At 35.5% G+C, this 63,206-nt stretch overlaps 1 protein-coding gene across 1 annotated transcript; it reads left to right on the plus strand.

Annotated features, from left to right (window-relative positions):
• Positions 1-35,688: 35,688 nt before the first annotated feature.
• Positions 35,689-57,627, plus strand: LOC150092558 (vitellogenin-6-like). The gene is made up of 27 exons (XM_090414733.1): positions 35,689-35,769; positions 38,242-38,259; positions 42,207-42,349; positions 42,547-42,678; positions 42,785-42,955; positions 43,335-43,523; positions 43,680-43,822; positions 45,749-45,932; positions 46,048-46,256; positions 46,512-46,680; positions 46,782-46,955; positions 47,132-47,332; positions 47,489-47,706; positions 48,633-48,739; positions 48,885-49,165; positions 49,684-49,804; positions 50,144-50,369; positions 50,876-51,170; positions 51,286-51,498; positions 51,590-52,021; positions 52,315-52,452; positions 52,560-52,784; positions 53,191-53,476; positions 55,769-55,926; positions 56,226-56,474; positions 56,666-57,017; positions 57,171-57,627. The coding sequence occupies exons 1-27, from the start codon at positions 35,733-35,735 to the stop codon at positions 57,464-57,466; spliced, it is 5,367 nt and encodes a 1,788-aa protein (XP_090270859.1). The 5' UTR covers positions 35,689-35,732; the 3' UTR covers positions 57,467-57,627.
• The last annotated feature ends 5,579 nt before the right edge of the window (positions 57,628-63,206 follow it).

Genomic DNA, 63,206 nt, shown 5'->3' on the forward strand with positions numbered 1-63,206 from the left:
CTTTAGAGTCTACAGTTCACATCTGAGAGTTGCTCAACTTTTATTTGCTTTAAAACTTTCCTACATGTTCTTCTTTTCAATATGAAATTTAATTTTATCCTGCTCAAGACTAAATGGTGAATTTCAAATCCTCTGTACGCTCTAGTATTCCTTCACCAATGAGAAAACATCCCTATCAACAATAACATAGTCGATGAGACTTTTCTTATTCCTTTCCTCTTCTGTGCATGTGAATTTGTGCACATTTTTATGTTGGAACATGGTATTAGTAATAACTAGTTCATGTCCTGAGCAGAAATTCAACAGGTATTTGCCATTATTATTAGCTTTGCTCTTTTCTCCAAATTTTCCCAAAATATTTTTGTATGTCTCACAATCATTTCGTACTCTGCTATTTAGATTCCAACAAGGCTCAACTTTTTATTTTTCATTGTGTCAAGTGCTAAAGCCTTAAAAATTCTTCTACTTCTACCTTAGCAGAACCTTCTGTGGGACCATAGGCACAAATAAGTCTCATTGTCCAGTTACCCATTCTGATATTTGCTCACATCACTGTACTTGATATCGCCTGCTATTCAAGAAGATTAACCTCATATTTTGTGTTGAATACTATGCTTACTCCTTCTTTTCCTTGATTGTCATTTCCTGAATATAAAATTTTGTATTTATTGCTCAGAAAGATCTCACCAGTTTTTATCTTTTTTGTTTCAGTCACCCCTATTATGTCGATCTGAAACTTATCTAATTCCTCAACAAGCTCCATTTCTTCGCCATTCAGGCTTCTTATGTTGATAGTACCGATCTTGAACTCTGGTGATGTTGAATTGGTGGGTGTTTCAGGATTTGTTCCAGTAGCTGACTTTTCGCAGTTCGCCCTGGTTCCCTGGCGAAAACAAGGGACTTGTTTAATCGGAGACGCCCCAATCAGCATGAAATTCTGTCATGTTGTTCCATAGATTCTGAAACCCAAAATACTCGATGCATTTTTCCGATCCAAGCAACACTTTTCATTTGTACAACTCTGCTAACGCTGTGTAAGTCCCAAATCAGCCTAAGTATGTAATACTGCTGATACATTTGAGGTGGTAGCCCGAAATCTCTGTAAGATTGCCTGATACTATTATTCTATAGGTCTCGCCACGTTTCGTGTATGGATCAGATGAAGAAAAGGAACAATCAGGAGTACTTTACTGGATTTAAGTAATGTGTACTGTCAACATACCTTAAAGAAACTCCTTAAAGACGCAATTTCAGCCTTTTGATGTAAAAAATGCTTCATCATTCTGAATTCGGGTAACTGCAATATAAATGCCCCATAAAGCCAAGAGTGTCATGTGTTTGTAAACTGCACGTGTTAAAGGTCTCTGCCTTTTCTTCTCTGGTTTCTCTAAGTAAAACACCTCTCTATCTTTCCAGATGCCCTTTGCCTGAGAACTTTGTATTTCAGAAAGATAACTATAATGATGAACCAGTCAGACATTTCCAGCAGACCATGGGAGATATTAAAGGAATAAATTATAATGCACCATTTGAATTTCTTTATGATGAGTACTCGTTATTTAGCAATTAAGGGCCAATTTTTTCAGACAGGTATACTTGCGGGATAGGATATATTGATAATTAATAATCGATGTCATGTTATTGTCGTATCCAGTATTAGCATTACTAAAAGGCATATTGATTGCTGATTTGTTTAATCTTAATTGGTTAAGGTTTAATAATAAGAGAGAGTATTTCTACATACGTTGATTTTTACCATCCCATGTAGTTAGCGTGCTCGTTTTTTTTGGATGAAGCCGTCTGAGGCTCCGCATAGAATTACAATCTCTGTACATATTCCATATGATGATACGACTTTATCGTAAATGCTAGTCCCTGTCAAGAGCAGCTATGTTAAGTTGCGATAAGCAAGTGATGACTATTCCAGTGTGCTGACAGTCACTGGGGCCTGACAGGGGATCTCTTTTACAAACACTTTGCACACGGTTTCAGCACGGCCACTTTTTTTTTTTTTTTTTTACTTATTTAGTGCAGTGTGCAGGTAGCTATTTAACCACTTGGACTTTGTCTTACGAATATCAGTGACCTATGAAGGATTATGATGGTGAGGAAAAGGTTATCCTCATGCCGGCTCTGTTACAAAGAAAGGTCAACGACTGAACTTCGTGATGAACTTGAGATACAATTCATCGGTGGCGGAACGCTAAACAACTGTTTCGGCGACACTGTATGACTGTTAAGCGGAAGACCTTTCTCATTTAGAGTGGTATTCGCTGGTAAGTGGGAGTTTTTCGGTAGATAAAATGAAGTCATAAATACACAGAGAATCCGTTTATTAAATTGGACTTCGTTAAGTCATACGCTTGCTTAGTAGTATATTTATAATAAACGATAAATGGCAGCAGAAATAACTTTAAAATAGATCTCGTCTATATTTAGTATAATTATAAATAAATTATTTACTGAGAAAGTAAAGATATGTCCATATTTCGTTGGATTTATTTAAATTAGTCATCCTCGGATATCCACAGCAAGAACTAAAATAGTATTAGATAACAAGATCTTAGAACAGGTGAATTCATTTAACTACCTAGGATGTATGATCACATATGAAAATGAAAAAGATATAAAAGTAAAAATTGCGAAATATTTAAAAATAACAGATGTAATTAACTCTATACTTAAACCACACCTAGTTCAAAACCAAACCAGGCTAAAAGTATACAATACATTAGCCTTACCGGTCTTAATGTATGGAAGCGAAATCTGGACAATAAAACAAAAAGACAAACAAAGATTAACAACAGCAGAAATGAAGTTTATGAGAAAAACTGCAAAGTATACCCTATTTGATCACAAAAGAAACGAAGAAATTATGAAAGAAATAAACCAAGAATGAGTAATAGAAAAAAAATTAAAAAATATAAACATAAATGGATGGAACACGTTAAGAGATTGAAAATAGAAAGATTAACAAAACAAGCCTTAAAGTACAAGCCATTAGGAAAAAGAAAACCAGGACGTCCTCTTAAACGATTCAACGATGACTTCTAAGGCCGGAATACACCATGCTAGGCCTAAATCCTTGATATGCATGATGACGATGATGAGTTATCCTCGGAATTCAGGAAAGTGATGTTTTTATTTCACAAATAAACTCTTATTAGCCGTATACTAATCTAATCCAAAAATCTTTCCGGTCATGAGCACTTTTTGCATCTGATGGTAAGAAACATCGGTAAAAGTTATTTAAAATTTTCTCTGCGCACAAAGGGAGGAAGATAACAGTAATCCTCCTCGGGATTCTATAAATCTTATTTAAATGTAGACAGCCAGTTTCTGTTGCTCAGTTTTTCCGACACTGATCCAGTTTTTAAACCACTACGGCAATCATCTACTGATCATGTCATAATCCAACTACACACTTCGGTACTATATCCACTTTGGAGTTATTACTTCATTTCCATAAATCCAAGATCAGGAAGTTGCTTAATTTTACTACTCTTCCGTGCACTTAACTTATGAATGTACTAAATTTTCAATAATCTTTGGCGTTTGTGCTCATAATCACTTTTTTACTACTTAAAATAATTCACTGACAAAGATTCACCTTTAATACTTAAAAGTTGAACAAGTTTGTCTTCCATCCTGTGATGTATTGAAAAAAAATGAAACATATTTTCTTAATTTTTTACCTTTTTTTTTAATCTTTAACTTTTTTTTAACTCTTCAACATTAATAAGAAATAGAGATAAGAGTTGCTTTGTAAACTAGTGAATATGCGGAATTCCTTATTTAATTTAAGCAGGTTCGGTATTGTTTTCATCATGCCTTTTCTTAATAACTGACAAAGATTCACAACAACAACCAACCAAAATCGTGCAATTTTATTTTGAAAATCAACATTTGATTCTTCTATAATTCGCATACGCTTACGAGAGATGTTCAGCCAGGACAGACGAAAACATTTGACGTTTTCCTCTTCCTCTGGCCTTACATTTTTCGAAATAACGACTATAATGCAGTGATGATCACTGGGAACTGATATCGGGTCATGAATGAAAATTTTGCACGCTCTGCAGTTGTTAAGTTTCAGCAAGATGGGGCCACACCGCTAGAGCCACAGTGGAACTGCTAAGGCACAATTTTGCGTATTATTTTGCGGAGATCTGCAAATAATTGGCCCACGTTCTCCAGATCTGACGGCTCCCGACTTCTGCCCTAAAGGAAAAGGCGTATTTGAACAAGTCCCAAACAATCCAACAGCTGACATTTGTGCAGAATTAAGGCACTGCAGCCAGAAACATTAATTGTTGTCATGGGATATGACGCAGAAATGGCCCGACTTTGTGAAGCCGAAAATGGAAGGCAGTTAAGTGATGTGGTTTCTCATAACTAATAAAAAATCTACAGTTTCTGTATTTCATTATAATAATAAAAAAAAATAATTACATGTTTCGCTTCGTGACTTGTGGGCCACCCTATGAAGTATAAATTCTGTTTGACTAAAAAAAAAAAACATTTAATTAAATTAGAAAAGTACGCCCTTTCGAAAATAATTTAATTCTTAAACTGAATTATTCAAATTTAGTAGAAGCACGCCACAATATACTGACAAAGTCGAAATAGAACTTTTCTTTCTTGACACCAGATGGCAACACAAATTTTTAATACGAAATAAGCGATATTACATAATCGAATTGGAATGTATAGCTTCCTGACGAGTCAGAAAAATTAAAACTAGCCTAGTTTTAAAATTCCTTTTAAAGTAATATGCAAGCATCGCATATTCCTTAATTTTTATGGCATGTTCTTGAGTAAAAGAAAAACAGAGGAGTACCATGGAATATGTTAATTATGTTTATCTTTTAAAATAAGTAATTTTCTTAGAATACTTCACATGCTATCAGGCTCGATTGCCTTATTTAGTTACTGGAATACGTGTTCAGACATTGAGAAGTAAACCCGTGATGAGAGATAAAATAGTCCTGGACCATGTCGGATGATTGGAGTAGTGACCTTAGTTTCGACATCTAAAAACATGTACTTGGAAGTACATGTACTTTTTTATTTTGCATTTTTTAATGTAAATTTTATATTCGTTTTGGATTATGCTATATTAGGAAAATTTAAGGAAAAGTAATAATTCAAAAAATACAATGAAATCGAAAATTAAAAATTTTCACGGACCTCAATGAGAGAGGGCACCTGCTCCACAACTCTGTCTCCACCACTCATCCACAACTGACCGCAACTACACCAACGCCATCTACCGCCGACCACCGCCGCTAGTATTTCCACAGACAATCGCAAACATCCATATCCACGGCGGGCTTATTTTTTACATCCTCAAAATTTAAATTTCGAATGTCTGAATCCTGTTTTCTAATATGAATTATGAAATTCTAATATGATTAGTAGTCTTAAGTTTTATGAAAACATACTTTAATTTCGACGACTTCAAGAGCCTCCTTACAAAGGTAGCCACGTGCAATGTAAGACGTATAATAACAAAGGTGAAATAGGGAAACAACTGAAAAGCATATATTGACATAGCAGTTAAAGCAAAAAAGATGGGAAAATAAAAGACAAAAATATACTTTATAAACGATCGAATTGTAACAGTTAAAAAACAAATAAAAGCTAATAAATATACAGGAGTCTATGCCATTGAAGTGCTTAAAAAGAACTAGTAATTATGGAGAAATTCGCATAAATATGGAAATTCCATAATGAATAAGAACAAACTCAATTAATTTTATATGGTTTCTATATTTTTTTTTTAGTTTAGCACCGCGCCACCCACTGACATTAAGTAGAAAATTATTAAAATAGTCCATCGATTGATCAATAGATGGCGCAACATTCAGGCAGGGAAATTGCGACGTCGTATATTGTGAATCCAACAAAAAAAAAGAGGAGGAATTCTGCTTTATCAGCACAGCACTTCTGTTCATATCATATTAGATTTCTATTGTCCTAGTAATTTTCTTAAAGAACCGCTTTTCAAATTTTCACAGAAGGCACTCCAGATTATACGGTCTGAGGAAAGGCGGCTCCATCTGTTAGCCAAATAGTGAGTTATATATAATTTTGCAGTTAATATAAAATTGAAAATGCTATCTGGGATTTTTTTTTATTTGTAAATTATCCGTTGAATCAGATACAACTTCCTGTTCATAAATCACTCTTACAGTGAGCCATCTCGTTTGACTGCAGATATCTATAAATATAATAGTCGTAAACGTAGAAAAGCAACTAAAAATATTAGCAATGATATTGGTGGTGAGTATGGGAAGTGGAGGTCTATGTAACTGTGTGTGTTCGCTGGTCGATTTGTCTGAAAGTGAGGAGAGGAAATATCCCCCTCATAGCCTCGGTCCAAGACCAACTAACTTGATAATAAGAAAAAACCTGGGAAGCAATCTTAGGAGATTCAAATCCAGAACGTCTGCTTAGCAAGCAAGAGCATTGACGCTACCGTGCCGATGTCGTACCGTTGCCGCGCCGACCCTTGACGCTACGCTACCAAGGATCGGCACGAAATTGTTAGTTATTTGTACTCGCAGAGTGTGGCGCTAACTGATGACGCTGGTTGACATTGTTTGAAACGTAGCTTGATCTAGAATAGATTTTCGTGAGTCGTATAAAACTGCCATCAAATTTCTGAAGGCCATATTACTAGTAAGTAATAAAAACCATCGGTGTATCGAGTCCCAGTAGGGTAACGGCATTTTACTCAATGCTTCGTACAGTGGATAAATGAGCATTTTTTGCGTTAAATTAATTTTACCTGATTCTCACAGAATGAAGTTAATTCGAAAGAGAAATATCTGATTTTTTTCTCCAGATTTGAAGGAATATCTGAACTTCGATGTATGAAAACCATAGTTTAGTAATTAAACATCCTCTTGCGATGATAAAGAAAATAAAATCTGATATTGGGGAATTTTAATTTACACTTTAACTAATGAACGAGCCTCCGTAGCTCAATCAGTATAGACGAAGCCGTTGGTTCGGAAAGGCCTGGGTTTGATTCCCGTCAGTGACTTAAGAAACCTTTATCTGATCTCTTTCGACTAGAGGTGAGTTAGCCCGACTCATACGAAGGTAGGGGAGTGTTTTCATCCTGAAAGAAACTCGGTTTTTTTTCCCCCAGAACAGGCAAACCAGCCCCGTGAACACACATGGATTACAGTCATGAATACGTCCCAGCCATATGCCGGTCCTGAGCCCGGATAAAATTGGGGGGTTGGGGAAAGCAATGGTGAACTACCCTGTAAAAATTTCACCAAGAATACTTTGTGGACAAAGCCTACAAAGTCACCGGAAATGACAGAAAGAGAAAATCAGAAAACTAGTGAACAGCGACTCGAACACTCGTATTTGCATCTAAGATTTCATACAAAAAATATTTTGTCATTTGCATATTTTACCAATTAAGAGAATTGGTTCAGTTTTTCTGACTTTCCTTCAAATGCTCCCCCATGATGCGATTTTAGTGACTCATTAAAACGATCTAATTTCACAAGACCCAATCACCATTCGTAAGCTCTAAGGAACAAACCCATTTAATTCAAATTCTTAGGCACTTTCTTAAATGGAAGAAACTGCTATTTCAGAAGTCTGTTCGTCATTCATTCAAGGCCGACTAACTTGATACTAAGAAAAAAACCTAGGAAGAAATCTTACGAGGAGATTCAAGTCCAGACCGTCTGCTTAACAAGCGCGCCCCTCTACGCTACCGAGGCTCAGTACAAAATAGTTAACTTACGTTATGTGTACTCGCAGTTTGTTGCACTAACATTTTGTTTGAAACGTAGCTCGGTAAAGAATACATTCCCCCCCCCCCCCTCTCTCTTCTTAAATATGTATATCATGCATTAATTAAAGAATTCTATTAAACTTTGCTGTATCACACCCATAATTGGTTTGGAGGATGGATAAACAAAATGAATTATCATATACTGAGATAAAGAGCCAAAAAAGCTTCACTTCGGCGATACAAAATTATACAAATTAAGTAGATATTGAATCCGACATTATTTCCAAGCCGAATATAGAAACTCTAAGATAGAGGCTCTAAGAGTTAACTTCTGCATCACTTCAACCTCAGTATTTACATCTGGGTCTACCTACTCAATGATGAGACCTCAACGAAGGTCGAAACCGGTCTGGATAGTGACCCCCCCCCTCCATAATGTATTACGTCATAGATGTCCTTAAGGAGATGTGCTTTACATTATTTAAAATACTAAGGACAGTGATTAGAACTTACTCCACCTTTACTACGAGTCGTTCTAACATGAACCAGGTGTTAGCTTACGCTTGGATCCGCCGAAACTTTTAGAATATAGAGTTTCTATATTCGGCTTGAAAATAATGTTGGATTCAATATCCACTTAATTTGTATAATTTTGCATCGCTGAAGTGAAGCCTTTTTAGCTCTTTATCTCAATAATTCTTGGTGCACCTTTTGGCAACTCGTATGGTAAAGAACAACTTCTGCATCACTTCAACCACAGTAGTTACATTTACATCTGGGTCTACCTACTCACTGATGTGCTTTTGTACAGAGGTGGTTCGTTTCCTTGATGTATGAGAGGCTCTGCGTGAGGTAGGTTTTTGCTGGTCTGAGTGGGGCCACCGCTGAGATTATGGCTCTGATTGGTGGTGGGGTGAGCCTGACACCGGGTAGAGCCAACGCTGAGAAGTTCTTCTTGGTGACGGGATGAGCCTGTCACTGAGTGGAACAACGCTGATTTGGACGGTCCTCTGCTCACTCATAGGGAGTGGTCTGGGGGAATCGCCCAATTTTTAGAGAGGTCTTTACTTAAACACACCCCAACAAGGGTCGAAACTGGTCTGGGCAGTGGTGATGAATGGCAATGCTGTAGCCCATGAAATTTTAATTGAGGCTTGGCTGTTGCTGTCACCCAGATCCAGGGTGGGGGTAATGAATGGCAATGCTGTGGTCTGTGAAATTAACTGAGGCACGGGCTGTTGCTGTTACTCCTGGAGATATGAGCAAATGAGCGGCTCTGCTCGGTGGTGGGGTAGCCTTCCACGGTGTACAGACAAACGGTTCTGAGAGTTCTTCTTAGTGGCAGAGTGAGACTGTTACTGAGGGGAACAACGCGTTATTTTTGAAGTTTGACCTGCACTTGAACATTCAACTAAGGTCGAAACCGGTCTGTCTAGTGACCCCCCTCCTCAATAATGTATAACGTCATACATGTCCTTAAGGAGATGTGCTTTACATTATGGAAAATATTAAGGATAGTGATCAGAACTTACCCCACCTTTCCGACGAGTCGCCCTAACATAAACGAGGTGTTGGCTTACGCTTGGATCCGCCGAAACTTTTATAGTTTCCATATATTCGGCATGAAACTCTTAGAGTCTCTATCGTAAAGTTTCTGTATTCTGCTTGGAAATAATGTTGGACTCAATATCCACTTAATTTGTGAATTATCATATGCATGCAACGTACTTTAGAGAATTGTTGAGACATGTGAAATTAAAGGTAGTTTCTTTATGAAGTGAGTTGATTCTGAGTAATTTGAAATGAGGGCAACTGAGACGATGACATCTCGTCTGTGGCCGTTGCCTTTGTCCATTTGGACCAGCTAGAAAAGAATGAGATAATTAAAATTAGATGGCTGGAGGTGAGATTAAATCTGCTGGCCACATCAAAATGTGTGAATATCTCAAGAAAGAAAACCATGGATAATTAGTGTGAATATGAATAAATAAAGTTAGGTGTGTGGTGGTCCCAGTTATATTTATCGGTTTCGTATGACAACGGTAGCCATTTGTTCGTAGATCACCGACAGTTACAAAAAAACGTATTGCTCTCACCTTCACGAAAAATGCCTTGAAACATTTTTCATTTATTATCAAAATAATATCAGATGGGTATAGAAAAGGATATGGGTAGTTCATACTATCAGTCCAAAATAGATTTTGCAAGAGCTTCGCCAACTACGCATTTATACGAATCAAAATATAATATTTTTTTCTCTACTACGTCAAGAAGCATTTATTAGGACTATACTTTGGAAACAAATAATTTCGTGTGAACAGAACATGTCCAAGTATTTCTCCGACTATTACTAAATCTAACGAAGTTTGGAAGGCAGATTTATAATAGAAAAAAAAATGGAAGGGAGTTGCGATACAAGGACTTCTTTCTCACAACTCTTCAAAAATGAACCGCATACTATAAGACCACCTGTGGAATAAAAAAAAAGAAGCTAACTGAACTTCGTTGGGATAAATTAAGACATTAGTAAATATAATAATTCTCTAACGCCAATTTATTCCCCAGAAAGGCAGGTCGAACTCCTTTAGGGGTTACTAATTGTTATTCCAGGTGCTTAGCCATTACCAATGGCGAAGCCCCTTGATTCTGAACTCTTAACACGTATTTGCTGTGAGTTTCTAGTTGAGGATACAAATCCTAGTTATTGTGAGCAAAACTCGACTTATCGTTGCTTTACATTGTTTACACGGAAGTTAATGAAGTGATATCTCAAAGCGGAAGACCTTTTCTACATTTTTAACGACGAGTTTGACATTATTCAATACTGAAAAGAATTCGCTGTTCTTAAACCCTCTCGTGCATGAATTTTTATATTCATTTATAAAAAATGATAATGTTGATACAGTGCCATTTAATCTTACAGTATTACCATGAATTCATAAAATTTTCGTTTCGGTGTAGGTAATTCCTCATTTAAAACCCATTATTTATAAAAACAAAGCACATGCTAGATAGCTTTGTATTATGTCTGTAAATTGCCAATATATATTTGCAATTTATAGACATCTACACGGACCTGTTGTCATTGCATCAGTAGACGAGTCTCAGTAAAATTATCAAAATAACAAGTTGTACGTTTCGTTTTTCCAACAAATGTGTTAATATCGTTATTTATATGGTTTTCCATTCGTGCTGTTATAAACAAGTCCAATACTAATGTGAATACCGTAATTGACTTTTCAGTAACTAACTTAATATAATCTTCTGCAAACATTCGTTCAACTTTTGCTTATTAGCGCTCTGCACTACTACTATTTGTAGATGTGGTGCAGATTAAAAAGAACTACACCTACTGTCAGTTTACCGATTGTAAGAACAAGCGGTAAACCATTAGTATTTAAGTCTGGATATGGAACATCGAGGTATAAATATTAATTCGCCAATAATGTCAAAATAAATAAATTTTGATTTTAAATATAGTTTAAATAATCCATTAAAATTTCCATTCGAAGTATTTTTGAAGGGATCTCCCCCCCCCCTTCCGCGCTCACACTTTTTAATTATATAATTTTAATCATCGGGTTTGATAATTCTTTAATTCGCACCCACTGACGTTAAGTAGACAATAAATAGTCCAATGCTTAATCAATAGATGGCGCCATATTCAAACAGGAAAATTTCGACTTCGCATTCTTTACGAATCTAAAAGAAATCCGATTCATACTTCCTACTAAAAATAGCAATTGTGCTTTATGAACGCTGTACTTCTTTCTGTTGGCTTGTCGATTATTATTATTATTATTATTATTATTATTATTATTATTATTATTATTATTATTTTGTGTTCATATCGGTCTAAGAATTCTTTTCTCAACGAGCAGCGTTTCAAATCTTCATAGAAGAATTCTTCCAAGATTATCAGGAAAGGTGGCTCCATCTGTTGGTCAAATGGTGAGTTATGTAATTTTCGTATGTTAATATAAAAATTTAAAACGCTATATCTGTGAATTAGCATCTCGTTAGATATCTGCAGTCAAAGTAACTGAAATTTTTCCCAGTGATATTGGTAGTGAGGGGAAAAAATCATATTTGTAACCTTCGTTCATTTAATTATTTACCCTTCCTCCATCCAGAGATGGTTCACAACCATTTATTTGTTACATGTTGCTTCCTTCGAAAACATTTCGCAGTGAACTTATATGCCTCAAGCGAGAGAAACCTAATATAAAACACGACTTGTCAGTTCAATTTACAGCAAACATTCCTCTATTGAACTCCTAAAATAACCGATACACAAACCAATACCTAAAATGGGTATTGGTTTGTGTATCGGTGTGTTCTCGCGCCCACAGATATATGTAGTCATAGAGATAAGAATAAATTCATATGGACCTTCGGTTTAACTACAAGTTATTTCATTCATTTTAGATCATTTATACACCTTCTGTCCAAAAAGAAACCGAACTTTTCGAAAATAGAATAAACTAGTGGCGCCACCTGTTGTATCTTTTTGTTGTCGAAAGCGGCAACCTTCATTAGTGTTGTCAACTGTTTATGACATTTGTTTCATTAGAAGCCGAGTTATAGTACAAAGAGTGACTGTGTTTTGACGAACGGTCGGTCATCACGATATTCATGCCACACGCGACGAATTCTCGCTATCACTCGCTTCAAAACTTCGAGATAAAACTCACCATTGACCGTTGGCCAGGCGGAACGAATTCTTTGTGGAAAATGTCCTTGGAATCGTAGAGACAAATCAGCATTTTCTTTACTTTTGACTTCTCCAAGCGACTTTTTTTTCGGATGTCCATCTTCTGGTGGTCTCCACTCAGCACTCTGGCGCTTTGTTTCGGGCTCACACTCAAAACACCACGCTTCGTCACCAGTAATGATCGTTTCAAGGAAGTCTGAGTCCTTACGAGATCCTTGCAGTGTTCAATTCGATACATGTTTTGGTCGTCGATCAACTTATGGGGAACAAATCGCGAATTCAATTTACGAAGTCCCAAACTCTCCGTCAAAATGTTGTGCACAGTTGATTTTGGAATCCCAAATTCATCTTCAATCAATCTCACGGACGATTTTGGTTTTGTTTGATGAAATCACGCAATTTTTGGTTGTTAACTTCGCTCAGTCCAGTGTTTGGACTGCGCGGCTTTTCATCGTCCTCGAGTGTCTCACGACCACTTTGAAATCGCTTAAACCACTCGTAAACTTGAGTACGGGATAAGCATTCACCACCGTATGCTTTTCAGAGCATTTTCTGCGTTTGGGTAAAACGTTTACCAAGTTTAACATAAAAGTCAATCGCAGCTCTCTGTTTGAAACTCATTTTCCGACCGTTCGTCAAAACACCCTGTCACTCTTGGCACTATAACTCGGCTTCCAATGAAAAAAATGTCGTAAACAGTTGGCACAACAGTAATGAAGAGTGCCGCTTTCGACAACAAAAAGATACATCAGGTGGCGCCACTAGGTTTTTATATTTTCGAAAAGTTCGGTTTCGTTTTGGATAGAGGGTGTACATCCTGTCTTGAAAATGTAATGATTTTCAACTCATTTCTTTTGCAATGTTCACAGATCGAAGATAAATAGCCTGCAAATCTTCAATAGCTACCGAGAGATCTTTTCTGACATTACCTGTGGAGTCTAAGAATGATAATATTCTACAAATGCCAGTGTAGATTGGGAAATTTGCGGTCGTAGATAACGAGAAGAATGGAAGGCCTACATCAAAATTGTGTACTACAACCCTCCTCCTCGAATAGACCGCAGTAGACGGTGAAGAAAACGAAAATTTCCAGGTAAATAATAAAAAAAAAAAATAAATAAACATGAAGCCATAACTTCCCTTTGTTTTTACATGATTAAAATCTATATCATAACAATGCCATGTAATGGAGTGATGCTGAATTCTTTCACTAGACTTGCTGTGTAAACTTTCACTGTCGCACAATTAAGGAACGTGAGTTAAGAGAGAAAACAGTCATCCCAATTCTTCTTTTTTCATCTATATCTGTATACTATTTTTGGCAGTCTACTCTTGTCCATTCGATTTAGATAGCCTAACCATTTTTGTGGTTAATTGGTTTTATATTCAAGGATTGGAAAATTTCTTCATTTTCTTTATGGTCCCGCTTGATATATGCAGCTGTTTTTCATGGTCCATGTTTCACTTCCATATAATAAAGCTGGTTCAGACAGGACGTTATATATAGTCTGATTCTGGAGTGTTTTTATAAAAGGGATGACTTAAATATTTATTATGCTGTTTGCTTTAACCAAATTTGATATTTTAATGTCTATATCTTTTTCATCTTCACATATAATTGGTTACATCCCAAGCATTTGAAAACATTTACTTGTTTTAATATTTTATTATCTATCACTGTTTTACTTCTTATTGAGTTTCCGTGTTTGAAAGCCATTATTTTTGTCTTTACTTTCGATATTCTCATTTTATTTATATTATTACCTGACACCTCCAGGGAGTCCAAAGACTCATCGAGGAAGGACACCTACTCTACAACTCCATCTCCACCACTCAATACACCAACGCCATCTACCACCACCACTAGTATTTTCACAATCACAAACATCCATGCCCACGGCGGGATTCGAACTCGCTGCCTTTTGGCTGGAAAGCGGATACGCTAACCACTCGGCCATCCAGGCCGACAATTATATTGTTCTAATCTCTGTAGAACATGGGCAAATAATATTGTATACTAAATGAGTAAACTGTTTCTATATATATTATATTAAATGAAAGAAGAGAGGTGATAGGCTGCATCCTTGTCGTGCTCATCCTGATATTCGAGCTAATTTCACTGCTTTTATTTCCGGCATATACTGTAAGAGCTGGTTTAGTATGTTTAGATCGGTTTAATACTTTAAATAGCTTTTGTCTATTCATTCTATGAAAAGCGTTTTCATAATTAATGAAGGCCACGTGTGTTTCGTTTTCAAATTCTCTTGTTGATTAACAATTCTAGAGCAAATATTGAGTCTGTGCAAGATCAGCCTTTTCAGATTCCATTTCTGTTATGATCAGAGTTTAATTCAAAGCCTCCACATGCTCTTGTGTCTAGGATTAACTCGGCTAATTTAAACTTTGCGATAATGAACTCAATAATAGACTTGCGCACTCTGGCTGCATGTATATATATGTATTTTTTATGTTCATTATTCTCTTATTATTAGAAATGACAACATCTTGCAGTTCGTGTCCATTTTGATTACACACTATTGCCATGTGCCATCCAGTCGTTTTCGACTCTTGGTGATCCTGTGAACAAAGGCTCTCCATCCCACTCGGCCTCTTGTCCTGTCTTTCAGTAATTGAAAGTTCTTTTATGTTGTCCATTCAACTCTTTTGCGGTCTTTCTCTCCTTCTGATGCCCTCAGTCTTCCCTAACATAACTGCCTTTTAAAACGATTCGTTCTGCGCATGATGACATGTGCAAAGTACACGAACTTCTGTTTAGCTATCATTACCACCAAGGAACATCTTATTTGGTCATTCTTGCAGTCCGTGGGATTCTTAATAAGTCTCTCCCACACGCATAATTCAAAGGAATTAATTCGCTTTCTGTCTTTGTTCTTAATAATCCAGCTTTTACATCCATCTTTCATAATTTTTGTCAGGTTTAACATCGCTTTTTTCCCATTACTATTCTCCTTTTAATTTCATCTTCACATTTACCATTATGTCTGATTCTGGACCCCCAGTGAATCATAACTTTCAACAATTTCTATTATAAATTAATTTAGATTGCCAGAAGGCATCACTTGTGTTTTGCTATTTTCTCTTAACCAATAGAATCAACCATTCCAGATCCTCCTTAGTTTCACCTATAAGTTGTACACTATCGCCATATCTTAAATCATTATTTATTTTTCTACTAATCTTAATTCCAGCTTGGTCTAAATTAGCTATTCAATAATAATAATAATAATAATAATAATAATAATAATAATAATAATAATAATAATAATAATAATAATAATAATAATAATAATAATCGTATGATGACATACGGCCGTGAGTCTCCTTTACGGGGAGGTACGGCACCATCTCAATTCCCCCAAATTTTATCCGGGCTCCGGAATCGGTATAACTGACGAATCAGTCCTATGGCTGGGTCAGTTTCTTCACTATAATTCGTGTGTGTTCACTGGACCGGTTTGCCTGCTTGCGGGATGAAAAACCCCAGATAAACTGGGGGAAAAAACCCTGCTGTCCACGCCCAAGACCGGCTAACTTGGCTCTGGCTGAGGAAGATCCTTAAGCTCCTCACGTCGTCGACGAGAATCAAACCCAGGACACTCCTTCCCCAGGCATATGGTTGCGAAGCGCATACCCTCTAGACTAACCGCGTGGACAGCTATTCAATAAAGAGATAGGGTGACAGTATTGAACCCTGCCGAACTCCCTTTTCCACCTGAACACTATTTCTCCAAAGACTGCTTTGCTGAAGCTTCTTAGCTGTCATATGGTTCTCATATCAGGAGAATTCGACATTTAGGTGCCCATTGATCCAATTACAATCCAGTCTGCTGTGATCCACGCAATCAAAAGCGTTCTTATAATCAGTAAAACAGATGAATACTTACTTCTGAAATTCTCTTATTCTTTCCATAATTCATCTCATGTTTGCTATTGGTCTCTAGTTCCTCTACCTCTCCTAAATCCTGCCTGTTCTTGTGGCATTTCTCTATTCATATATATATATATATATATATATATATATATATATATATATATATATATACATTCCTTGCACCTTTTGGTTAGATGTCTTTATCTTTCTTAGCCTGTCTCTACACTCTGTTGCCTCAAAGTTTCATTTTTCTACTGCTATTCGAATAGCTCCTTTAGCAGCCAACCATTTACAATCTTTTTTTGTTTCTTCCCGTCCTTTCCAACTATTTCAATTTCTTTTGCAATTTGAGGCTTGGACAGTACTTCTCCACCTTCTGCTGGCATCAATATAATCTATCAGATTTCTGTATTCTACATTAGATGAAATCCATGTGTACAATCTTCTTTTATGTTGTCGAAAGCGTTTGCAATAAATTGTTCTCAACATAAAACTCCAACATCCTTACTCAGTCCTAAACCAAATTTTCCATTGGTGCGTCGTTCTTTACTCCCACTTGCACTAATCGCCTAACATCAAGAGAAATTCTGTTTTATCAATACTGTATGCTACTCGTTGCAATCTACTGTAAAATTCGACTTCACTTGCATCCATAGTGAGTGCATACGTGTAACCTTCATTGAATATGCCTTTATTCTGTAAGACACTGGATTGTAACTCAAAATGTATTTTCTGTATTCTCTGCCATTTCGTCGAAGGTTTATTTTGTCATCGGTATCAAAGTAACCTATTATCGTCCATCTCAATTTACTGATTCCTAAAATCTTGAGTTCTCATTTCTTTCTTTACCAGCTCTACTTTTACTAAATACGTGTTTCTTATATTCAATGTTCTATTTTATGTAAATAAGTGCTGGCATTTTTATCTCCTGTTAGTACAAATCTGTTTTATCATGACTTTTTTCACTTCTTAGTAAAACCTTCTCATTCTTATTCTTTCCCTCTTGTACATATTCCCCGATTATTGTTAGATGACATCTAATGTTTTGAATAATAGAAATTATAGTCTTTCAGTCCAGTTCAATATTGTCATATGATCATTATATACCTGATTTTACTCCACTATATTTATGATTCTTTGGTTCTGTTACTTTACATTGGCCTGGTTTAGTTGTTCATGAAGTTCCTGTTCTTTGAGTGCGATGATCCTTACATTCCAAGTTGCAATTTTCATTTTGTTCCTTCTTTCAGTTTCCTGAATTGTGGTCGTATTTTATTATATTATTTGTTTAGGATAACACGTGTTGGCCATTCGGTTTATACGTTCCATCCAGTTTTGTTTGTAATTGTTTAGTTTTCTTATATCGATATTTGATATTTAAAAATAATTTTGTTTTGTCTAATGATGTGCATTTTAAAGTTCTCATAAATCTCTTTCACTTATTTCCCAAATTTCGCTGCTATATATATAATAATAAAGTAACTGCTAAAGTATTCTACTATATATATATATATATATATATATATATATATATATATATATATATATATATATTTTTTTTTTTTTTTTTTTTTTTTTTTTTTTTTGCAGCATGTATTCACTATATATTATTTTGTTTTATTATACTGTTATTACTATTCTTGTATTAGATTACATTCTATTTTGTTGGTTTTTGTGCTTTTGTATATACTTAAAAAAATTTATAATCTGGTATTTTTTCCCTGCAAATTTATACAGTTCGGAGTTTATCCCATCTTCTCTTGCTGATTTACCATTTTTTTATATTTTACTTAGGTTGTCCTTTAATTTTTTCATTTTCTAGAATTTTCGTATGTTAGTATTATCTGTCCAAAGAGCCTGTGTAGCTCAGTGGATGAGGCATTTGCACACCACGGCGCTTGGCCGCACGAAGGAAGACTTGGTTTCGAGTCTAGTCGGCGACTAGAGGAAATTTTTCTAAGCCTTTTTTCGACCGGTTCCCGAGTTAGTCGATCTCTGGCACGGGCAAGCGGGTTTTTCGTCCCGTAAACTCAAGAAAATCGACCGTAGAAGCCACATTATTTCAGACATTAAATATATTGTGTTAGGGTTAGGGACCACGAGATGGCGGCACATTTGAGCCGTTTCTCTTCACTGTGTACCGCTTAATTCGTGATAGCCTTGGGCCATCTATCTCTGATTGGTACCAGTGGAGATTGAACTGCCCACTCAGTCTCCAAAAGTTAGATAGGGCTAAATGGCCTCGCCTACTCCAGTATACGGGAATAAAAAGGCGTTAGTGATTTTTTTTTTAGTATTATCTGTCCAAAGATCTGTAAAGTACTCCAAAAATTCTTTTAAATTATTTCGCAATTTATATTTACAGTTTCTTTTATATCTACATTCATGTGTTTTAGTATTTATGCATTGGTCTTATTTTGTACATAGCAATTTCCAGGTATGATAGAAAATGTTTTTCACAGCTTTCTTTGTCTCTTTTTTGGCTATTGCTTATTGGTTTTATATTCAATTTCATCTACTTTTTTGCAAATTAAAAACCTGCCCTTTAAAAGATGGTTATTTCATTGTCCCGTATACAGTATATGTATTTTTTATGTTCCCGTTGACTTTCATATGCTACTAATGTAATAATTTCTTTTCTATTATTCCATTCTCTTGTATGTTTTCTAAATAGTTGTTAATCCTCTGTTGATATAAATTACTTATTCTTAAATCGTTTAGTAGTTTTACTTTATAATTAGATTTTCTCTACTTAAGGTTACAAAAAAATAAATTTTGCCTGCACTATATTAATAATGATCTATTTCTAGCCCTCTCCTGTTTTCTATGATTTGTACGTATTCGTTTGTCTACTCCACTATATACATGATAATTAATTGTTGCTCTTGTTCCTTTAAGAAATGCAATTTATATATCTTCCTTATTTAAAATTTTACTTAAAGTAGAAAAATCATGTGCTGTGCTTCTGATGTTCCATGTGGCATATTTAACCACGTGCTTCTTTTTACTAAGTTTAAACATTTCCAATTTGCGGTCTTTTCCCATCGTTTCCGTCTAGTTTAAATTTCTTTCTGACTATACTACTAATTTTAGCCAGACTAAATTCACTAAAATTAGTTAGTCGTACATCGTTTACATATTATGTATAGCACTACCCATATACAGTACTAATGAACTATAAGTTGATCAACCAACCTCTCGTGTATGGGCCCAACATAAAATAAAGCACCATTATAAAACAAAATTGTGCTTTTCTACCCAATATACTTGCATTAAGAACAGAATATTAAGTTTACACTAAACAAATTTCTATAGAACATATCGATGGCTACAAGTTCATAATTCAAGTCATTTAAAATTACTTCGTTATTTTGGAGTACCACTGACTTTGAAAAAAATACAAAGTTGAGCGGCGGAGTTGTAATCATGGCCAAGCAACAGACTACGATCTCCGGATATTGTGTTAATCACACAATTAACACAATTGTTAAAATCTTGAAATTTTTTAAATTGGAATTTAGAATTATCTTATTTTATTTCGGTACATCTACTGGTGTACAAAAATATACATGATAAATAAAAACACGAAATGTTTGTTGTACCTAAGCACCATCATAAAATAGTTGACACCATTATATACATTTTAGAGTAACACTTCTAATGACATCGTACCTCTGACACATTTGACAGTAGTTATATCGTCCAAGTATAAATGTAAATTTCATGTTCATGCCATCGTAGACGGATACGTTCTTCTAATATTAAACAAATTCCTATCTCTTCAACGTATATAACCTGGAACTTCAGCAGGCTCTTCTAATCCTACGTTTTCAAGAACTCGAATATTAAAGGAAAAAAAAAACAAAATACTTTTCACAGATATATATTATCCAAACAGAGTAGAATACTTTTTTCTTTATTTCTTAAAAGAATCTTCTATTTATTCAACACATTCTGTATATCTGAAAAAGCTGAGGTGGATGAATTCTTGATTTGCGATGCTTTTAAAATCTCTGATTATAATAATAAAAAAAATCACACTTCGTAATACATAAATGATTTTTTCTTTCATTATAAAATGCATTTTTTGTTACATATTTACAACAACCAAGACGTATAAACGTTGGAGAAGTTTATTTAAATAAGCAAAACTATTTCTTTCACTTATAAGCCTGTTCGGTGTAACCTGCATTAGTCAACTCAGTCTGAGAGGCTAACCCTGACCCTCAATAAATGAGACAGCAGCATGTCAAACTCAAAGCAGTTAAAACATGGATTCATCGGAAAACTCAGCATCATTTTATTTTTATAATTGTTTTTACCACTATGCTTCATACGATATCCAGATTTCACACATGGTAAGTAATCAATACTTTATCTGCTCATTAAATAGAAAAAACATTTTTTAACATCTGACAGACAAATCGCTTAGCTCTGTGCTGTCTGGTATTTGGAATCCGAAGTGGCTTGAAGCCACTTCCATGTTTTTATCCCTAGAGCAGTAGTTCTGGATTATCTAACCCTCAGTCCCTCCTGTTAGCCTATAATAGGTGAAGTATTCACGTTACATATGGAAAAAAGTTGTTACTATACAATGGTCTCTTTTTTTGTTTTTGTTGGTTTTTTTCTGACACTACGGAAACTTGAACTTAATTTACTAGTAATATTAGTAAATACTAATCTTAGACATTGTTTTAGATCAGGGGTGGGAAACGTCCGCGAAATCATTTGGTCTGGCCCTGCCAAAGCAACCGCAGGTGGGACTCGAAATTCAATAAATCTAGGAGCTTTTTTTTTGCATAGCAACATTAATTTTTATTAAGTGAATCACAATAATGACGTAAAGTTTGAGGGACAAGCAAGGAACATCCATTACGGGATAGACAAGACATATACGAATACATGATGAGACAGAAACGTATGCTTCTTAGTCGGCGAGAAAACCTCGAGAGTCGTTGTACGAACGTTGGATGTGTTCCAAATCCAAGATGCAGGATTAGAACAGCGATGAAAGCAAAAATAATCGCGTCCCTGGCGACACACACACACGAGAGTTATTAAAATTTAAGTGGTGTGACATTCTACAGATGGCGACTATAAAGAAAAGAAAACTTGATGCAGAGTGTCGATCTTTCCAAGAGAAATGGACAAATTATTATTTTTTTGGTGAAGTCAAAGGCAAACCTGCGTGCCTAGTTTGTGGCTATGCGTTATCAGTAATGAAAAAAGCCAATCTGGAGAGTCATTACAGCTCAAAACATGCTAAACTCAATGAATTGGGAGGCCAAATGCGTCTGGATAAAATCAGTTCTCTTCAGCGGAGTTTGGAATCACAAGCTGCTTTCACTAGGCCTTGTTGTGACAGAACGTTGGTGAGACTAGTTATGCAATGAGCGAGCTAATCGTGAAGAAGGCCTCATGTAGAGGGAGAGTGTGTGAAAGAGTGCATGGTGGCTGCTGAGGAGTTGTTAGCACCAGGCAAAGAAAAATTGTTTCAGAGAGTTAGTTTGTCTCGGAGAACCATATCAGATCGGATTACTGACTTAGCACAAGATATTGAAAAAAACGTTGAAGGATTCTGCAGGAGATTTCCAATTTTTCTCTCTGGCTTGTGATGAGACAACGGACATAACAAATACTGCTCAACTGGCCGTTTTCGTTCGTGAGATAACTACAGAGTTTGACACGCGAGAAGAACTGCTGTCACTGGAAGCCATGCATGGCACTACAAGAGGTGAGGACTTGTTTCAGAGACTTGTTTTCTCAATGAAAATACTTGAGCTAACATTTGAAAAGTTAAGTGGCCTTACTACAGATCGAGCTCCAGCCATAGTTGGCTCGAAAAAAGGGTTAATTGCATTTGTCAACTGAATCGTCTCAGTCTTGATCCGAGTGATTTAATTATATGCCACTGCATCATACACCAAGAAAGTCTCTATGCACAGTCGTTACATATGATGTCAACAGTAGTGTCATGCATAAATTTTGTCAAAAGCAGAGGGTTACAGCCTCCAGTTTAAGGAGTTATTGAATGATCTTGAGTCTCAGTGCAGTGATCTTGTTTATCAAAATACATGTATATCAGTTGGATAATCCATCAGATGTTGAAGAGATTCAGCGAATGTTACTGGAGTCAGATGATGAGAATGATAGATTCGAATGCAGAAGTGAAAGTGATTTAGAAGATGATGATTATGTGAAAGTTCGTTCAGAAGATTCAGATACCGAACAAGATATTTCTAGTGAAGAAAGTGAAGATGAATTAAACACGAATGAAGAGTATTTTCTTGGAAAGGATAAAGCATCAAAATGGAGGGAAAATCCAATAAGAAAAGAAATTAGAAGACAGCCTTGGAATATTTTGCGTCAGCTTCCGTTAGTTCGGCCAAACGCAAAAAATGCGAAGACATTTTTGCCTTTATCACAGGTGATTTTTAGATCTAATCTTATTACAGTATATACAAATAAATACATCGATTCTATTTAGAACCAGTATTCAAGAGAAAGAGATGCTAAACGAATAGACAAAATAGAATTCAAAGCATTTTTAGGCCTCTTATATCTAGCTGGTTTACATCGCAACGATCGGCTAAATTTGCAGGATTTATGGGCTACAGATGGTAGTGGGATTGAACCTTTTAGACTTACGATGACCTTGCAGAGATTTAGATTTATTCAAAATTGTACCAGGTTTAATGACAAACTTACCAGCTTAGAACACCTGAAAGTTGACAAATTAGCGGCTGTGAGAGACATTTTCTCACCATTTGCAGAAAATTGTAAATTATGCTACTCTATGGGACAGAATGTAACAATAGACGAAATGTTACCTAGGTTTAGAGGCAAATGCGAGTTGAGACAATATATTCCATCAAAGAACTGTCAATACGGAATAAAAACTTTTGCTATGGCCGATTCGAAAGTATTTTACACAGGAAATATTTAAATATTTTGAGAATCTAAATTTGAATTTAGATTCTCAAAAGCCTGAATTTAGATTCTCAAAAGCCTGATATAATAGAATATTACAATCAAACTAAGACAGGAGCTGACATTGTGGACAAAATGATTGGTGCATATAATGTAGCCAGGAACACCAGAAGATGGCCTGTGGTTATATTCTACACAATTTTGAATATTGCAGGAATAAATGCTCAGATTATTCATATGCTGAACAACTATGTGAAAATACGGCGCAGAATATTTATTAGAAATCTCGTAATACAGTTAGTGTCAGAACAAATAAAAAGGCGTTCAGAAATCTCTACAGGTGTAAATATGCCTTTACACTTGAAACTTCATCAATTTCAGACACAATTTGAAGGAAATTCTAATGACGACATTGATACGGCTCCCTCGACAAACAGAAAAAGAAGTTTTATGTGCTATGCATCCAAAACGAGTCGCTTATCAAAATATTTTTGCAAGCATTGTAAAGAGTATTATGCTTTCAGCATAGCAATATTGTTTACGAGGACTGTTATGACAGTTTTGTAAATCCAACTATTGAACATTCTGATTAATTAATGTTAAATGCATTTGTTCAGTTTTATTTTCTTTCATTATCGATGTTTGCGTTATTTTGTAACCAAAATTTTTATTCTTTATATTTCTTTGTTTCAATAATTTCTAGATTGTAACTGAAAATAAATAAACCATCATGCATTACTGAAATAGAGAGCCAAAGGCTTATTTTTATCATACATAGGAGATGTGCTTTACATTTATGGAAACTACTGAGGACAGCGCTCTGGAGCTTGTTCCACCTTCACTGCGAGTTGCCCATAAGGAACTACTTATGCTTGCATCCGCCGAAACTTTTAGTTTCTATATATTCAGCACAAAAATCTTGTAGTTTCTATATTCGGCTATGAAATAATGTTGGATTCAATATGCGAAACTAATTGAAACATTTAATGAAAAATTCAAGGACGTGAAAAGTAAACAAATGGAATTGAACATCTTTGCTACCCCGTTCAAAGGAACCAACTGATGTGCCTTATAACCTACAACACGAAATCATTCAGCTGCAAAGCGATGATGAGCTGAAAGCTAGGTACAACAACCTCTCACTGCTTGAGTTCTATAAACGTTACATAAGCAATGATGAATTTACCACTTTGAGGAAACATGCATTGAAATATGCGTCTGCGTTCGGAACAACTTATTGCTGCGAGAAGTTCGTTCAAAACTTAAATCATGAAAGGGTAGGCTAGTCAAGATTATCTAGTGAAACTTTATCGTAGTCAACACGCTATAGTTGAGCTTTATTTTATGTGTATAATCGTTATGATGAACGACCTTACATGTCGAACCGCGGAATTAATATCTTTAATTATAATTTTATTCCAAACTGTTGGGTCTATAACCATGAGTGCCGGGTTTTGGCATTCGTTCATTTCCAAGTTCTACCCGATCTTTACAAAGAGAAATGCACCAGTTGTTACACATTATCGGATAAATAGAAAATGATAGCGTATGAACAGCTTTCCGGAGGTTTAAATGGATAGAAAAATTTAATCATTCTTTCGTGGTACTGGCAGAAGAATTATTAATTCAGCATAATCGATAACTGAGAAATTTCAGATGAGCTTACAACAAAGAAATCTGTTCACAAGTTACATTATTATGTGCATTTTTAAAGTAGTAGACAGTCTAAAAAAAGCAATTGATTGTCTTTATTTCATGAATCTGGAATGTATTACTGAATTTAATTCTAACTTTATCAGAGAAGCGATTGTATAAATGTATGGATCAAACTATCTGTCTGCAGAGCATACAGATAAATGCATAGCTATTGTACTGCGTTTTAAACCAAATAAAGTTTGATTATACAATTAATAATTGCGTCAATGTTTTCATAATAACCCAAAAATCCGTTAATAGACTTCAGGAGCTTAAAACTATATTCTACAACACTACAGTGTTTGCATATGGTTTCGATTTTCAGAACCACATTGCGAATATCCTTGCATTCAAATACATATTAATCACTGCATGTCTCATGGATTTACAAGGGATAAGCATTGATTTATTAAAATGTTAAATTAAGAATAAAGAAAATTATTAGTTTAAATCGGTTCTAAAATTTTAAAAGTGAAATAAAAAGATATTCAGTTGTTTTTCTTATTCTTTGCCTTTCCGATTCTCCTTTTCTACGCCATGCTTACACTCTTGTATTATATGAACGTTTAATTGCCTTTATTGTACACCGCAGACAGCATTTTTTGCTGAAGTCTTTAGTCTGCATAACTCCTACCACTGCTTTCCATTTTCACGAGATAATGGAAAGATAATGGCCTTTAATCCCCACCCTCTGGTTTCACTGCATTCAACAAATTTTACTACCATGCCCTTTACTTTTCTAATCCTTCATTAACTGCTTCTCAGATCGTTTCTGCAGTGAATGCTCACAACAATTCTCTCTGAAGTTTCCTTTCGGGTTAACAAGGAGCAAGTGTTTGTTTTTCAGTGGTGCTAGCTGTACTGGAGCTTCAAAACTGGGATGCAGCACGCGTTCTTAATCAGAGAAAGTGTGCTTCTCCATTGTCCATCTTCCGAGGTGTTCTTCTAAATATATGGAGCATCGGAAATCTGGTCTTTCCACTGTCTTCTGGGAGCAAGCAATTTTACGAACTACCCGAAGAGAGTCGACGCAGTGACCACCATTCCTGAGGAATGAACTACTCCGAACGTTTCCATCTTCCCACTGACCTACTGTCTGATCTGACGCATTTTTCATGTTCCATTACATCTATTCACAACCCATCATCTGCAAATAAATAACTGCTCTACATAACTAGGCATTCTGTAGAATAATAGTAGGATTACACTGCGATTGAATCAAACGACTACAAAACTCGCCTTTCTATCCACTTCGCCATTACTATTACCGATCTTAAGTATTAACCAGACTCGGAACTATGAAGGGAAAGTGTACTCGTTTCGAAAGAATAGCTTACACACATACTAGTATTACAATAATCATGAAATAAACGTTTCATAAGGGAACTGTATGTAGATACCAAGTTCAAATAATCATTCTTAGATATTTGCACATACTAGTTGTGATGTGGTACTTCATTTCTCGCACATCATCAAGGTTGATTCTGTTTATACTTCTTCCTCAAAAGAAGCACTCTGTCAGATTTCTTTGGTGCGAACGAAGAAAGCCTAGCAGTATAAAAACATCTTTTGGAGAATCGTTCCTAATTGTTAAGTAATCCTCTTTATGCTACAAGTGATTTCGAAACGTACAGAACTGGTTCGTTGTCATGCTTCAATGAAGCTTTTGAAGGACATTCGTTATCAATCGGAAAACAAGTCTCGAACAAAGAATATATTAGTGAAGAGGAATTAAATAATTATTTGCAAAAGCAAAGAAGAAACCAATGAACTGTTGTTTCTTAAATGCACTTACTGAGATACAATTACAGAGAAATTGATGTGAAAAGAACAGGAATTAAACTGATCCTTAATTTATCCGTTTAGTTTGATTTTACTCGAAGTGAAGAAATCGTCATTGAAATGCATAGAAATTTCATCACTAAGATGTGAATACTTGTATTCCATTTTCAGATAGTCTACATCGCAAAGGAATTTCATTACAATCTTTTAACAATGATTTTCATATCGAACATCATTCAGCTATCCCAGTTGACCCTCATTTGTGGGTCAACAGGTTGTGGAGATATTCGTTGTAAAGGGAACTTCCGTGAGAACTATCAGCGTTGTTAAAATGTGAACGTCCAAAAGAAAATTTATTTTAAGGTGCCTATAATGCAGTGATGACATTTGTTAATTATGTGTGCTGGAAGAATACATATACAATTTCCCTACTTAATTTTTATTAATTGAATAAATGACTGCATTGAAAGTACGCTCAACATTGGGAGTAATGTGGTGTGGGATTGCTATATGTTGATTCAGGTAAGCGTATTGTTTACTCCTGAATTCAGCCGGGCCAGAAGCTGATTTCAGATCCTGTCTTTTAAAGAGCAAAATACCGACAGTGGTTTTTAAGCAGTATGCTGTAAAGTGGGGTGGACAGGCTGAAATGTTTAATAGGATGTTACAATAGACCTGGTAATGTGGAAGGCAGACAGATGGACATGTTTAGCCAAATTGGTCTGGCTAATAAGAAAATGGATGCTCATTATGGACAGTGTAATATAGATGGGGTTGGATAGTAGATTATCGTTGGATTGAAGATTGGCAGTCTGATAGGATCAGCAAGTTGTGTATGGGAAGTGATATCCCAGAAAAGGAAAATCACTAGTGGGTGGGAGGGATCTCTTTTGGGTTTATTGTTTAATTTTTATGTAAATGACATTGAACGGGGCTCAAATAGTGATATACAGTTGTCTGTAGATGATGCAAAGTTGGGGAGAGTTATGAGAAGTAGAGCAGATGTTTTTTGCTTTGCAAGGACCTAAATAGGGTGTCTGAATGGGCGAATAATGGGGATGTCAGGTTCATGTATAATTTCATGTTTCAAAGATGGGATGTTGAATATAAAATTAGTGGGGATATTTTACAGGAGATGGAGGAGTTGAAAGATCTGGGGGTGATGATAGATGGGGGTTTGAAAGTTCGTGGACAGTTTTCTAAAATTATGAAGGTTATACAGCGGATAATGAGAATGATGCGGGGAACACACATGTAGAAGTACAATGTTATGATTACATTCTATAAGGCTTGGATCAGGTCCCATATGGATTACTGTGCACATATTTGGTGGCCTGGTTTTCAAAAGGATGATGAGTTGTTGGAGAGGGTGCAAAGACAATTTAGTTGGTTTCCGAAATGTGTAATGAGGACAAACTGAGAGAATGCAAATTACAAAGCCTAGGGGATAGAAGAAAGAGGGAAGACATGGTCGAGACGTATAAGTTGTTAAGGGGTAATTACCAGATTAACGTGGATGAAATTATTCATAGAATGTCTGTTGGAACCGAGCGGGGGAGGGGGGGGGACGAGAGGTCATACCTGGAATCTGTATAAGAGGGAGTGAGGAGTAGTTTTTGCGTGGAGAGTGGTGGCTGATTGGAATGCCTTGCCTGAGAATGTGGTGAATGCAGAGAGCGAAGGTATTAAGTCAAACGTATGATAAACTGTGCAGGTGAGAGTGGGGGTCCTCCCGCGATGAGTCTCTGGAATCTATGGAGGTTTGTTGACAGTAATAATAATAAAAATAATTTTGTGGAATAGTTTTAAGGAAAAACGACTGATATCTTTCCTATTCCAGATAAGATTGTGTAAGCATCTAAAAGTTTAATAACCCCAAGAAAGATAAAGAAAATTACTCAAATATCAAGTATTCATATTCTCAAAAGAAGCCAGGTGTCTTTCATCATTAACGATAAGAAAGATAACTTACTCAGATTCATCAAGAAAGGTACTGTGTGGTAATATCTGCGAGGAGATAAAAGTAATACTATTCCCCAATGATGTTGACATAATATATATAGAATTATAATGACATATTAATTCTATTATTAACTAAAGCATTCCCCTGCCAATTTTGCAAGTGTTGCAGACATAACATTAAGATGTGGTAATGCTCCAAATATTATTTATAATTTTATTGCAACGCTCCCTGCAACAACATATCTAAATTTCAGTGTTATCTGCCAGACATGTGTTGTCAGAGGTTATCAATGGTTTACTTTAAACGCGGTCCTGAAAATTGGACCTTCTATTAAGAGATAATGAATAGTAAAACATATTACATATACATCATACAGTTCAATGTTTGTGACTCTTGTGCAGCACTTGACATCTCTTCTCCAGAAACCTGCATTACTCAGCAAATTATATGTAAATTAAGTTTTGTTTAAAGGAATGCATCTCAGAATATTAAGAGAATGAGGATTGCTGATTAAGTAAGCCTATCGCTTACTTAATCTTTCAACTTTTATTTTTCCATCTATTTCATATGTATACAATAACTGCCGCAGTCTGTTTTGCTTTTGTTTTGTTTCTAGTTCCGATTATATTTACTTATACAGTAATTTATTGGTTTCATATTAATTCAGATTACTCCTCTAAAAAGATTTGCATTTACTGCTTTTAAAGACATCATATTAATGCAGAATTGATTATTAGTCACTCTTCTTTCTTAATGGTTCATATTTTGTTTGCATGCATTAAACTATACAAAAGCTTTAGCCTGGACATTATATAATCGAGTATAATATGTTTTCGTACTGATAATTAAATATATTATTAATTGTGCTACTACTTGCACAGCATTTAATATTTCAATGCATTTTCATATGCCAGGGCATCTCTGAACTATCTACAAATTTTTTAATCTATTTTCTACTTTGAATATTTTCATAGTGTACTGTTTCGAGATGTCGCTGATGTTCGTAAATCACATTATGACATAGCTAGAATAATTCAGTCATCTACAAATGAAATGCGTTTCTTTGTTGATTATTTATATTCTTCCAAGTGGGATTTCTTGTTTCCATAGCTGTTGGCATAAAGAGACTAAAATACCTCTCTGTCGCATCTCCTCTTTCTGGGTCTTTGCAATGAAATGTGTTCAGGAAAAGAAAAAAATATTAAGCCAGAGGATGAATTATCAAACTTTTTAGTCAAGGTTTTCGGATTATTAAAAATTTATCATAGAGCAAGAAATAAGTGAACATTAAAAAGAAATGACATATTTTTTCAGTTTAGAAAATCAGTTGGTCTGGTTTTCTGACACGAGTTTGTTAAATATTCATTCATTCATAATACAGTTATGCATTCAAAACGAAATTTATTCTATGCCTATTATTATGTATAGGTTATCCTAGATTCAGTATTAAAAAAACACAATAAGATATTTGTAGTTGTAGAATAACAATGCTTGTAAAGTAGAAATATCAATTTTCCATTAATGTAACCCTTACTGACTTATTTGAATTTACCAGCTATAGTAATCTAAGAATATTCAATGCAGTTGTAACAAAAAAATTACCCTCTGCTTCAAAACCTTTTTTTAAAAGAACAAGTAAACACTTACACGACTCTCTTGCAAGAAAACATGCCACAGTGGCACAAGTCACCAGTTCACAGCATTCCCTTTGATGAGAATCTGCATGGTTGAAACGTAAAAACCTCTTAGGGATAGGTGTGTTCTCCTTTTTTTTTTTTTTTTGAATAAGTTGATTCATAATAATACAGTTGACTAATAAAATCGACTGTGAAAACAAGCAGTAACCACGCAATGGATAAGTAAACATCTGGACAGTACACCTCCCTCCTTTCCATCAGAAACATGCTTACCTTAGAAAAAACTGCTTTAAGAAATTGAGAGTGAAATATCAACTTTCTAGTCAAGAGTTTCTGATTTTTAAAAATGCTAATCCTTTCTTATCTTATTGCAAGAAATAAGTGAACATTAAAAGAAAAGACAGATGTTTCTGCAGGTTAGAAAAAAATTAGTCTTGTTTTAAAATTTACATAATAATATGCACAATGAACTTCTTGTAACCATAATGAATGCTACGAATGACTGAATATTTAAGAAACTCTAGTCAGAAAATAAGACTGACTGGTGATTTTCTAAAAGCTCCAAATAGTTTTGAAAAAGTAAAAAACGGTAATGAGAGAATGATCGCATAAGTAGTGAAAACTAGTTCTGTTATACCTTGAATTCATTTGTGTTAAACGTAATAATGTATTTGTAGTTTATAAAATTAACTCCTGCTTGTATTTTATTTTTAATAAGTGGAACATGGATTTTGTATGCTGTCAAATTTGAAAAATAAAAATGATAGGTTTTACTCTTTTCACATAGAAATGTTTTCAGGAAAATAAAAGTCCGTTCGATTATGTGTTAAGCTAGTACTCAGAAATATCAAATTTTTATTGGAAAAAAGCACGATTCTTTTTACTTATCAAAATATACACAAATAAGTGAACACACACAAAAACATGAAGACAAAAAAAACACGATTGGAATTTTAGAAAAAAACATGCAATCAACACATAGATGCTGTTTTTTATTACATGGATTGAAAGAGTAAAATAGAAAAGAGAAATATAAAATTTGATGTCGGCTTCTTGAAAGATAACAGATTATCAGGAAGAAAATGGATGCTGGGAATTTAGCAATGATACAACTTTTTCATGTAGTACTTTCACTGTGTTCTTGAAAACCTATTGAGGATACATGTCAAGACATTGATGACAAGGAATTGTAAGCATTTTGTTACTTTTTTTATCATATAGAAAGAATTCGTTTAGGTAATAGCATATACTCATACCAATAATCCTTGTTAAACAATTTATATTAATAGTTTAGAATAATGCTTACTCTCTACATTAGTGGTTTTTTTTCCTCTTTCCCTACTGACTCCCACGGATACTTCCCCACTAACCACATACAACCGGCTAGCACCCGGGGGCAACGAACATGCCACCCCCTCCCCGAACATACACCAGCCGAAGTGATATGTTACTAGGACTTTTGCTATCATTCGGCAAATCTTTTATATTTCCATCTTCTAAGCACTTCTGACTGCATCAGTCGGGCTGGATCATCTTCGGAATTTTTCCTTTTTTGTTTTATTTCAATTATAACGTGGAGAAATTTTCTAATTTGAGATTTTTCCACTAAACATGCTTCTCGTAGAATTCTCCCACGGAATTATCCTCGACTTTCGTTAAACTTTTGTTTTTTTAAATCATTCTGCAGGAAGAAAATCTGCCCTTAGCATCTATGCTTTTAACGCCGAATCACTACTGTGGGTATGTAATTCTTTTGTCTATTAAAGTGCTTCAGGACTAAGTAGCAGGAACAATGAAATATTTCAATAAACTTAGACATTTCGCTGTTCCCAGCGAAACCTTCTGTTTGCAGATTGCTATACAAATGTAGACTGCTTTAATTGTCAAAAATTCTGCTTATGCACATCCTTGGTCCACCGACCTCGCTCTTAGGCCTTAATTTTTGTGGTCACTTGCGCGTTGGGTTAATATAAAAATAACATGATGCTAATGTGGTATAGATTTTGTAAGATTGATATAATAAAGATAGGAAATAGGACTGTCAAACTTTCTAACCAGATTTTATCTGGTTAGAAAGTTTGATTTATCAGTATATCCATCATGCAGCGATCTAGTGAACAGTCCCTCTCGCAAAGTTGTGTTACGCGAATACCAAATGAAGTTGATATAAACATTTCTCATCTACATTCTCCCACTCCATACGCAGCGCACAAATATATCAGAAGGTATCTGACGAAGATCAAACCTTCGCTGTTCTGTTGAAGAACCAAACAGAAATGAAAGAAATAGCAAGGGCTTCTCAGAACCTCAGGGAATCGAATGATAAAAGAAAACCTCGATAAAAAGTAATAATAATTATGAGTGTGATTTTTAATTTATGGGTGAATAGCTGTCGCATGAAGTGTTTCCATTGCTATAAAAAGTGACAGGTCGATTAAACTTAAAATTTATCTAGAGCATCATTTCCTCTTAATGAAACTGTTTATAAGTTGGACTTAAAATAACCGTCGAAGATGTTTTTATTATGACAGAAATAGTATAGCTCATTTAATTATCGAAAAGTCAACCAAGATAACAGAAAACAGGAGCCAGAGTTTACGGGAGGAGAGAAGAACCTACTACTGCAGTTCAACAGCAGCTGAACTGAACTTACAACAAAGAGGAGGCTTGACAGAATGCAAACCAGGTCTTTCTTACTAAGGAATGCATTCTTTGTAGATAAGATAATGTTGGGTCCGAAAAATGACAATTAGAAATTAACAGGATGTTCAAAACCAAAATTTTAGCTAACATTTTAATATAAATTACGCCTACGAAAGGTCTGGGAGCCTATAATAATTATTATTATTATTAGCACCGTGGGTGAGCTCACTTTTTTTTAAAAAAGTACGAGAGTGGTCCGAGAAGTTCTTGGCCTCGACTATACATAACAACACCATCAGGAAAACTTTTTTTGCTATGTTGGTACATCTGTCATAAGCATTCATGCGAAACTGCAAGTAATTCTATCAAGTAATTTGTTTTATACGGCTGTCTGAAGCAAAAGTGTTGTTTGTATCCCTTGAAATGGATAAAATTGAGTATCGTGTGGTTATAAAATTCTTTGTAAAAGAAGGTTTAATGCCAAAAGAAATTCATTCGAAGTTCATAAAAATTTATGGGCACTCTTCTCCTTCGTTGTCGACGAAGGAGAAGAGTGCCCATAAAGGGCTTCGGCAGCCCATTAAGAAATGGGCTGCCGAAGCCCATTTCTTAATTGTCGCCAAAGAAGACAAAGTCTGTTCCATCATTAGGAAAGGTCATGGCATCGGTGTTTTGTGATGCTAAAGGCATTTTATTTATTAATTATCTCTAAAAGGGTAAAACAATAACCGAGCAATATTATCCTGATCTTTTAACCAGACTAGACGAATAAATTCATTAGAAAAGACCCAGTTTGCAGAAGAAAGAAATTATCTTTCATCAGGACAATGCACCTTCCAGAAAGGTGTTTTGGCAATGGGAAAATTAAGGGATCAGCACTGTGAATTGTTGGAACATCCATCTTATTCCCCAGATTTGGCTTCCTCTGACTTCTATCTCTTCCCCAAACTAAAACTCTTACTCGCTGGTCAGCGCTTTTCTTCGAATCAAGAGGTGATTGCAGCTGTAGAGGGGTATTCGTATTTGTGGAAAGTTTGTTTTTTTTTGTGTGTGTGTGTGTTCGACTAAAGATGAGTTAGCTGGTCTACGAGGTAGGGTTAATGTGAACACACACACACACACACACACACACACACACACACACACACACACACACACACACACACACACACACACACACACACACACACACACACACACACACACACACACACACACACACACACACACACACACACACACACACACACACACACACACACACACACACACACACACACACACACACACACACACACACACACACACAGGGATCTACAGTACAGTTATAAAAAACATACTTAATCCCTCATTCGGAGTGCTCAACCAGTCCTAAGGCACGGAGAAGGAAGGATGGAAAGAAACCCATACTAAATAAAATAAAAATATACATTAATGTAACGAAAGTAAATATTTTCATAGTACTTGGGCATTTTTGGGAGTGAATATACAATTACCTGTATGATGACGTCGGTATTGGAGAATTTGCTTCTTCGCGTTAGATTAAACATGAATAATGAGTTAACAGAATATATTAAATACGTGATTTAACTGGTACTACAGAAAGAGCGAAATTAAAACAAAGAAAATATATTATACCGTATTCTTTATAATAATGATAACAGGATGCATCGATCTATTATTATTGTACGGTGTGTGAGAGACAGGGGATGATTAAAGTTATTTTGATTTACGACAAAAAGTTATACAACGTTTGTAATGAACTTTATTTTTATCACGTGGAACATTTGTGAACTTCTTACATTCGAAACATTTCCACAAGTTTGAAAAAATAACATTCACCTGTGGAACTAAGTCGATAACATCAAAAATATTTGTTGTTTAGGAATGCAGGCAATAACACACAAACACAGAAAAACAAATTGTAAGAGTTACTGCATAAATTCGGCCATTTGTTTCGAAAATTCTACGACTGATCTCTAAAAATACATTGGCGACCCAGTGCTAATGAGTCGTCAATACAGAAGTGCTACAATGCTGTTTATATGCTAGAATTTTGTAATACAAAAGTTTATGCAATTAAACAGCAGGCAATATAAATTCCGTTTCATGAACGTCAAGTAAATGTTTCAATCAACAACTTGACTAATCAGGATTTAGAGTTAATCGTCCCGTATTATAAGGGACGTTTTCAACCTCTACTTTGATCACAGTACATCTGATCTAACCTTGCTGATAATCCTGCTCTGGAAGCCTTTTGCTTATTTTAATATTAAATCAACTATACATGAATGTTCAAGATAACAATAGAACAATGGTGGGTTTCAGAAGCTAAGAGCAGATGTACACGTGTCGCCAAAACGTGGCCTGATGGATTTCACAATACGTTGTTGAAGTGTGTATGTCCACTGATTCCACTTGAACCTTTGCAAAACAGACCGCATGCAGCCGGGGAAAAAATCGATTTACGCAGTCAGTTAAGTATCAAGCCAGACCAGACGCACATATACAGTCCAATACGCAATCTGTGGGCCGAAATATATCGAAGGTCGCTACCTGACCCCATGATAAATCTTCAAGGTTGCTCAACTATCTGTCAATCACTCTTAATTTGAAGTACTCGATATGCTAAGCTGTAAAGATGACTGACTATATAAGTCTCTCGAAGGCGATAGGACGTCAGCTGTTGGGTCTTCAACGCTCCAGCTGTGATGTTCGCCTTCCTGCTTTGTGTAGCGGCTTTGGCTGGTAAGTCACTCTGCTTTTGCTGGAACTTCGAAGGAAGTGTTTTTATCCTAATTAAAATAAGCTTTCCTTACTTTGAAATATTTTTCAGTTAATTTTAAAGCGTCGATTTTTGAAATTAAATTGTTAATACATGTGATTGAAATAGTAACATATTTATATCGTTTAATCTCACATTACAGCCTATCTTCTGAACCTAAGCCGATATTTTATAATATATAGATAGTTCAGCGATAATTTTCATACCTGTTAGGACCTAATAAATATTAATTCAGTATAACATTAATTAATATCATCTACGATTTTATGTATTACGTATTGACTCAAATTACTTGTAGTACTGCTGGAACTTATGAAACTTCACTGCTGTCGTCTTTTACAGTTGCCATTCTTCTACTTTGTTTTCTGAATTGAAGTACTTTACAATCTATCCTAAACTAATATGTTTTGAATAAGTCCCCTCTTGTAGAAGTAGAATAGATTTAAATATCGAACACAAACGCATTTCTTATTTTAAATTAAAGCTCGAGTTGAGATCACCAATGGCGTGTTTTGACTTTTAATTCATAGCAACTATGCTACCAAGATTGCAATACATAATTAATAAAGTAATTACTTTAGAAGTCAAATTGAATAAATGGCAATTCAGTGAATTATAAAATGTTCCAAAGAAAACAAATCGAAACTCGAGTGAATAATACATCTGATATAAATCTTCAAATACACCAGATGGCGCTTTCAACATAACTGCAACGTGTACAAAACTTTTGGAAGGAAATGTAATTTTTCTAGGATTTCAGAAATTTTCAAATTCATAATAATTGTACACATACAAATTTCGAATAAGATAAATGATTTTTGAAAGTATTTTTCTGATTATTCACTTTGGTTTTTAAAACCTTTCTCATAGTGATTTTTGAAACTTTCGCGTGGACCGTTAAAGTTTTTCCCAGTTTTAAACATTCGATTCTGCTCACCTTTTAAAAGATAAATTTACTATTGTAAGTAAAGTAAGTCTCCGCTTGATTATATTCGTACCTGATTAAATTAGCTGATACTTATGCTAGGGCTTATCCCACACGATATAAACCTGTCTTTTATCTCTTACAGCAAGTTACTTTATAAAATGTAACAGACACCGGTCAACTTCCTTTATTTGGAATAATATGTGATCCTGTTTTGGACTGAATCTTCTTGCATTTTACAGAATTTCTATCTCCTCACTCTCATAAGACTGAAGACGTCACTCGCCAACATTTAAATCCATCTTTCTGCTTGCTATACATGTAATAATAGAGATAAAATGTCATACATTTCATTAAGAAAAAATAAGATTTCACCGACTATCTCAAACTTAATAAATTACGACTTGTTAAATTAAATCTGTCATTTACATACAATCAGTTTTTTTGACAATAGAAAAAGGTATTTTCTGTGCTAATAAACTATACTGAGCCATGCCCACATTGAATCTTTATTAAATGTAAATCGAACAGTTCAATATTAGGCTCTCTCAAACCGGCTTGAATGTAACTTCTTTTGTTTCCAACATATGTCTGCAACAAATGATAAGCAGTTGTATGTCTTCCCAAATGGTACAAAGGCTAAACCTTACAGGATAACAATAACAAGCAATATATAAGACGTTGGTTGCTTCGGCCATAATTTTTACGAAACCGTACATTGTTTGGAACATTTTTATTTTCTCTCCCTTAACTTTTAGAAATTATACTGAATGGGTATGGTCTTCCATAATTAAGTTCTCCTGTACCCACCATTGCAGAGTCACACGAGATAGAATAAAATATAAACAGGCATCAGCTAACTCCTATTATTGTCTAAAATAGTAGGACCGTCGATTTTTCTGAATTAGGACGTGAAAACCCAAGTTTTTTGTGGAAAAAATTAAAATAAACTACGACGCCACTACAAGTCTAACAAATTTAAACAACCTAATTTCGAAAACAGTGAGTGATTTCGATGGTTCAAAATCATTCACCGTCATTTTTGGACTAGTCCATTGTCACAACTATTTCCATGTAAATGGAGTGAACGCAATACTTAAATTTCCTAAAGGAAATTAGAACACAAATAACTCTAAACATTGAATATCGTCACAAAAAAATAAGAAACTCATGTCACTAACACAATGCGATCTTACAAAACTACTAAATACACTCCAAAGTCTGCTGTTTCTTGGCGTAGGCGAGTTTCTATCTTTCGGTTTTCTTAATTTTTAGTGTGTTTCGAGCAAATTGTATAATTGTAGATGACAGGCAACCGTTAACTGTTTTTTATTGTTCCTCGCAATGTGAAAAATATTCAATAACCAGAAATGAATTTTATCTAATGCAATTATAGAAGGTAGTATAAAGATACTGCAGACAGAAAATATAACGATTTATTATTTAACATTGAAGGTAACTAAAAATTCCGTATGTATCATTATATTGATGTTTTTTCTTTCTTTTTCAGCAAGCGTTTCTGGAACTGGTGAGTAAATTTTAATTTAATAAATTACTTATTAGAATTCCGATGAACCATCTTTTTATACTAAGAATTAGATATGAATAATTCATGCCAGAATTAAATAAACGAGACTTCACAATTGACTTCTGAATATGTCACACACGAAACAGTCCCAATCGAACTAAACTCATCCATCAACACAGCTGAAACTGTTTACGATATTAATACAGTGGATGCAATTCATTACTCATCATTTTTAATAAGCAAATATCCACTAGGATTTTAATTTCTTTGCGGAGATTCGGAACTTAAATAGTAACCCATATATAATGAATTACTCTGTAAACCAATGTTATACTACACCTAAGATAAGTATAACTAATGTATACTACACTACTACTATAATGTATACTATAAGTATAATAAATGTTATACTACACTTTGGTCTAAGTATCTAAGATAGCCGAGCTCAGACTAAGTATTGCAATCTTTAAAACTGAAATAGAAACGTAATTTCTATAATTCAAACCTATGTAGAAACATCTCCATTAAGAATAACCGCTATTCTAAACTTACTTTCTTTCAAAACGTACCATTTAATAATTTCGCAGAAGCAATTGTAATATTTGAAACAACGAATTATTTAGCATACCAAACATAATTTATAACTAGATCTTTAAAAAGGCTCGATTGCGAACTAATACTATCAGCTTATTTACAAAAGTCTCTTGTCTACTAGCGTGATTTTGAAGCGCCTCCAATTTGAACAATTGTTTTCTTTATCGGATAGGCGAAGTTCTATCGTAGCTATGTGTTCGTAACATCGTAGGCATGTTCAACTCTTTTCAGCAATTTTCCCAGAATTCAATCCTATGAGAAGAGTACAATACAATGAACTGAATTTGCCCCAAATATGAACAAAACTTCCCATTAAGTCGGAAGAAAATCCCTTAACATTGAACTTGATTATCTGAAAATAGCAATCTATTCAAATATTGTGCCGTTTTTTTATTATTAATACCACACATCCAGTCCATATCTTGAAATTCTCAGGAGCCTGCAAAAACCTCCTGAACTACTACAGCAGCGATTCTCTCCCATCCCCCGTTTTTTTACATTGCTACTTATCCTATTATTGGTTCACTGCGTGTCACATCCTTATATAAATAAATTTCATTTAATAATCAAACCATTTAAGCATTATTACTTTTTTATTTTTTGTAGTCTAATTTAAAATAATGTGATAAAACATTGATGGGAAAAATTAAATTACGCTCAGGACGTCGACTGTGCATACGCAAGACACGTTTCCAATAAAATTTTCTTTCGTATAATAATAGATTTCGAGCAGCAATTTCAGAATAGCTAAATACATAAGTACAGGGTGTCCCAAAATTCACGCAAGATTTAAATTTATCGCCATTTGTGCGATAAAGTGTTGCCAACGAGAAAAAAAAGACAGCTGATAGTTCAGGGTTATTAAAAATGGAGTGCTACACGAAAGAACAACGCATTTTCATTGTTGAGCAATATTTTAAAAATAATGAAGGTTTGGTAGCTACAGTTCGCAATTTTCGTACAAAATATGGTCGGAATAGTGATTTAACTTCATCAACTGTGGAAAGATTAATTATAAAATTCAAGAAAACTGGATCAATTAGTGATCTTATACACTCTGGCCGTCCTTCAACAAGTCTTTCAACAGAAAACATCGAAGCAGTTCGTGAGAGTGTTGCTGAGAGTCCAGGAACATCAATTCGGCATGTGGTCTTGAATTGGGCATTTCGAGAAGCTCTCTACAGCGTATTCTCACGAAGGATTTGAATCTTTATGCTTACAAAGTTCAATTGACTCAAGAACTGAAGCCTACTGACCACACACAGCGAAGAGAGTTCGTTGAATGGATTATGGAACAACAACAAGTGGATGCTTATTTTTCGAACAAAATCATCTTCAGCGATGAGGCTCATTTTCATCTTGATGGCTTCGTTCATCAACAAAATTGTCGCATTTGGGGTTCAGAAAATCCACGAGTGATTGTTGAGAAACAAATGCATCCACAACGTGTCACTGTTTGGTGCGGGTTTTGGACTGGAGGCATCATCGGTCCATTCTTCTTCGAAAATGCGGCTGGTAAGGCAATAACAGTTAATGATGCTCGCTATCGCGACATGATAATCCAGTTTTTTGTGCCTAAATTGCAAGATATGGATGTGGACGACATGTGGTTTCAACAAGACGGTGCCACATGCCATACAGTCCGAGAAACAATTCAATTACTGAATGATTCATTTCCTGGTCGTGTAATTTCCCGTTTTGGTGATCAGAATTGGCCGCCCAGATCATGTGACTTAACGCCGTTGGACTTTTTTCTTTGGGGTTTTTTGAAGTCTAAGGTTTATGCCAACAAGCCCACGACCACCCACGCCTTGAAGGAGAAAATTGAGCGCTGTATCCACGAAATTCAGCCACATTTATGCAAAACGGTCATGGAAAATTTCGACAAAAGAGTGCGTATGTGCCAGCAAAGCCGTGGAGGCCATTTACCCGATATGCTATTCCATGCATAACCCTATACTGTATACTTTATGAATCAATAAGAAATTACAATTTTTAATTAAAAACCTGTATTAAAATTACTTCTTGCGTGAATTTTGGGACACCCTGTATAAGCATAAAAATTATGTTCCCTTTTTATAATTTTTCTCTTAACTTTGAAATTGAACATATTTACTAAATGTGTAATTATAAGAGAAATTCTGCAAATACAGCAGAACAGTAAACCAAGCACTAAAATGACAACACCTAAATACAGCGTACTGAACATGTATTCAAATACCCTTCTTTACAATGAAACATACTGATATGTATATTCTTCGCATTGCACATGACATCGGTAAGAGACTGCATTGTCAGAATGAAGTTTAGGCAACATTAGCAGCTGATGAATATGCGAGGATGGCACCTGAGCCATGAAACACATAAGACCAAGATCATCGACACAGAGGGACGAAATAATACTCATATAATACGGCAATCTCAGCAGTTCAATATGGAAATATCGTGCAGCAGTTAAAAAAACGGTTCCTGAGGGAAGGACTGATGCACAAGCCAAACCTCGTTCATAGAAGAGCAATACAACCTACACAGACGTAAAGAACATCGTGCCTGATCGATGGAACAACGGACCATTCTACATCCTTTTCCTATTGGATGGGGGAGTGCGATGCATACCTTATGGCAGAGTGCAATATAATGCACTGAAGTTGTTTCTCCTGATACAGATGTACATTATGGGGGACATGTTTCCTACACTATGGCAGTTTGCACAAATATGTACCAACACGACAACGCACTAACTCATGCCGTAGATAGTACTGCAGCATGGTTTGGGCAAACCATGGGAAAGATTGATTGGCTTTACACAAGAATTCTAATCTCAATCCAGGTGAACACATGTTTGGGATTATGTGTAACATCGAGTCTGAGGCGGACCACAGAGTTCAACAATGGTGCATATAGAGATTGGTGGGAAAAACACGTTGAAGGGCAAAAATGATCAACATAAGCCTCATATTACATAAACTAGTGAAAAATATGTCTGGAAGAGCGGAAAGTTTAACTAACGCCCACGGAGCCTACACATTATTAAGGTGTGGGCAATTCATTTCGTTAAAATATACTTTCAACACTTCTATTAACAGTCTATTTTGGTACGTAAAAGGTGAAATAATGGTTCCATGCATCAGATCACTTCCATATAACATTCAATTTTACAAAACGGTGTTTTAATTTAGCCTTATCAATTAAAACTGATTCGTAAAGTTTCCCTTGCTACATACAGTTCAAGAATTTATAGCTCGCATAGAATTTCTGTCTAAAGCAGCACGAATCATAGGTTAATTAACGAAATTAATATTTTAGCTTATTTAATCTTTCCTAAAATAACTAAAAGTCGATATTTTTTATAGGCTTCGCTCATGATCGTCAGTACATTTATCGGTACTACGGATATGTTCAAGCCGGATTCCCTGGACTTAAACCCCAATACTCCGTAGTTGCTTTTGAAAGCGATGTCATCCTTCAGCCTCAGCAAGACGGGTGGATCTTCAAGGTAAGTTTCCATCAGTATCATAATTATCTTATATCCTATTTAACAAATAATAGGGTTAAATTAAAGAGATAAAAAAGTGGAGAAATTATTTCGCTGGGATTAAATATCCAAATATTAATTAAATTCGTTCAATGATTCAATATTTGTTTTTCATAATTCATTTTGAATCTTTAAGAATAATTCGAAACTTTTTACAGCTGGATAACGTCAAATTCGGTAAAGAAAATGACGTCATTGAAGGCATCGAAGATTACGACTTTGACCTGAAGGACCATTTCAAAGAAGAGCATCTCACCAAACCTTTCAAGGTTCACTTTGAAAACGGTCTGGTAAGTAATTATCCTTGCTATCCCGATTTCTTACCAATAATCTTAATCGTATCAAAATAAAGAAATGCAAATAGTTTCATTGACGCTCAACCATTTTACTTTCCAGGTAAAGAAGTATGAGGTATCCAAGGAAGAGCCAGAATGGTCAGTCAACCTGAAACGAGGACTGCTCAGCTTCTTCCAACTGAACTTGGACCAAGTTAATCCAGTCCACGACCGTAAGGAAAACTACCTCCGTAAACCAGATCCTGAAACCGACTACTACAAAGTTATGGAGGTAAGCAAAGCTGTTACTGAAAATATTGAAACTTAATATCAAGAATTCATACAAAATTGTTTGGAGTGAGAACAAGCATTTATTCCAAGAATGTGAGGAATAAATGCTGTTCTTCCCACTCCATACTTTGTAAGGAGTGGGAAGAACTTTTTAATAAACAAACAAAGAAAACCATCCATATTATTCCCATAATTGGACAATATTTAAATAGTTAACTCTGTTCTCTGTGAGGTACAAAACAGTATGCGATAAATAATCTTGCCCTTATACATTGTTTAAAAGCAACCCTTGTGACTATTCGAGTAACAACTACAGTATTTTTACATCCAACGACATTATTTTCTCGATTTCTGCTCATTTCTGTTTTTGATCATTTCAGGACGGCATCGGTGGGGAGTGTGAGACGGGCTATGTGATCACAAGCGAACCAAATGAGCTGACACCATACCACAACAACGTATTGAATGTGACTAAGACTCGCAACTACCGTAACTGCGTTAACAGACCGTACTGGGCAATCTCTAACAAGTTTGGCGAAGACTGCGACGAATGTGAATCCGATGAATCAGTAAGTCGCATTTGTTTTGCATTTCTTTGATACTCCATTTTTCATACAGAACAGTCGTTAATTCATAAATGGTTTCTGATTAGTGTAGAATAGCTGTTGCACTAAGCAATTCATCCATTTGTAGTATAACTGACATGCCTGACGTTACTTTTGCAGACTCCTCTTCATTTCAACGCCATCTATCAATACGACATCAGAGGTGATCGCAACAACTATGTAATCGAGTTCGCTTACACCGAAGCCGATTCCGTGTTTGATCCTTACGGCAACGAAGGACAGGAAATCCAGATCCACTTGAAGTAAGCATGCACCGTTTTATTTTGAAATCCCGAATTTCATTTACTAGTTCTTAGGACACAACATACGTCATAGTCTATGTTAGGCTTAATGAAATCTCATTTGCTGACGAAGAACTATCGCTTCCATTTGGTCTATTAAAATGACAAAATTTTACTTAAAAATTAATTCAGAATTTTTTAAAATTAAAACATAGTCGTATATTCCAATGAAATTTTCGAGAAAGACAACAATATTTTTACATACACACATATTATAGCCCTTCCCCCTGCCGCAAATAATTCTCTCCCCGTTGTTAAAAAATCTGTTCCTAAAAAAGTATATTAGAAAATCTTAAAAAGTTCAGCCGTAATGATTAATTTGATATTACTTCACTATTAACCAATGCAGCGTTAATAGAAACCCTTGATTCTCTAAAGTCACATTTTCCCCTAGATATATTTGAGGTATTTAAATTTAAATACCTCAAATATATTATTTGAGGTATTAATTACTTTTAATTTACAGTACATGCAGGATATTTCACATGGAAAGGGAAAATATATAAACAAGATGGGACAGTTATGGGATTCCCCCTTTCTCCCCCTTAGCCAACTTCTACATAGAACACCTGGAAAAACTAGCTATGAATACACCCACTCTCAAACCAACACTTTGGCTACGCTAAGTTGACGATGTGCTTGCTATTTGGCTACATAGTTCAAACACATTAGATACATTTTTAGTGCATTTAAACAGCCAACACCCTAAAATCCACTTTACAATGGAACAGGAAACTAGTGACTGTCTGCCCTTCCTGGATATACCAATCACGACTTCCAGATAGTTCCTTTTCTGTTTATAGAAAACCCACACGAAGGTACTTACACAGTCACACCATCTCCACAGTATGGTATCCTAAAACACCAGTTCACAGAACTAGTGCTATCTATTTCAGTGACAATGGTAAGAGCATTGTCATTTCTCACACTTTCTTAGTCAATGACTATAATCCCCATAAGATAGAAAAAAAAATGCTCCCCAGAAATCCGTCCCCATTGCTTATCACACAAGACCACAGCAAACGGATCCCCATCCCATACATTCAAGGCACATCTGAAAGATATCTAGAGTACTTAATAAATATCAGCTACGCACCATCTTTAAACCTTATGTCAAACTGGCAATTCTCATCCGTTCACCTGAGGACGAACTCTTCTTTATCACATCCAGGAGTATATGAAGTGCCCTGTTCTTGTGACCTTGTTTTCTATTGACAGACAGGAAGAACTGTTGACACCACATTGGAGAATATATAAAAATACATCTGGCATTATCGTTATGGCAAGTCGGATCTAGCAGACCATGCCTTGGATAAACACAAGATCAAATGGCAGAAAGCAAAATTGTTACGTTTTTGGAATTAGCAGCAGCTTTAAAACATACTTTAAACTTCAAGTATGGCTGTATAAATTTACCAAAAATTTTGGGGATAGTCATTTTAAAATCTAATTAATATTTGTTATCTCTCTTTTTCCAACATAGATGGCGCTAATTAGGACTTTAGTTCCTTGTGTTGTTCGTCAATTTTTTTTTTTTTAACTTGCCCCACTGTTATACCAAATTGTTTTGTGTACTGTGATACACTGCTCTTGTCCTTTGAAGACGCTGGATATGACACCAGCAAAATATCAGCTAATAAGTTAATAAATATTAATTATTTTCTTATCATTCTGTGTTGTAATCGATACTGTTAAAAGTAAACTAACATGTACTGCCAGCACATAAGCATTTTCACTCGTTACATACACATGTGTATAAAGTGGAAAAAAAGTATGCTTATTTTGAAACTTAAGAGTTAAACTTACCAATTTTAAAACATTAAATTTCTCCGAAAATGACAATTTTTTTCTGCTGTGATTCTAAGAAGTCTTTACTTTCATAATTAGCCGTACTCTTGAGCTCGTTGAAGAACTTCCATCCCAATATGAATATCGAATGGTCGAAGATACCGAGACTTACACTTCCTTGATGTTCCAAGTGGATGATGATAGGGAAACCGGCAGACCAGAGGACTTGAGGAAGCCCCATTATCTCTACAATCTTTACGGATATTCCGCTTCTCTCAACGAGGTTTGTGTGTGTTATTATTTCCATTGTGACAGCTTTCTATTTATGGCAAACATACGTATACGTAGAATTTATCGCGCATTTTAGAACAAGTCTAACAAATGCTTATTGGTTTCAGATCAAGAGCAAATTCCAGGAACTTGTGAATATCGATGTGACTGATGAATCTTCACCTGTCGAAACTTTGAAGCAAGAGAAACCAGCAAGGAAGTTTTTGTCACTAGTGAAAGCCCTATCCACCCTTTCATACAACCAACTTGAGGAAGTGTATAGAACCCTTGCTGATTATCCTGAAGAACGTTCAAGCGACAAGGAGCAAATGCATCGGTAAGATTAAAGTCCAGAAAATAAGAATTCTTTTTCGAAATCATTTATTTTTACTTCAACACTTAACACACGTACTATTTAACATTCTCCTTCCTTAATGTTCTGAATAAAACTACATTAGATAACTTTGGAACTAAAAACATGGGAACTGTGAAACGTACCTATTAAAGATACATGTGTTGCGCCTATTTAAGAAAAACACATACTTTCCTTTTTACTTTACTGAGATCTTAACGTCTGGTAACATCTTTTTAGGGACATATTCTTGGATGCTCTTGTTGTAACCGGAACCAATCCTGCAGTTCTTCTTGTTAAGGAGCTCATTGAAACGAAACGTGTATCAGAAGATGAAGCTAAATACTTGATCCAGAAAATTGTCATGCACATCAAGGAGCCTTCAGAACCCCTTCTGGACGTGTTTTACGTAAGTGACCTTCATTTCTCTTCAATAATCTTGCAAATTTCAAATTTCATGAATTCTTAAGATTCCTATTTGTTATTATATTGCTCTCAATTGCATTGCAGCGTATTTGTGACGACTCCAGCATTCAAGGAGACGAAGAATTGCACAAAACCTGCTATCTCGCCTTCAGTAACTTGGTCTATGATTCATGCGTTAAGTATGAAGACGATGAAGTGGAACACGAAAATCCAGAAGAAAGTCGTTGCACTCCACAGATCGCATCTAAATATTTCTCGGTAAGTCAACTTTGATCAAACACTTGCTATTCTAAGTATAAACTATTAATTAATTCCTAAATTGTAAACGATTACCTAATAATTAATGCACTAAAATCCTTTTTCATTATGACGGCTTAAACATTTACATAATTATTTTGTTCACTTAAACTAAGGCACATAATTTTTCTGTTTAGTACTTGAACCATCAGACGACAATGGAAAGGAGCAAACGCCTGATCAAAACTCACATTCGTGTAGCTGGCAACTTCGGTTTGAAGGAATCGTTCCATTATTTGAAACCCTACCTCACTGAAGAGGAACAGGAGTACCCAACTGACATCAAAGTGGCTGCTATTTGGGCTCTTCGCCGTGTAGCAGACCAGTATCCTGAGGAGGTGAGTAATATGGTTCACAGATCAAATTCTGATGCTTACTCATCTAAGATACCCGCTCAAAAAGTTATCGTATCATTAAGTTCTTTAAAACTAATCTGATATGCAGTTGAAGCCATTCAAGCAGCATACTGATTCTTATTTGATACTGTCCAACAGGTGTTGCGCTACATTGTTCCCATCTACTATGATACCACAGAGGATCACGAAGTGAGAATCGCTGCTTTCTCTGTTATGATGTCAACCGAGCCAGAACGCTACGAGTTGGAGACCATTGCTCGTTCTTTGGACGATGAACCCGACCAGCAAGTGGCTGCCTATGTGTACAGCACCTTCTACTACCTAGCTAACTCAACGCATCCCTGCCACAAGAACATGTAAGTATTCCTTACACAAAAGGACATTTTCTAATTCTAGTAATCATAATTTAATTGAAATTCTATTGATGGCATCCTACGAAGTGGGGGTGGGGGCTGAAATGTTCTGATACACCTAGAACAAAAAATGTGATATTAAATCAACTAATAAAACCATTAGAAAGAACACACTAGTAGCAGAGTCACGAAAGTAATTCACTCTGTTCTTATATCGGTTGCTTTAATATCATTTTTGTTCTAAGTGTTTATCAGAACTTGTTCACTAATCCTAATGATAATTTCGGTTTTAAATTAATTAATATTCGAAATTTATTTCATTAAAGAAGCGTGACATTTCCCTTACGTTTCTTTATGTTCAAAGAGTGATCCTTGTGCGTTTTAATTTCTAATTTAAAATCGAGGCGTTGAGTTGTGTGTAAGCATACTGTGATTTATTACTCGATCTATTGGTGTCGAAAATTTTCGAAAGACACTTACAAAAGAAAATATTAATCCTTTTCTTATTCGATTCTAATTATAATGCCCGAACATGACATTCATTTCCTCCCAACACGCGTTTTTTAGGACAGAAATCCTATTTAAGTAATCTTCCTTGTGTGAGTGGACATTTCCTAGCTGTTTTGTATACTTCACCTTCAGTCGAAAAGTCGTTATAAACGTTACTCGTGCTCTAATTTGCCTTTTCGACCAAAGGGTGGCTCAGCTATTGACTGCTTATGAAGATGTAGATGTAGATGTATTGTATTCCTTCCTCAATTAGGATCTATTTGTTCTTTCCATTTATAATTAAAAATAAATTTTGCTTAAAGATCGATATAGCGAACAATGAGTACAGCAAGAAACAATACTTATTTGCAATAATATAATTAAAGTATCTTTGACGTTCAAAGTGCAATATATTTTAAGGAATATCTTCTGTATTTTAGCTCCAACCACCTCAACGACATATCCTATATCTTGGAAGAGTATTATGATGACTGGATGGACATGGATTCCAGCGATTCTACGAACTATTACAACACAGGATACGACGGTAGGTTCATTCAAATGGCTTTCTGAGTTTCTTCATATTTAGTTGTGCGCAGAAGCAAATAAAACCATTTCAAATCAATGTTTAAATTAAGATAAAGCATATTTACTTGCTTCCTTTCTAAATGATTATAATAATTTCGTTCCAGATGACTTCGAATACGGTGGCTTTACACAGTTCTCCTACATCGCTAGTAACACAAGTTACGTACCTCGTGCCGCCAGGCTCAGGCTGAACGACTACTTGTTCGGTCAGTCTTACGACACCTTGACCATCGGATACCATGCAGTGGGTCTTGAGAAATTCCTTGATCAGGTATTCGGACCAGAAGGATTCATCTACAAGAAACCCACATCTGGTGCTTATAACCGCAAATCTCCTCGTGATTTTTACACAGTCGAGAAAGAAGTGAAAGAGATCAACGAAAAGGTAAGAAAATCGTCTAGGGATTAAGATATTCATGTAAGGCTAATAAAAAGAAATACAAAGAAGTGTTTTTGGTACTTTATAGTTCATTAAACTTGAGTGCCAAATATAATTTTATATGACGCAGATATATCCCTCCCCCCACAAAAAAGTTGAAGAATGGATTTCCAAGTATCAGACTCATCTTTTAGCTAACAATGCGTACTTTTACAAAATATATCAAATAGTATTAAAATTCAGTAAATATTTCATAATAAATAGTTCAGGTATTGAATACGTTTGTAGAGAAAGTTTAGTTATAATATTGTCTATCAAGATAGTTTCAAAAAAGGATCTATAATATTTTTTGAATTTACAGTGCAGGTAATTAGTAATGTTTTGGTATTTAGAATTAAAATGGGGCAAACTATGCTAAAATCTCCCCCCCCCCGTCCAACTTGGGGATTGATATTAGTTGCATTAAATGACCTATTCACTATTATAGAATACTGGAAGTAATATTCCTGTCTCTTCCACAATAGATTAACCTCGACATCAGGGAGTACGAACCACTCGAAGGAAATTTCTTTGTGAAGGTCATGGGACATGAAGTTGTTCTCTTCCAATTCGACGAATCTACCATTGAAAGTCTCACCAGTGGATGTAAGTCTTGACGAATTCCTTAATATTAGTTGAAAAGTTTATTATACGTTGATTACATACTCTATTTTATGTGAATTAACAAAAACTAAGCGTAAAACAGTGCGACTTGGGACCGTTTCTATAAAACAATTTTAATGTAAAATTAGCATACCAATGCTGTTGATAATTGCAAATGAGAGGCTTTAAATTTATTGTTCAACTGCTTTAAATTAAGTGTATATATAAATAGATGATTTAGGACAATACGTGTGCGTGTATTTAACTATTAAATACAGAATTTAAAAGTTGCAATCATAAATTTAGGTCTAAATTTAAACTTTTTTCACCTCCGTTTTGTAGATATGTTCGACATGCCTAAATACCAATCTAAATGGGGAAAATATCTGAAGGATGACTTCAAGCATTTTACTATCGCCAGTGAAAGGTTGTACGTTTTCCCCAACGAATTCGGCTTCCCTGTAGTGTCAGAGGTGAAAGTTCCCGTCTATATTCATTACAAGAACAACGATCTGAAAGCTGATATCTCCCCATTCGATGTCAAGGTTAAGGTCGATGGCCACTTGATGTAAGTGAGGTTTTATTTCGTACTTTTTTTTATATTCAATTTTGAGAACACGCCGCTGTAAACATGGTAGTAGAAAGATACGAAGCAGTTCCGATAACCCTGGTTAGCAAAGCAAACAGTAATCTTACAATTATAGACTGATACCGTTTTAAAAATGAAACATGAAAACTTTGCAAGGACAAAGTTTAAAGCGGAAGTTAGAAATTTAACTTCCGCATTTGGCTTAAAAGGAAATTGTTTTCCCCTCCCTGTCGTCGAAATAGCTAATGATATGGGAAATGATAGAATCCGTGGTTTCAGATGTAAGATATTTAACAATAACTATACATTAACTTAACAATAACTGTTAATGCAGGAGTAGAAATCAGTCAGGCAGAAAACTGGTAAAAATCCATTTTCATCCTATTTATTTTTCCTTAAATCTTATATCAATGATAACGTTTAGTTATTATATTTAGCATTCATTTTATGCCAATATTATATTCGAATATTTTCTTTGTTACCAGAGTGGAGAAGGAAGTTTTCAGAACCTTTAAAGTAGTCGTGCCACAGGAAGAAGCTCTTGTCGGCGCAGGCGTGTACCACCAGTCCATTCTCTCCATACCAGTGAAAGCTGAAGTTAACGTTGATTTCTCCCAACCCAAACTGGCTGTGAAAGTTATTCCCGAAGTTCCCCACGACATATACCACCACCATACTGAAGCTTTCACTTATATTGCATCCTATGAGAATGAGGCACCAGTACCAAAGGAAGAAAGCCAGAAATACCTGACGCTTCACAAGGAAGAAGAACTAGAAGAGGTAATATTTATCATCCGCTTTGTAAACAAGCTACACTACTATAACATTTTAAATCAATTTTTGCGATTAATCTGACTGATTCATCTCTAAATTAAACTTCTGTTTTCTCTTGCAGGACGAAAATGAATACTTCCACGATCTCCTTGGACTTGGTTTCGATGTCAAGACTCAGTACACAGATATCTGGAATGATGATGGATCCTGGTGGAATTTCTTTGAGGAGACTGATCTCCGTCAGCAGCTCTATTACTTCATGTACAACCCATACATCCATCCATACAGCGTTGACATTGCCCTTACTCGTCCAAACCGTGACAACACTGAAGAGGTACGAGTTATTCATGATTTTAAATATATTTCCATTTATCTGAAGGATTGTTTATCAACCAGAGGTATTACAAATCGTTCTTATTTTGCAGGTCGAAGTCGTTTTGCAATACGATTACAGGGATGTCGAAGAAAAGAATGTCCGTTCCTACGACTCTCTCTTTAAAGATGAAGAATATCAGAGAGATGTGCCATCTCGTGAATTCGGAGTTTGGGATAAAGAACAACAACAACGTCCTTTCCGTTTCCGTGGATCCAGAGGTTGGGGTGATGAAGAGAGGGATACTCAGTCTTATTCCTCCAAGTACTGGAACCAAAATGAAGATGATACCGATTTCCATGTACCAACCGATAAGAAGTTCTCCGCCCATGTACTGAAGGGTAAAATCATTGGCCATGGACAGCGAGAACGACTGATGGAAGGAAACTTTGCCTACCTTTACAGCGAGGACGAACTACACCACAAATTCGACGTTCACTACAAGAGGACTCCTCTGTACTCATCTGAAAGCGAAGGTTACAAGGTAAGACATCTTTGCATTCTGAATAGTATCTTGCAAAGTTAGTTTTATATTTTTGTTTTTCGTAGCCCATTAAGAGACAGAAAATTAAGTAAATTCTGCACTTGCTTTCTTTATTAAGGAGAAAGCCCAATAAAAATCTACATCTTAGATACTGAGTGTAATAACATTACATTATTCGTTGGTGTTCTGGTTAGCTATTTAAGATACACTGTTGATATCTTTAAAGTTGTTATAACATGCAGAACTGCTTCAGTCAATGCTAGGCCTGATTTCAACAATCTTTATAATCACAGGTTCTTGCAACAGCTAACTTCAGATACCCAGACTACGACTACCAGAAATTGTATGACCTGGACACCAGGAACATGGAACACAAGGTGGATGCCGATATTAAGATTCGCTTTGGACGAGAGGGCGGTGAAGACAGGAAGGTAAGGGTTCCTAAATGCATTGTTTTAATATTTCAAGTAATTAATATTTCAATTCCTTAACTATAAACGTGAAAAACAACTGACATCAGTAAACCGTTAATGTCCAGATCGTCATCGAAGGCACTTTCGAAAGGACAGAGGAACAGGAAGAACTGGAGAGTGAAAGGCAGAAACCCGTAACCCTTGAGGACTTCAACCCCTACGCTTACTACTATCAGAAATGCCAGGAGGACCGCAAGGAAGACGATCTCTACTACAGCCCTTACTGTCTGGAATATCTGAAGGCAGTCACACAGTTGCACCAGTACACTTTCGACATCCAGTACGAAAACGTAAGTATTAAATAAAGGAAATCATTAGCTATTACTTCCGTGTTGACTTACACCAGTCTATGAACTTTATTAATAAAATATTAGCGTTGATAATTTAACAAGTAATTGAAGTATTTCTCCAGGTTAAAGCTGGAGTTATGAGATTTTCGTACTTCTAGTTTCTGTGGGTAAAAATAAATTCAAATCAAACCCAGGCAAAGAAACTAAGTCTAGAAGTTTCTAAACCAAGAGTAGCTAATATTTAAACTGATATAACGCAAACAGTTAACGATATTAGCAAAGACTTATCTCTAGTATGCACACGCTTCAAGACTTGTCTACTAATCCAAAAATAGAGAACCACAGAATATTTACTTAATGTTCTTTTGAACATGCATATTAAGTTATATTTTGTCTCATTCTTTAGATTCCAATGGTTGTAAAGAACTACACCCAGAGAGCAAGCGAACTCTTGAAATATTATCTGTTCCCCTATATGGATAACAACGTTTTTGACACCGAAGTCAGTGGCAACAGAATTCGCATCGAAGTCAACTTCTCGGCTCAGGATCCTATTGCAGACATCCGAGTGTACAAACCCTATGAAACTACTTACTACACTCACGTTCCCGTATTGGACTGGCAGCCAATCACCACCACTCCTATGTTCGACTACTCCATTCTTGAAGAGCTGGTTCCCTTCTATGACTACTGTAAGTATCAATCTTAAATTAGGCCACGGTAGTAGATTAATGTCATATCTAAGTATTCGCCGTAAGGCATGACGTTTTCTTCTTCTGCAGTTCATAGATTTTTGTTGTATATAATAAAACATCAATAATATTTGTTGAAGTATCTAATGCAAAAATTAAAGAAAACTCCCCAAAGTGTACAGGATTCTGTGATAATGAAAAGTTTACATCATCAGTAACTTCCTATATAGAGTTTTTCTAAAATTAGTTTTAGATGTCAGGACATCAGTAGTCAATGCTTTTATTTGTCTTCTAAGGCATTTCTCGCTGCGCTAATCCAAGTACATCTTGGTTTTCCCTCTAGATCTTTTTCCTGCCTTCAAGCATCCGTTTTGATGTCATCCCATTCTGTTTGAGTGACCGTCCCAACTGAGATTAGCTGTACTCACACATTCTCGAATGTTAATAATGTCAAGCTGCTTCTATCCTTATTTATAATATGATTCTGCCACTGATGCCATCTGTTCGCTATCAGAACTTCCATATACTATCTGAAATGTTTTAATTGTTCTACATAGTTCTCATTCAGGATTCAGCTGAGGTTTTCTACACTCAGCCCATTTTCATAGTGTATTTTTATTGATTATTTTCATATTAAATTTATTACATTATTTGTCCGATTTAGTTAAAAACTCCGGTTTTTGGAGTATTTAACTATCCTCCAAAATAAGGAATGTTATGTTATGCTCTAACGTAAGAGTATAACATCATTTGTACAATGAAGTAAGATTATCATCTCCAATTCTGATATCAGGATTAGCTCCACTTTTCATAATGTAATCCATATGGATGATGAATAATAGAGGAGATAATGTGCCCTTATCTCACACTCGAATTCTAACTGGTCATTTACAACTCAGATAGTGACTATGTATTGCTCTGTATACAGTAACATTCTGTTTATACCATATAATGTGTCGTTTTAAACAACTTTTCTTGGCACCTTGTTACATACCTATTTTTTTCAGATCTAAATAATTCAATATAATAGTATTAAAGTTATTATATTCTGATGATTTCTCAACTGTTTGTCGGAAAGTGAAAAATTGATCCTGACAACTATATGCATGCTTACATTTTTGCATGGACTATTATGGGAAATTCCTCTGTAATTCTGACATTATTTTATTTTCTTTCTAATTTATGGATACAATATATTCCAATCATCTGGACTGCAACACTCTGACAAGATTTTTGAATTACGCAGCGTATAGTCAGTGCAAAACTTTGATAACTCCATACTTGAGTATGTCTGGTTGGTCGAATATCACCTACCTCAGCTGCCTTTCCACATTCCAGGTTTTTGATGGATTTTTCTACCTCTATTATTGATATGTACTAAGAATTTTAAACATTTTTTCGCTGTTCTATCGTATCTTGTTTCATTTATCAATCTTTCAAAGTAATTACTGCAGACATCTAGGATATCTTTATTTTCAGTTTTTGTCATCTTTATTATTTTTAATTCCTTTTACAGTACTTTACAGTATTATTTCCTCCTTTTCTAAGCTTTTTTCAATAGCTCAGAAAGTAATTCAGAAAAATTTTATCTTTATATTATAGTTCATTGTGTATCATTGTTCTGTTGCTTAGTAACTGGTCATGCGTATTTTTTTTAATTAGTTTCTTACATTGGCATTTCTCAAAGTGAGCTATGTGTATCTTGGGCCTAATTTTTAAACGCCAAAGGATGCTTGAGAAAATTGACTTAAAACGTTCCCAGTCATGTTTTTTTCTAATTCTGTTACAAAATATGGAATGTTTGACCTTATTCACAATATAAATCTATAGTGTAGTCGAACTGTTGGCAAACTAATACACATAAATCTTACAACATATTTTGAATAGAGAATTGAGTGTAACATTTATCAAGGAAGAACACGTGTTACGAATTAAAATGGAGAAACAGAGATATTATTATTATTATTATTATTATTATTATTATTATTATGTAACACCTCCAAGGAGTCCAAAGACTCATCGAGGGAGAGTGTTGTTGAAGCATCGAACGATGGAACGCCTTCCAACTACTAACCGCGCTCAAACTTGCTTAACTTTTTGCGTCAGCCATTAGTAGCAGAGGCTCTACCAATCAACCAAATTTTGCTAAAGTAATACTCATTCGGGAGTAAAAAATACTAATACTCATTTTCTGAAAAAGAAATTCAAAACGAACATAAACCCATTTTCGTATAATTATAACGAAACACTAAACCATTCAAAATGTCGTTTAATTAATTTATTTTATTTCAGCTGACTGTTCCGTGGAGCATGACACTGTCAACACATTCGACAACGTCACTTACACTCTTCCTCCTATTCAATGCAGCAAAATAATCGCCAAGGACTGCTCCCCACTCGAACACTTTACTGTTGTTGGAAAGAAGATTTCACACCCGAAATACGAAAAGGTAAGTTGTATCTTAAAACCAAGTCGCTTTGATTTCACAGAAAATATACTTATTTACATTCTTCCTGATTAGTAGTACCATCTTTGTTAAAAGATTTTCACAAAAATGCAAGTGATTTTTTTATATAATTTACTGTCACATTCGTCAACATTGAAATGTTTTAATTCGAATGTCAATTTCTTTGGTCCGAAATAGTGCTGAAATTTAAAATTGAAGAATAACTTCAATATTAATAATTCATTGTAAATACCAGCAAGTCATTTGAGATTATAATGATGTTTGCTACCTGTCTTCTATAGATCGTAAAGGTATTCCTTGGAGATTCAAAGGTTGAAATTCTGCCTATCCGAGAGGAATCCGGTCTTGTCGTCAAGGTGAACGGCCAGAGGGTTCCAGTCACTGAAAGGGACACTTATTACCACGACGATCCAGAAGACGATCGAGATGAGGAAGTATTCAGTGTCGATTACAACGGTCTCTATTACACAATAGATTCTGACACGTACGGAGTTACAGTTTACTACGACGGAAGGGCCATCATCGTCAAGGTAAGTTACGATGTCATATTTATGCTAAGGAACTTAACATTCTCATCCATTAATAACCTAACACTTAAGTATTTATATTTTTAAACGAAATATCGAACTAATGTGCATTTTCCACATTTAAGATTTCACATTTTCCGCATTTTATAAATATTAACATCAAGATTGAAAAGATTACTGTTTGTTATTAATAGGTATCGCCATACTACCAAGGCAAACTCTGTGGTCTGTGCGGAAACTATGACGGTCAGACGGAAGATGAATTCGAAGGTCCACAGCAGTGTGTATACGACGATGCCGAAGATTTCGCTTACAGCTATGCAATTCCCGAAGAAGGTTGTGATGTACCTCGACACGGAAGACAGTGCCAGTCTCAGAAGCATCAATACAAACATCAATATCCATCCCAGCGTCAGTATCCATACGAGCAACGTCATCAGTATCCATCCCAGCGTCAGTATCCATACGAGCAACGTCATCAGTATCCATCCCAGCTTCAGTATCCATACGAGCAACGTCATCAGTATCCATACCAACAATCACAACGTAAGTATTCAATGACCGATGTTGAATTTACTTACCAATGCTTAAATGCTATCCTTACATATGAACTGAATTATGCCAGTTGTGACACACTTCGTAATTTGAATGCAGTTTGATGACAAATATTAAGATGCTATTGCCATTTCTTTACTGCAGGTGGTACCGAAGGAGGCTGCACTCATCTCCGTAACTACCGGGAGTACTTGACTCAGAACCGAATGAAATACGTCTGCTTCTCCATATATCCCCTTCCTGTATGCTCTCCCACGTGCGAAGCTACTCGCATCATCACCAAGACCGTACCTTTCCACTGTCTCCCAGCCTCTGACAGCACTGCCACTTACCTGAAGAGGGAGAGTACCTACCGCGTCTTGGAGGAAATTAAGAGGAAGGCCGAGGATCACTACGCCAAAGTCGAGTATCCCGAGAACTGCCTCCGCCCTCGTTATTGAATCCACTGCACTCGGAACAAGATTATGTCTCTCTACAGCTTTGTGTGACTTCTAATTTCCGTCAATTTTCACCTGCTGCTAACGTGTTTGTTTGCTTGTGATTCACTTGTACAGAACTCCGTGTATCGCTCCCCAATAAACTTCTTTTCCTTCAAAAATAAGAGTGATCTTGTGTTATTTTGCAGACCTACAAATTACACCACTGGCATTTCAAGCTCCCACTGGATTTTAAGGCGAGTAAATACAGGCTCCGTAACGTAAACTAATTATGCATGCATGCAAAACAGTTTCTCTGAAAATCAAATCATGCAATGATTAGTATGTCGCGAATTAATCCAATTTCTGTTATGAATATTTAGAGCAGACTACTGCCTACAAGAGTCCATTTGTCAGAAATATCAAGTAATTTTTAACAGTACTGTTCTAGCGGAATATCGCTCCGCGCGGAGCAAACAAAAGTGATTGAATGCCGTAAACTACATTAAGCCTAAAGCTTCCGCACATTCGAAATCTTGGATTTTTACCACCTTTCAGCCACTTAACTTTCGATGAGAAAGTTATTTATCGAATGAAAGCACAAGTAATTCCAAATGCGTATTTTTCTATTTCTATGATAATAAATCGAGATTACATTTAAACGTCAGGTTGTTTCTGACTGATCCAAAACCACAGCTATTCGTTGAGAATAAAACAGAAAGTCTAAGGACTATGGAAAAGATGTAATGTTATTATAAAATAATAAATTACATTCCTTTATATCCAGTAAGTCCGCGCGGTTAGCCTAGTGGCTGTGCGCTTCGCAACCATATGCCTGGGGAAGGAGTGTCCCAGGTTCGAGTCCCGTCGGTGACGTGAGGAGCTGAAGGATCTTCCTTAGCCAAGTTAGCCGGTCTTGGGCGTGGACAGCAGGGTTTTTTCCCCAGTTTATCCTGGGGTTTTTCATCCCGCAAACCGGACTCGTGAACACACAGGATACAGCCATAGGATATAGTACAGCAAGGAAGGCAACAGGAAACCAACTTACTCATAGTCACTTCCCTAGTATGGTAGCATAGCTACCCCTAACATCCGTATGGATGAAAGGAAACTAATCATCATCATATCCCCTAAACCCAGTTTAAAACAACTCGTGTTGTTAAAATTCTCCTACCGCAGAGGTTTATAAATGCCCTAAAAGGAAAATTTAAGAACATTTGTTTTTTAAGAAACTTTAAGAAGTTTAATCTGATGGGGCTCTAGTGCATTATTTCTTTCCCAAACGTATGGCGTCCCTTAGTTCACGAGTGAATAAAATCATTGCTTTGCCAATAAATTACTTATTCCCATGGTAGCAAATGAATAATTTTGATTGTCTTGTCTGTTGAATAATGGAGATCAGAAGAGACTGATCTGCATCATTCAACAAACCAGACAACGAATAAATAAAGAAGGATTCCTGCTTTTTCTCACCCTTAGTCATCGACCGTTTCCAAATCATAACTGGTTGGAATTGCGGTCAAGGTAATTAAGCCTAAGGAGACAGCGTTTTATGAAGGAACTGTGTGTTCTCTTGTTGGTATGTCTGTTTTCCAGAATGAAAATTTTCGAGAGCAAAAACTGCACGATCTCTATATGAGATTGGCTAACTTACCTTCCGCTGAGAAGGGTTCTGGCATCATAAATGAGATTCGAACCCAAGATGTTAAAGAGGAAAATTGACTTATCTGAGGAATGTTGTTTGTTGGTGGCATGGAACTTTACAATTAAAAGCATTTCGCTAATACCAGCGCAATACTGATATCAGATTATTTTCAAATTGGAAACTTCCCAAAGTGTTCGAGAGTTATGAAGAGTTCGGAGTTTGGAATGTATAACTTCTCAAGATCCATACGGTGGGGAAATTTCCCCAGTCTGTCTTTTACACTAAAAATAGCATCACGCAATTTGTTGTTTGACACTTCGTTGTTTGTTGTCCTAGTTGTACAATGTCAACAGTAAACGAGATGCATATAATTCCTCTGCTTCCGTAATTTATCTCGTGGAATATTTGGGGAAAAAATACTAGACCTAAGAACTTTTCTTCGAATGAACAATCTTAAATATTACAATAGTTTATTCATAAAAAATTGTTTTTTGCTAATCGCTCTGTAAACTTATTTCGCAATTTCCCTGATAAAACGTGTGTGGAAGTAATAGAAGAAATATAATGAAACTTTGCTAAAATATAATGCTTTTCTAAAATTAATGTTAGGAAGTTTGCATATTTCTAGGCCTGAAATATCATGACTAAGAGTCGTACTTGGTGTATACAACACAGACTGACTTCTTTCCAGCTGGTATTCTCAGGCGTGTAAACATTTCTTGAGCGTAATTATCATAACAAATATCGAAAGAAGTAAATGTGGTAGGTAGAACTCTGAAAAACAATTCAGATACCACAGTAGATGAAATAACTGTCCTTCCACTTTGGCCTTATTTAACACGACAAACAAGTTTGTAAAGGATGTGTACTTTCAGAAGTAAAAACAAAACACGATGGTGATGCAGTTGGTTGCATCGATGTTCTAGTTTTGAACTTCTGTCTTGAAACCTTTATAAGAGCTTCTAAACTCATACTGAAAAAAACACTGTTTCCTCGCAGGTTTTTTATGCCTATTAAGATAACGCTGTCAGCTAACAGATAAAATTTACCAGCATAGCTAGTGAATTTTATGTGTTCTCTGTTTTATCATTGGTTTCTTATAAAATTTGATTTTAGCAAACTATTTGGCTGTGATTGGTATACTTAGACTGGATAAAACATACGAAACAATACGATTCTTATGCCTGTCTTTATCTATAAAATAAAGAAAATTAAAGTAAGGGAAGGTAAAAAGAAATTCAAACAGGAATAACTGTTCTTCTTTATGAACTGGTCAATAACATCGTCATAAAAAAAGTTGGTTGTAACTTAATTTTCCCAAGCAACACGCACACTTGTAAAGGCTGGCTGAAGCTCACTGGCTAGAGCTACGTTGACTGCGTATGGCCTGTGTTTAAGCAACAGAGTGAGACGACGTGAAAGGGCTATGCGCGCACATGAAATCACAGTGCTGCTGCGAGAACCTGGAAGCTCCTACAACCGAGCAACCCAAGGTAGCTTTGACTAGACGAGCAAACGTCGGCCTTCGATACACAACGCAAAGCTCAATTATTGTCGCGCAAGCTTAAGACGTCTTCTGTCTACAAAAATAAAAGCCTAAATGGAATGTATAAATGCATGCATTTATTAACAAATAAATATTACTTCTTTCTCAATTAATTTTTATATGGATGCCGCCTAATAAAACCGTATCTATATTGAGCAGGTTATTATGCACAGATTCCTTATACGCTTCTTCAAACCACAATTTAGTAGACTACATAGGCCGTTACTATAAGAGTTTCTTTATTGCTACGCATCTAGCTAATGAACTCAACAGTATCTTATTCCTTTTCCTGATATTGTAAAGCACAGGCCGAAGTAATATTCAAAAGACCCCTTTGCCATTTTATTGTTATTAAACGTTTTTACTCTTTCACCTCGCTTGTTTCCTAAAAATATTCGATTTTACTTCATATTTTATCCACCCCTTTATCGCTTTCCATCCGCCCTTTTAATTATGAGTCGCAATAGTCTATTTGCATGCATAAAATAAATGGGTGAGAAAACATCCATAGATGTTTTCTCACCCGTAGTATTTTAAAAATGTTTTAAAATCTTTATCGCCAGAAGGAATTAAGGTAGACCCATGTTCTAGGTGTTTATCAGAACTTTTCGCCCCCCCCCCCTCGTATATGGCCATTCATATTGTAGGGAGAGGAAAGCAGAACATATTCAAGTCTGAGGCAAGAAAGCAGCAAGACGAGCAAAACAATCCAATGAAAGGATTATTTTCCCTTTCATTCCTTCAAAACTGCAGCAAACAGTTTCCTTTGTGCCAGTTTTTGAAGGAGTTTCATTTGTTGATTTATATGCAACTTTGTTATAACATGCGTGCAAGTATTGCTTCACAATGCTGTTTAAGATTATGTGGAATCGAATTTTTATTAGCTTAGGGTCTGAGTGGTGGACTAGTTTACATAAGATATGCTTTAGGCTATAAACTTACCTGCAGAAAGATTCCAGAAATATGAGAGACATTCGTTATGGCATACTTTCTAAGGTAGAAACGAGTAGGTGGGAATCTCCAAACAAATTGTGCGTGCAAGCTAATAATTTCCTATGATGCACGTATTCCTTAGTTATCCATTTCTCAGTCTGCTCAAAAGAAAATAAGCATCAGCTTCATTAATATTTCCTCTGCACTTTTTGTATTGCTATACTAACCAAACTCGGAAGATACTGTGGCGATGAATTGTCTTTGATTATTTTGGTCAGCAATTAACGTAGTGGAAAACTATCATCAGTACAGCTGATAAAATGCTTTTTCTCATATCAATTGCTATTATGATCAAGTTTCAGTGTATTCTTCATTAGTTTCTATTCGTACTAAACCAATTCACCTCAAATCTTGTGACGTTCTGTAATTTCTATTCATCATATGAAAAGTAGTTATAGTCCGAGTTATCTGAATTACTTCGATCTGCTTTAAACTGTTGTTAAGGCAGGTTTCTGGCAGGGTGGGAACAGGGTAGGTGTTGATTCTTCCTGCTATCCTCTTTAACAACTTGGATCATGTTCCATTAATCGCTGAAAAACTGCTTTTGTACTTGTAAATATAACAATTATTAATTAAATTAAGGGGATATTAGATCCCACATTGTTTTAAAACCGAATAAGAAACTCAAAGATTGGAATCAGAGAGTTTCATGCCGAATATAGTATAAAAAATAAAAGTATCGGAGAATACTAGCGTGAGCTGAATGCAAGTCCTAGAAACGTAGTACAAACACGGGCAACTCGTTGCAAAGGTGGGGAAAGTTCTGATCACTATTCTTTGGTATTTACCACAATGTTAAAACACACTTCCTAGGAAATGTATGCTGTTCTTACATTATGGTAGGGAGGTCACTACCCAGACCGGTTTCAGCCTTTATATTGAGGCTTCGTCAGTGAGTAGCTAGACCAAATTATTAATACCAAAGGATATAGCGAAAATAACTTATATACTCTGCTATACGAGTTGTCCAAAAAAGGTGCACCCATTAAGTTACTTTTCGGCATGAAACTCTCTGATTCCAATCTTTCAGTTTCTTATTCGGTTTTAAAACAATGTGGGATCTAATATCTCCTTAATTTAATTAATGTTTATATCGCCGAAATGAAACCTGTTGGCTCTTTATATTTAAATAACAATTATATTTACAAGTACACTAATAATATACTATAATTTATTTACATCCGTGCACCTAAGTTGTCAAGTATCTTTATTGGTATTTAATCTTTTCTGTCGATTAACACGATGCCAAGTTTCTTCTGAGCAGATTGTGGAAGGGATAACTAAAGAATAACTGTATCATAGGAAAGTATTAGCCTGCGCACTTTGGAGATTTTCACCTACTTGTTTTTGTTTTATTTTTTCTCACTGCTATTTTCCGCACAAAACTGGTAAAAGACAACGGACATTTTGATAAAATGTCCGTCATCCTTCAATGTCAAAGCGGAGACATTACTCATTGATCACTCAGTGAGAGGTATTTTCTTATTAATAAACAACTTTCTAAAATTTGCTATGTTGTGTGTCCATTTTAACGTATAGTTCTGTTTGAAGAGCACTGGTGAAGAATATCCACGGCTACT

Source organism: Typopeltis vanoorti, chromosome 25 (genome assembly GCF_054136105.1).
Source record: "Typopeltis vanoorti isolate ZY-2024b chromosome 25, IOZ_Tvanoo_1.0, whole genome shotgun sequence".
Taxonomy (NCBI): domain Eukaryota; kingdom Metazoa; phylum Arthropoda; class Arachnida; order Uropygi; family Thelyphonidae; genus Typopeltis; species Typopeltis vanoorti.

Excerpts from the sequence above, each read along its gene's own strand:
- LOC150092558 (XM_090414733.1), top strand. The coding sequence starts at position 35,733 with ATGTTCGCCTTCCTGCTTTGTGTAGCGGCTTTGGCTG. Across the intron at positions 47,333-47,488 it reads CAGACCAGTATCCTGAGGAG|GTGTTGCGCTACATTGTTCC; the intron begins GTGAGTAATATG and ends ACTGTCCAACAG. Across the intron at positions 47,707-48,632 it reads CATCCCTGCCACAAGAACAT|CTCCAACCACCTCAACGACA; the intron begins GTAAGTATTCCT and ends TCTGTATTTTAG.